Here is a 54,188-nt window from a genome sequence, read left to right as displayed (position 1 = left end):
ATCTCTTTTAATCTACTTGTAGTACCCTAACTTCATTAAGGAGTTCACTTGCTGCTCTTTATTTCTTCATTTTAACCTTGATTCCAATATTCTGTGTCTTATGAACAATCAAGAAAAGCTTCCAGCTTGATCCAAGGAAAAAAAAAAACCTGTAATAATGGAGGGTTTGTAATTTAGCAGGAGACACACAAAGGAAAAATGCTGGGAAAAATTATAGAGTCAGTTCTTGAACTGCAAATTAAATTAAGCAGCCTTTTATTAGGAGTGAGTTACCAGTCAGAACATGAATTGGCCCTCCCTGATAACGTGCAGATAAATGAAATATTTGCAGTCTCCACTGCCAGTCTTGAGGAAGCATCAGCAAGGAATAGGTAGCTGTCTGATATGGCATATCCCTGTCCATAGCCAAAACTTTCCATGTATATTAAAATCAGCTGATGGTTTAATGACCAAGACAGCCTTATCTGGGCAATACTGACAAGCTGTTCATTATGTGAAACAAGGGGGGCACTCCCATTTTAGGTGGCAGATGCTACCAGAGTATAACTGCCTATCAGTTCTGGCAATGCCATCAGTTAAAGCCCAGTGTTTTACTCCTACTCAAAAATATTACAATGCAACATTATGCTGATGAGGAATGTTAATTCACTGAAAGCAAATCACCTCATGGAACCATTGTGACTAATTTGAACCCAACTGGATCATTACTTCCAAGAGAGCCTCATCCTGTCAAATGCCTTTGGACTGAGGACCCTGGATTCTTATGGTTCAGTGGCCCTGGGGCAGGGCAGTTATCCTGACTGCTCTGAGGATCCAAACCCACAGGACTTCCAGACTCCTAAGCAATTGGATCCCCAACTCCTACCGTCCAGCAACCAGGTGGCCCAGACAGCTGGCAGTCTGGTCCTCAGTGACTCACCATGTTGGGGGAGCTCCAAAGGTGTGGACCCTAGAGCTGGGCAGTGGGTAGTACTCTGGTAAAACGCCATGGATGGTGCAGCTGGCACTGAGCTGGTGCCAGGGCTCCCAGGAGCATGTTTTAATTCAGAAACACAGTGTGTCACAGGTGCTGACAAAACAGAACATTCATGATGTCCCATTTCAGGGAAATATAAAAAAAAATCCTGAATCAGAATTAAACCAATTTTCAAAGTCTTGAAATTTCCCACAAACCAGAAATGCCAAATTTTGCTAGCTCTGCTGAGTTATAAAGAATGAAATCCTTCCACCTCAGAGATCAGTGTGCCCAGCTCTGATTCAGCTGCAACATTTCAGGTATTGGCAGTGGTCCCTAAGTAATGGCACTATTTTTTCCACAGCTGTGGTTACCTCCTGGCTTGTTCTATTCAAAGAGTTTCACTCTGGCTTGGATTTGGTTAACTCTCCTACTCAGTTAATTCTCTGAGTTTAAATAATTGCTTTCAAAACTCAGGAGGGCGTTGTCTACCACACAATAGCACCAAAAGCCAAAACTTTTATTTCTACGGGAGAAGCATTTTACACACTGAAAAAAATAAATCTGGCACGAAGATTATAGCAAGTTGCTGCCTCCCTACTGACTGAACCAGGATGTCTTGAAGGGCAAGGTACTTGTAGACACCTACAAAATAATAACATTATTTTGAGAAGCATCAATCAAGGCATATACCCATTTATGTTACTGTAGGGTAAACCCATGACATGTTTACACAGGGGTAAGAATACATTGGATTTGAAGCAGACATGTGATGAGATAGCAGCACCTTACCTGGGGTAGAACTTGCCTGATTTGTAGCTATGTGGTTGCTATGTGGTAGGGGTGTGCAAAGTGGGCCCTATTCAATTCAGATTCAGAGTTGGCCCAAGTTAGGGACAGTGATTCGATTAGTTGATTCAGATCACTGTCCCTGATTCAATTCGGCCGAATCCAAATCTGAAGATTCGATGCTGATTCAGAGAATCAGCGATCCGGACGCAGACACAACTTTAAATGTTTTTTCTACATACCTTGAGGTACCAGGCTTGGCTCATGAATGCTGCGATGCTGGGGTGCATGGAGCGTCCCACAGGAGTGTGGGGGGGTCCTCCGCGTGCTTGGTGGTTAACCCAGAAGTGGACCAGAAGTACATCTGGTCCACTTCCAGGTCCACCAGGGAGTGCGCGGGGGGCCCACCAGTCGCTGAGTTGAGAGGGCGTGTGGGGGCCCCCCCAGCATGCTCTCTGGTGGACCCAGAAGTGCTTCTGGTCTACTTCCGTGTCTGCTGCCGTGTCTGCGAGGGAGCCCCCCCCACTTCTATGGGATGCTCCATCCACCCAAGTATTGCAGCATTCACGAGCCCCTGCTACCTAGAGGTATGTAGAAAAAAACATTTAAAGCTGTATGAATCTCTGAATCTTTTCAAATCTCTCTGAATTGATTCGGAGTGTTCTGATTTGATTCAGAGAGATTAAAGGGTCCTCTGCTTCAATTTGGATTTGGAGATTTGGCCACCAAATTGGGCCAAATCTCCACTGAATCGAATCAGGGACCGAAGCTTTACACAGCCCTACTATGTGGTGCCTTGCGTTTAGGCATTAGTTAGCAGGTGCGCCACCATTTCTTGTGGCTTGGTCTGCCAATGCTTTCTGAGATTTTTGCTAATGTATGTGCTTGGAGTTTGAATCAGAGACATCTTTAGTCCAAGGTCTTCACTTCTCCTGGTTATTAGCCAGGGAGATGGTCACAACAAGGGTTCTCGCACCAAATCCCACAGCCTGAAGGTACATCAAGGTCAACAGCCAAAAGCATCTCTAGCAGGACTGTCTGCCAGTGGTATAACTGCCCCCTCCCCCCCAACCGCTGCACCACCCTGGGAGTCTTTGCCATAGGAGCTGTGCAGACACAGTCTCAATACCATATCTGGGGGAACAAGCAAGTCACAAGGGGTAGCTTCCAGGGAGCCTTCATGGTGGGGCTGCTGCAGTGTAGTGAGCCTGTTTCCCAGCGATAGCAGCTCAAGCCTACACTGCTACAGCAGCAACTGCAGCAGTAGAAGCTGCTACCAGAGTGCAGGGAGCCAGGGCAATTAAGACTCACCCTCTGCCCCCAAATCCTCCTACCTCCCCCACATTCCTCCCCTCCCTATGCCCCATTGCAAAGGCGAAGGCCAGCAGAGAGCAACCTTCTGCAACTACCATCAACCATCAGTGCACCAAGTTTGCTTGGTGAAAATGTTGGAAGTCATTATCAGGAGCTGCTCCTCAGTTCTGGAACTCCCTCCTCCTTGAGGCCTGCCAGAACCTGGGCCTGGACATTTTCCAGAAGCGCTGTACGACCTTTCCATTTAGGCACATGTTTAGCAAGCAAGGCCAAACTGGGATGTTGTTTAGGCGTGGGAATTATATTTTATCACTTGACTTGCTTTTCTAAGTCGATTTGTTCTCTTACTATAAGCTTCCCTGAGCCTCTCTCGGGGGATACAAATCTAATAATTCCAGAATAGTAACAGGTGGACATGACTAGCAGCCATCAATTTCAAGGCTGCAGCTATGAAGCTGACACTGCAAAAAACCCTGATAATAGTTTTTAAGAAGTTGCTGGTAGCTTGCCATTGACTGAATTTCCTTGAGTTGTCAACAAGGTAATTGCTCTGAATCCCCGCATAATAAAAATGCAAACAGTTGAACACATGGTGTGTGAGCTTACATTGGATAATTGCATAATATTTTCTTCATCCCCAGGCGATTCACTGAGTACATTATTTCTTTCCTTGTTGCAACAAGTTCACAGGATCCTGTTACATTGTGCCTGGGTCCACCTGTTACTGAATTCACTATGGCTGGTCTGTCACTGAATCATAGAAAATTAGGGTTGGGAGGGATCTCAGGAAGCCATCTAGTCCAGGGGCAGGCAACTATTTCAAACAGAGGGCCACTTACTGAGTTTGGGCAAGCTGTTGAGGGCCCCATGGGTACCCTACCCCCCCTTGACAGGTGCCCCACTCCTGGTCTCCATCTTGTGACCAGAAGTCCCTCCCCCTAACCCCTGACCTTTGCCACCAGAAGTCCCTCCCCTTGCCTCTGGAAGTACTCCTTTCAGCAAGGGGTTTTGCCATCTCAGAACCAGAAAAATACCAAATTATAGTCTAAAAGAAAACACCTACAACCTTCATTAATTTGATTTAAAAATATTTTTGTCCTGATTTACATGTTTGTGTAGTGTGCATAGAGGTGTTTGCACAATAGCTTAAAATGAAGTCTTACTGTTTTACGTTGTGGGGGGTTGGGTATAGGTTTGTAGGGGGCTGTGGGTGTGTGGGGGAGGGTGTGAGTGTGTCTGTGGGGGTGGATTGGTGTGGGTGAGGGAGCATCTGGGTGTGTGTGTGTGGGTGGGTACGGGGTTTGTAGGGAGCTGTGTGTTGGGGGGATGGCTGGGGTGTGGGGGTCTGTGTGTGGGAGTCTGCATGTATGGCAGTGAGGGGGGTGTAGGTGCATATGTATGGTGAGGTGTGTGTGGGACTCACCCTATGGACACACAAACTGTGTCCTTGCTTACACACCCACACACACCCTCTGCCCCGCCTACACACACACACACACACATCCTCTGCCTCACCTACACACACACACACACACACACACACACACACACACACCGTCTTCCCCTGCCTACAGACACATCCCTCCGACTGATGTGCCCCATGCTCCCCAGTCAGCGATGCAGCCTGGGGCCACATGGTTCTGGGGCAGGGCAGGGGCAGGGAAGCGGGGAAATGGCTGGTGGGGTGGAGTGAGGCTAGGCTACTTGGTCTTGCCTGCTCCCCTTGGGTCCTACTGCCCCTGGCTCCTTTCATCTTTGACACACAGCCAGGAGCAAATAAATATTAATTTACTACAATTTTTAGGGGCCCTGTGAGCTGGACAGAATGACCTGGTGGGCCAGATTTGGCCCACAGGTCATATTTTGCCCACCCCAATCTAGTCCAACCCCTGCTCAAAGCATCCACAACTATATCATCCCAGCCAAGGTTTTGTTTAAATGGGTCTTAAAAACCTCCAAGGATGGAGATTCCACAACCTCTCTGGGTAACCTGTTCCATATATATCTATCTATATATCGAGAGAGAGAGAGAGAGAGAGAGAGAGAGAGAGAGAGAGAGAGAGAGAGAGTCTTCTGGAAGCTTAAAATATCCCTCAATCTTATCCTGTCCCAGTTGACAAACCTTTTCCTATTCCTGTGTATTACAGTCAGAAATGATGAAGGTTGTCTGGCAGTTTAACAGTTGCTTGCTCAGCAACACGTTTTGTTTTGAGAACTGTTATCACCTTTTTGTTTTTAGGAAAGGAAGAACATTTGTTCCAAAAGAACTGCGCATGGAGTCATAATAAGCAGAAGAGTTTTTCTTATTTTAAAACATTTTGAAATACAAAGCGAGACCATTTTTTTTATTCACTCTCTTTTCTTAGTCGTGTTAGAGGCCTGGATTGATCTACTTCAACAATGTTAATCTCTGAGATGAGGGGTGGAAGCACCAGACCACCCAGTGGATTGTTTCACCAAGTGCCTGTTTTTTATTGAAGAAGTTACAATGTGAAAAGCTGCGCTAAGTGCCTCATTAAGGCTGGGGCTGCCGGATCACCACTTAGTTGATTGCAGCTTCCCTGCTGTTCTGTGCGGGTCATGGAGGTCTCTCCACTGCTCTGGCTGAGCCGGGTCTCTCTGGAGTCTGCTCTCCAGGTCGGACTCTGGAATCCGCCCCTCCTCCCGGGATCTTGCCTGTCGGCTGCTGGCCACCACTCTCCAAGTGGAGCTTCTTTGTCGGTCCTTCCCTGGCCACAGCTGTCTTCCAGCCACCTCGTTTGCAATCTGAACGTCCCAGGGGATAGTCTTCCAAGGGGCAGCATGCCCTGCCTCCCTGAGGTCTCGTCAGCTGTCCTCCAGCCCCTGACCATTAGGTAAGTGCCTTCCCCCGTCTCACTGGCCTGGGGTCTGTTTCTCGCGTTCCTGTTCATGATGTCTGCTGGGCTCTTTCTGTTCCACCATTCCACTGTAATCGCTGTCCTCCTCTCCTGTGCCCCGAGAGCAACTGTACAATACCTAGCTCCACCTTTTATGTCTGGCAATGGCCATTATCCCCTCATCTGTTCCCAGTTTGCCAATCCCCTCCGCTGTGTTCCAGCTTCCCTCTTGACCCATGCCTGGGCTTTCCCTTTAGTAACAGGGGTTCTGCCCGAGCCCCGTTACAGTCACAAACTGACAGAGAGCAGATTTTGACTAGATATCAGAAAGAGCGTCTTCACAGTAAGGGTGGCCAAAATTTGGGATGGGCTTCCAAGGGGTGCTTTCCCCTCCTGTGGGGTTTTAAGAGAAGGTTGGATAGGTATCTGACTGGGGTCATCTGACCCAGCACTCTTTCCTGCCTAGGCAGTGGGTCGGACTCAGTGATCTGTTGAGGTCCCTTCTGACCCTAGCATCTATGAATCTATGAATTTGCTACATATGGGTGACTCTTGATATGTCCCTGTTATACTAGTTGCTGGAAAAGTACTATCAATGCTGCCTGTGGAAGACCCTCCAAATCCAGTGGGAAGACAGGTATTAGCATCCTCCTACTGGCAAACACCACAAGTATTGAGGTGATGATCATTTAACATCAACTTCACTGTGCTGGCCATGTCATCCAGATGTCTGACTCCAGACTCCCAAAGCAAGTTTTATTCTCCCAGATTAGCCAAGACATATGCTCAAGAAGAGGGCAGAGAAAGCGCTTCAGGGATGTCCTCAAGACCTACTTAAAAAAATGCAGCATCAATGTCAATTCGTGGGAGGCCATCACCTAGGACCACCCCAAATGGAGGAAGAGTGCTGCAGGGATCTCACTACTTTGAGCCCTCATGATAACAACAGGAGATGGAAAAGTGGGAGCAGCAGAAACAGTGTCATGGACAAAATCAATATTCCAGCACCACGTACCCCACACGGAAACACGTGTCCAAGCTGCACTAGAATCTGTTGATCCTGGATAGGCCTCCTCAGCCATCTTCAGATGCACAGATAAGACAATCATGGAAGATGATCACCCTTGACTGCGAGGGATTGCTGAAGAAGAAGATGGGCCACTCTTGATATGTCCATGTTACTTCCTTAGGTCAGGAGAACCTCTAGCACAGTGGTGCTCAAACCTTTGGCCCCAGAGCCTGAAAGAGTCACGCAGGGCCAGCATGTGAGGTTGGGCCTTGCATGCCCAGATCAGGCCCTGCAATGCCTGATTTGGGCCTCAGACTACTTTGGCCTGGCCCTGCAAACCTGGATTGGGCCTCATGTTGTCTTGGCATGGCTCTGCATGCCCAGATCATGCCCCATGCCATCTCTACATGACTGGATGAGGCATTGTGCTGCCCCAACCCCATGCACCTGTTTTAGCATGCAGGACCATGCCATCTGGCCTGCTGGGTTCAGAAACTTGGCAGCAGGGGAGCACAAATGAACGTTGCCACGGTGCTCTCACCACCAAATTGCCAGACCTGTGGGGAGCCTGGTGAGCTGGAGGACATGACCCCACAACCCAGATCTGGCCAGCGGCTGGGCGTCAAACACCCCTGCTCTAGTGCATGGAGCTTTGTATGGGCCCATGCTCACTGGCATCCATTTGAGAAGGAGCAGCAAGTGCTGTGAGGCACTTGGTGGCTAGGGCTGAGTTTCAGGGAAGTGCTAGGGCTGTGCGGGGCTAGTGTGATCAGAACTGTCTTCGGCTACCAGCAAAACAAACCCCTGCTCCTGTGTTTCATACCTGGAATGTAGTTCCTCTCTTTCCTTTGCCAGCCTCTTCCTGTACCTCTTCCTCTTATGTACCATCATCATTGCTATCACTTGCAACCAGGCCTGAACTGTTGTTCCCTACCAATGGTTGTTGCTTCTGCCCGGGGCAGGGGGTCAGACCTGATGATCTGTTTAGGTCCCTTCTGACCCTAAGCACGATGAAACTGTGAAGCTACCAGTATCCTCAAGAATTCCTTGTAGTAGACGCACATGACCCTGGCCGCCCCCAGCTCCCAGAAACACAGTTGACAACCTGTGTCTTCTTCCACATGGACTTCAACTCTGCTGTTCTGATAGCATTGACTGGACTTACATTTATGTCCCTACTGAGACATCCGGGTCATGATGCTGTCATGCAGCACCTCATTGTGAGGCTTTTCTCTGCAGCATTTACTTCACGTGAAGATCACTCGTGGTATAAAGAGGTCTGCATCCTCCTTATGCTTCCAGTTAAGACATTTGTGATACAATGAATCCATCATAAATGGTTGTTAGGACAGTGGATATTTCAGACATTGGTGAGAGTGCTGAAGCATAAAGGGGGGTAGTTCTGTATAAAATGGTACCAGGAACCACTTACACCGTGTTTATTTTGAGAGCAGTCACATGCTTTGCTCCACCCCACCGCACAAATCGGATCTCTGAGGGTAACAAAACTGTGGATTTGGGATGACCATTCAGCAGCTCTGGGGCTTGGAAGCAGACACACAATATATGCACCTGGGGTCACTTACTCCATACTAGTTTACCAGATCTCTCACATGGTACTGCTGTCACAGTTTCCATGACTTGCCCAGGGAAGGGCTGTACATTGTGTCAGAGAAAATGCATCATGTGTTCAGGTCCAAAGAGTAGTCCTTAGCCAGCAATTAATTTTGTGAGAATAAGGAAAGTAGTATTTCCTTAAAGCTATGACATTCTTGCATATTCATAGTCATCCTTCAGCCATGTCCTTCCCTCAGACCCACTTTCCCCCACTTTGTTCCTACAGATTTAAAAATACAATGCACCTACCCTGAGAAGCCTCATTCATAGGTAATCTAATCCAAATCTGCCATAAATAAAAGCTGAGTCCAGTTTCCTTTTTTTATGCTTTTTTAAATCTGTGATCTAGCAACAAGAAATTCATGACAATACATTTCAGAAGTAGGACTGTGCAGGGACATTCCTATGGTTTAGTAATGTAAGAGACTTTCTGTCAATGGGATACACTGGCACAAGCATCAGGGGAAAAAAAGGTTAATACTTGAAGGAAATTCTCAGCCCCAGACATGGTTATTTCGCACACCAGCCCTTCATCTGTGACGTGCTGCAGACTAGCGAGGAACTGCACAAATCCCGTATGGATGGGGCTGCCACGTGCCTGCAAGAATGGGCTCAATATTGACTTGCTTCACTCCCTCTGGCAGCCTGAATGTGAACGCCCGCAGCAGGTTAGAGAAGAAAATGAAGAGCTCAGTTCTTGCCAGCAGCTCGCCCAAACACACACGGTGTCCTGCAGCAGGGAGAGAGAGGGAGGGCAGTAAATATCCAAGTGGTTCAGATCCCCACAGATCACTGACATGAGAAGCAACTGGGTTACCATTTTTATCCTGAAAACAGTAAAGCAATGGAACAAGCGGCATTGGGAAGGTGTGGAATCTCGATTATTGAGTGTTTCTGCCAGATGCCTGTCTGGCCTCTTTCTTTGGTACAGGGCTTTGGACTAAATGACCTTTGAGCTCCCTTCCAGCCTCATCATTTAATGATAAAGCAAGAGAATTTCTGCTAATTTTGGCAAGCCTTCCTTGGGACTAATGTAGCTAAAGCTTCTGTAACATGGTGTCTAAAAGACACAGGTGAATGCTGAAAAGCTGTGTCTGAAAGATCACATTCAAGGTTACAGGAGATTAGATGTTCCTTTGTGTTGTGAATTCATCTTCACAACATAAGAACCAAACATTTCTCTAAAAAATGAACTTACAGGAATTCCTTTAGGCTCCTGTACTCCTTGTATTCTCCTTGTAGGACAGGGATGTCTGGTCAGTCTGCAGGCCAGAACAGGCCCACAGACTGGCCCCACATGTTGGATCCAGCATGTGTCCTAGAGTGGGCACTATATGCCATGTATGTCCTGGAGTGGCTGGACACACAAGTCCCACTTCAGCAGATCCTACAAGTCTGTCCTACATCAGATCCTGCGCCTTTCCTGGAGTGGCTGGAGCAGATACTGTATGTGTTTTGGCACCTGCACAGGTTATTCTGGGGCTGCTCTACACGTGCTGGCCTGCAGCACCCACTCTGGGGCCATGCCAGATGCTCTGGGGCTGTGGTCCATGTGCCGGCTGCTCCAGGACACACTGGATCTGGCAAGGGGCAGACACATGATTCTGGAATGGCCAGAGCAGGTGCCAGGCATGCGGCCACCCAGCATGTACAACAACAGCCTGTGAGTCAACTGAGACCCCAGGGCAGTGGGGGCCAGATAATAGGGCTCTGTGGGCTGTACTGTAGAAGATGCTGAGGTCTTAGATCTTCATGATCTAAAACTTCAACTACTACTCATATGGTTAAAGGCCTGCAGGTAAAATCCTATGAGAGATTGAGGGACCTGAATCTCTTCAGCCTCTGCAAAAGAAGGCTGAGAGGGGATCTTGAGGCCATCTACAAATCCATCAGGGAAGGGGGGAGCAAGGAATAGGGGACACTGTGTTTACCAGGGCACCCCTTGGGGTTACTAGGAACAACAGCCATAAACTGACAGAGAGCAGAGTTAGATTAGACATTAGGAAAAATTTCTTTATAGGGAGGCTTGCCAAAATCTGGAATGGGCTTCCAGGGGAGGTGGTGCTCTTCCCTACCCTGGGGGTCTTTAAGAGGAGATTAGACAAGCACCTGGCTGGGATTGTCTGACCATAGTGCTCTTTCCTGCCCAGGGTAGGGGGTCGGACTTGATGATCTACTGAGGTCCTTTCCGACCCTAAAAATCTACGAAATCTATGAAAGTACTTGCAAAACTGTTTGCAAACTCTTTCCAAATGTACCTCTCAGATTCAGTGGATCCTTATTACTTTTATATGCATTTAGCAGTAGGTCTTTTTCCTTTTGACTGTACAAGACAAACAGAGGAGCCCAACAGCCACTTCCACATAACCATCTCCACAGTCGTGTCACTAGCACTCAGGAAATGGAGGGTCCAAATAATTGTTAAACACAGCCTTCTCTGATGTCATAGGAAGTAATGGATCCATGCTGGTTACAATTCACCTTATCCATAGTACTGATGTTGTGGCTCTTTCCTTATGCTTTGCCTTTCGTAGTTTTTAAAGCAAATTAACAAACTTGTTCTCTTGCTAGACCTGTTTCGCCCTTTTTAATTATCACAAGGTTTCCCATGGGAGCAAAGCTAGTCAGCATCTGCATTACTCAGTAGTTTTTCCAAATTAATTTTTAATTCTGTGGGACAGATATTAGGATTAAGAGATACAGCTGTCTCTAACAAGGTCTTGGGAAAGCTTGAAAAGCACTATGACAAAACAGCCATTCTGAGCATCCTGGTCCACATGGTCATTCCTGGGATCAGCGATTTAATATACACTGCCCACAGACATTCGATATATACCCAAGCTCCCACCCTCCCCATCTAATCCACAAAGAAGAGTTTGCTTTGTCTGGGTTTACCTGCTGAAAATGGCAGAAAGGCTTTCTGGTTCACAAAGTTTCCATCCTTATCCAGGAAGTGACCAGGGTTGAATTGGCGAGGGGTCTCCCATTGCTCAGGGTCATACAGGACAGAACCTATATTAGGGAAAATGGTGGTGCCCTGCAAGGAGGAAACCACTGATTCAGTTTTGTCTCCGCATCTCTTCCCATCTGGGAGAAGCAGGCACATAAGACATTTAATTGATTTAAACAAATTTCAGTTCCCATTTATTTTCAGTGAGACAAATATAGAGCAAATAGAAAAGAGCAGATCAGGCCTGACCAATCTAATTTCCTTCTACAATAAGGTGACAAGCTTGTGGATGGGGGGGCAGGAGTGTATGCAATATACCTTGATGTCAGCAAAGCTTAGGACACTATTTTCCATATTCTTATTAACAAACTAAGAAAATACAAATTATATGAAAGTACAAGAAGGTGGAACCGTAGCTGCTTGGACCATCATGCCTCAATGTTTACTTGGGACAGTGTTTAAGTGAGGTTTCCCAGGAGTATGTCCTGGGTCCAGGATTGCTTAACATCTTCATTAATTAATTGGATTTATGCGGATTTGCGGATAAGACCAAAGTGAATGAAATTGCAAATGCTCATGGAGGTTGCCAAAGATCATCTTTCTGGGTCTTGATTCTTTGGGACTGGCCTCATTTTCAGAGCCTAGGTTGAAAAAATATGATTAATGGGAGCAGATCTGAAAGGAACCAGTAGAAGAACAATTTCCATAGTCTGGGAGGGCCAAACTTTTCAAGGCATTGAAGCAATAAGTTTGTTAGGGGAACAACCTCCTTGAGGAAGAGGGGATTTCAACATGAAATCAATAACTTCCTTTCCTCTTGATTACTAGAAGCAAAGTGCTTCAACCTCTGAGTGGTGCATTGCCATTCAGCTGGCAGACCCTACAAAGATGATCCTTTGAGATATATTGGTGTTACTGAGAGAACATTTGTCCAGCCAACAACAAGCACAAGCCATATGACTAGTAAAAGAGCTTAAGAACTTCCTTTGGGGCAGCTTTGACAGATACACCTGGTATTCCATCATGAAGAGGATAGCAGTGGGAAAGATAGTTTGTGGGAATGTACAGCATTTCCCCAAGGAACCTATAGCATGTGGTTAAAAATAGGTGAAGGAAAATAAAGAATGGGCATCACTGTAGAACTGGATAGTGAATGGCAAAGCCCTCTGGCACTTGACTCTAAACCTAATGGTTTAATGAGATATTGCATGGCCTTTAAGTGATTGCCATATCAATATCTGATGCATAGCCTCTGCCATGAGTAGAATAATTTGTTTTTGGGGCAGCTAAAATACATCTCCACATCTGGTTTTACAAAAGGATAGTGGCAAATCTCTTAGCCCCAGTCTCCTATTCTGGACCATGTGGGGCCTTTTTGAATTTAGGGCTATGCACTTTGGCCTCAGTTTGAATGACTAATGAATAGACTTCTTCACCCCCATTAGAACATATGGCTGCTTATCTTGATGTCAATACAGGCATACCTCGGAGATATTGCAGATTCGGTTCCAGACCACCAGAATAAAGCGAATATCGCAATAAAGCGAGTCACACACATTTTTTGGTTTCCCAGTGCATATAACAGTTATGTTTACACTATACTGTAGTCTATTAAGTGTGCAATAGCATTATGTCTAAAAAACAATGTACATACCTTAATTAAAAAATGCTTTATTGCTAAAAAATGCTAACCATCATCTGAGCCGAATGGCGCCAATGGAAAAATGGTGCCGATAGACTTGCCCGACGCAGGGTTGCCACAAACCTTCAATTTGTAAAAGCGCAATATCTGCGAAGCGCAATAAAGCCAAGTGCAATAAAACAAGGTATGCCTGTATTTTCAATTAATATTAGGGAGATGGTCTCAACTCTGTAGCAGAAGTCTTACACTGTAAGGAATAACATTAACTCATGAAACCTCATGAAATGTGCCATCAGGTATATCTTTTAGGACACAGGCATATCAAACCACTGGTAGACCAGGTACAAGCCCTGAAGAACTGCACCACTTCTATGACCAAGAGGCAAATATGGTACTTCCTAGGCATTGCAGGATATTATAGAAAATTTGTAGCCCAGTTCTCCAGCCTAGAAACGTGGTTTAGCTAATTCTTAAGAGATTCTGAAGTGTTGAGCAGCCTTCCAAAACAAAGAAGCAGCACAATGTATGTAACTAATAATACAGACACCTGATTTCACAAAACATTCATCCTTAAGGTCAGTTCTTCTGACATTACCATTTAGTTTGCTGTATTACAGAGGAATGAGAACAAAGACCACCCAGAACTTTATCTTAGTTGGAAACCATTTCCCAGGGAACAAACGTGTGCAAAAATGAAGAAGGAAAGTCTGGTTGTCAAGTAGACCTGAGTTTACTATCACCTGGGTACCCATTTCAAATTAGTCACAGATCCCACTCCACTGAAGTGCCTGAAGGGAGGAGGAATACTGCTGGTGGTATGAGAGAATGGTACCTCAGCCCGCAGTCCTTCTTGTACTTAGCAGAGCACTGGTCAGTGGCTAGACACAAACCCATGGACATTGTCACCTGTGAAGGACGAAGAGGGTCTTCCACAAACAACACTCTTGCTACTTCCTGGAGACAGGTCTGTAATGGGGTTTATAAGCCCTACACACTAAAGAAGGGGGAAGACAAGACCCCAAAGAATGTTAGGACCCAGTAGCAACTCAGGCAGCTCAGACAGTCGATCAGGGCTAAGTGTACAAGCGAGCCGAGTCAAGAAACCAGGAGCTCAGAAAGCAGGCAGTGTTACCAGAGGTACAGTCTTAGGTCAGAAAGAGTCCTGCTGCCTGGACACTTTCTCTTCCTCATCCAGAACAGATATAGGAAGAGAATGACGGGTCAAATGGCAGGAGCCGGGCACTCAGGTATGCTTCAGTGAGTGGGTGGTGACTTGGCTACTGGTAGAGGCTTTGGACAGACCTCATCCAGCTTTTGGAAATAGGAGCAGGGTGGGGGGCTGGGGTAGACAGACCAAGGCCTGGATTGAAGGCTGCAGGCCTGATTGCTGCTCACAGTCATAACACAAAGAAGGACAGTGCTCAGCAGGAGAGGGCCAGCCTTCACCCTTCTACAGGCTGCTTTTGCTGATAGTTGATTGCAAGCCTTCCTGCTTTGCCCTGCGGTGAGAAGGCCTTTTACAACCTACGGCGAGGTGGGAGTTCACTCAGAAACCACTCTGATAAGTAATAAATCACAGTGCACCCCAGCATTGGTCGCTCCAGCTTGGTCTTCACTTGTAAGGAAGGTAAATTTTATTTGCAAGATAGCTCACATGCCTTAGCCAGTGAACTGTAAAATCCTAGAGGGACCAGCACTTCATGGGTTAACACAAGGTATACAAAGCAAGATCAACCACAGGTGGAGAGCTAACTTTGGGGTAAGGCCAGATACCTTGACAGAAGGATAGCAGAGACAGCACACAGCATTAGTTATGTGCGGTACAAAGCCACCTTTTTCCTGTACCAGTCAGAGCACCCCTTGCCTTTAGATTCAGGCTGATCCCCACCTACAGTGCAACCTCACAGCAGCCACACAAGCAAGCCGCTTTTCTGAGCCTCTCCTTCAGTCCACAGTTGCCAAGCTATGGTGCCCCTGCAGCAAGTGCTTGGTGCAAAATCCCATGCCATCCCTTCTGCACTGCATTCTTTAGGAAGCAGGGGCAGGGACTTCCTGTCAACTTTTGGCCAACAACCTTTTCTTTCTGGCCATTGCCCAGCCAATCAAGGCTCCTGGAGCTGGCTTTCACAATGCCATTGCTGCTGGGGCTCCATGCCTCAGTGACGGCAACAGGTGTTTTACAGGTGACCTCAGCCTTTGAAAGAGCACTCAGCGCACAGAGACATTTCAAATGTGCCTGGGAACATGAACTGATAGGACTTTCTGAATGCATTACTTCCCAGAGGTAGGAGGAGTGGTGGAAGGGGGAGAAAGCCTGTGCCCTTTCCTAAGGATGTGATGGGGTGAATAAACAAAGTCTGTCTACCTTGGCAAGGGGAAAGCCCAGCAACATTGTGTTCTTCGCACAGACTCTGGGTAATCCAACTGGAATAATATTGCTGAAGCGCTGAATCTCATGAATCACAGCATTTGTGTAGGGCATTTTCTTCCGATCCTCATAGCAGATTAATTGGGAAGACCCCAGAACAGCATCCAGCTCCTGCTGCACTTTCTCTAAGGAGAGACATGCACTTTCACAGATAGAAAAAGCACATCATGATATCAGGTATGTTGAATCATGCACATTTATCATGAGGCCCTGTCAGTTCCCTTTTGGATGATCACAGTGGCAAGAAAACAATTTAAAATAGAAATTATTAATTTTCTATAAATAAAGGTAGACAGAGGGAAACACTGTAGTTCAAAGGCCCGAGTGCCAGAAGAGAAGCCAGCCCCTCCTGAGATCAAATCCTGGCTTTGGCATTGATTTCCTTGGAGACAGTCACCAAGACCCAGATTTAGGCACTGCTCTGCTCAACATTGCATCACTTTAAAAGAGGCGTAGCAAGCACTTTCAGTGCCTTGGGTAAGGGAAGGAAAATTATGCCAACCACCGAAGAGCTGGGGGTTGGGGAAAGTGGAGTCTTACATGCCTTAGCCCTGTGCACTTGGGTGGCAGCTGCTATTGTTGTGGGTGCTGCTGTAGCTGTGTGGGTTCAGGCTGCTGCAGCTGGGGGACTGGTTCACTGCACACTGGCTGGAGCAGCCCCAGGGCACAGGCTTTGGAGCCTCACTCACTATCCCCCAATACATTGCTGAGGCAGGGCTATACCTGCCTAGTTCCTATGGTTCGGCAGTTGAGATCATTACTCTATGAAATCCTTTGTAAACTCAAGGCAGAGTAAGGGCATATTAGATGGCCCAGACAAAAGACCCAATTACAGCTTGATCCTTCCACTGAGGTTAGAGGCTCAGATAAGTCCTTTAAACAATAATTAGATTCTAAACGTGGAAACATTATCAATTTATTTTAATTTTCCTTGTCTAGAATCAACTTTTTGAAGGGTCATCTTAAATTCATTCACCCCTCCCCCTGTACCACCACCACTGCAGTGGAGGGTGGTGGGACAGGCAGCAGAGGAGTCAAGTTGCCTGATCTCTGCCCCTTGCTGCCTGGCCTCCCACCACTTCCCATGCTAACTGTTTGCCCCCTTCCCCAGTGCCTGCATGCCCCACACCTCCCCCTGTGATCCCTATACCCCTTGCTTCCTGCCTCCATGTTTGTACCCCTCCCACCTGTTCCCCATCCCCCCAGCATCTGCCCCCTCTCCCCTCCTTCCCTGTCCCTGCAGCCCAAGGTCTGCTCCTTCCCATGGTTCCTGCACCTCCAGGTACTTGTCTCCCCTTCTGTCTGCTCCTAACCCCTCTTCCCTGCCATTTATGTTCCCCTTGCAGTTCTGGCTTCTGCTGGTACCCCACTCTGGCTCAAGACAGAGCATGGAGCTCAAACTTCCTCCAGGCCCAGTCCAATCAAGCTGTTGTGGTGGCAGCAGCTTCAGCCCTGGTCCTGGAGCTAGCACTGGAGCTGCTGCCACTACAGTGTGGCTGTGCTCTGTGCTCTCTGCCCCAGGCCACAGTAGGGTCCCAGCAGGATCCAGAGGTGCAAAGAGAAGGTAAGTGGTAGCAGGGCCAAAGGTGCAGAGAGCAGGGACTCCAGGGGGTAGGTGGTGTGAGGGCAACAGCTGTGCTCCAACTCCAACTTTGAGGTCAGAGTTGGAGCCACAGTTGTTCTCATCTTCCCCCAGCTTGTATTTGAATTTAAGATGAGGGGCTTTGTTCCCCATGTTGAACGGGGGGAAAACACTACTTAGAGCTGAGTAAATACAGTCATTCTGTAATCATTCATCCTTTACATATATCCATTTGCTCAGTGAAGGTAGCCAGCAGTCTGACACACAGGCACTAGGGACGTCCAGCAGAAATGTCAGCACTAGGCAGAATTCAGCTCTTCTGTTTATGCACAAGAACAGGGTTTCTTCCCACATTCCCTTTGAGTTCTTACAGCCCTGTAGCGTATGAAATATCCTGATGCTTTCTCATTTGTACAGAGCTGAGCAGTCTGACAGTGCTAAATAGAACCAGAATAAGCATCCAGAGAATGACAGCCTGATACCATTCATCTCTTCTGACTGTAGGTCCCTGCATTTAGCTTATAGTCATCTAGGTAAAAGGTTCAGAATTGATTGCTGTCATGCATGAACAACATCCTTGTCCCCTCCCTCTCACCTTGGATGTCTAGATAGGCCACCATGTAGAGGAGGCTCCAGTACAGCGTGGTAGCTGTGGTCTCCGACCCAGCCAGAAAAAGGTCAACTATAGTATGAGCCAAGTTGTCTTCATCGTATGCAGACTTGGATCCATCTTTAGCCTCAAGATAACAAGCCAAACATTGACATTAGAACCCACAAGTTAGGACAATCTGTTGAAATGGGTTGAGTGCAACTCCACAACTGCGTTGTGCACTGCCCATAACGTAACCAAACAAAGCCTCTTTAAAAACAGTAATGGAGGGAAATGTTTTGGAAATAACACAGCAGGCACCTACCGTTGTTCATCCTCTGGCTATACCGAATGGTTAATCTCAAGAACTGGACTATGGGTTTATACATTTTGAAACTTTCATGTTCTTGGTATAAATAAGTACTTCTCTGATAATGTTTATTGGGGTGTATTATTCATGAAGTATCACTAGTTACGCGCACAGAGTCATGGGGTATGTGTGCCAGTACCTTCTTTTCCATTGTGGTTAGTCCTTGTGGTCCTCCCCCAAAGCAGGCCTCCCACTCAGCTTCCTCTCCCGACTGACCTGCCATGCCTCGATGTTATTTCAGTGAGTGGGTCACTGGGCAAGGGCCTCGCTCACAGGGGTACAGTTACTCTCACAGCAGAGGTCCATCTGGGTCTCCTTGCACGCAGCTTCCTACCCTCTCCACCATCATCCCAATGTCTTTTTGGTCTGCTATCAGTCCGCCTGGGGCTTGTTCCATTCCTCTCAATGCACCCAGTCTCAGCTGGGGGTTACCTAGCACCAGCCTTCTTCAGGCCTCTAGAGCTCCTCTGATAAGCTTGCACTAGTCTCAGCTTCCCTCCAGCCTTAGTCTGGTTTCTCTCTGCTCTGGCCCTATCCTAAGCCTACTTGGGTGGCTGTATTCTGGATCCAGCCTCCTCCTGCAGCTCCACTCTCACACCTGAAGCTGTTCTGCTCATTCCTGCTGGAGTCTTTCCCTTACATCCCTGCAAGGGCTGGGTCTCCATATCTCTTTTCTCCCTCTTAAAGGGCCCTTCCACTTTTTTCCTTCCTTCTTTGTAATGGAGATCAAAGGGGACCCTGTTACAGGGATCTCAAGGGTCATTTGGTCCAACCCCCAACTTGAATGCATGAATGCTATTCCTAAGTCACCCCCAACCAGTGGTTATCCAACCTCTTCTTGAAAACCTCCAATAAAGAGCTTCCACAACTCCCCTGGGCAATCTGTTCCACTTCTTCACTGTTTTTTTCCTGACAACTACTCTAAATCTGCTTTACTGCTGTCTGCTAGGAGAAAAGTTGTTCCTTCTCTCCTTTCTTGCAGTCTTTCAAATATTTGAAGACTGCAATCATGTCCCCCCCCTTAATTGTCTCTTCCCTAATATGAATTTACCTAAGTTCTCTCAGCCTTTGCCTCTACAGTTTGTCTCCCAGCCACTTTATTATTTTTGTTGAACCCCCTCCTCTCCCCCCAGCCTCCTGGACGCTCTCGAACTTGCCCACATCCTTCTTAAAATGTAAAGGCCAGAACTGCACACAATACTTGAGGAGACCTACTCAGTACCACGTTGGGTAGCACTGTCATCTCCCATGTCATACACATAATACTACTGTTGATACAAAACAGATAGCAATTGCATTTTTTTCCTCTTTTACAATTGCAGCACTGTCACAATCCTTGGTTAGGGCATCCCAGAAGTTCGAGGCTGGCCCCACAGCCTACAGCTGCCTATAGTTGGATACAGACTGGATTTTGCTCCCCAGACTCCTCTCCCGGACAAGTCTAAACCTATAACCTGACCAGATTGTTCAACTTTATTGGAGGAAGTCCTTGCCAGCTTTCCAGTTTCCCCAGAAATTATGCAAATTAAAAGACATATTTGTCTGCCATTTCCACAGAAAGGGATGCTTGTAATTTTCAACTGACTCTCTGCACTCAGTAAGGTATATAAAGCAAGACTTACTGCATAAGAACATTACGTACAAAAAAGTAACTGCTAAATCTGGAAAGAGACAACAGACAAGATGCACTAATAGTCCCCCCAGCCTTAAACTCCACTAATGTATGAACATGTAGCAGAGTCACTTACTTTTTCCATCTCAACCAGGTAGAAGTCAATGAAATCCTGTGGCTCATCCGGTATCCCTCTCTCCAGATGCCTTGTGATCTCCATCTTTGCAAAAGAATTTAGGACATCATAGGCAGATAAGGCTTTCTTGTGAGGTCCTGGAAGATGGTGTATTATATGGGGAGCTAATTCATACAGCTATGGTAGAAAGAGATGGGAGATTCCATGATTCATTTGACAGGACTGGGATCTTTTAAGATCAGTTTAAAGGCTGAATTATACAAGAGAAAAACTTTGGTAGTGGAATAAATGAGTACATATTTGGTATTGTGTCAGAAAAATAATGCAATAATAACTGCATGCACAGATACAGACTGGGGAATGACTGGCTAGGCTACAATACTGCAGAGAAGGACCTGGGGGTTACGTTGGACCATAAGCCAACAGCACGCTCTTGTTGCAAAAAAGGGCAACAGCATCCTGGGCTGTATTAACTGGAGTGTCACTTGCTAATTGAGAGAAGTGATTTTTCTGCCTATTCAGCCCTGGGGAGGACTCACCTGGAGTACTCTGTGATTAGGGGCCTGGAAAGCACGATTTATGAGGACAGGTTGAAAGGACTCAGGTTATTTAGTCTGGAGAAGAGGAGTTGGAATGTGGGATTTGATAACAGTCTTCAAATACCTGAAGGGGGATTACAGAGAGGATGGGAATGGGCTTTTATTTGTGGCTGTAGGGGACAGAACTAGGAGCAACGGTCTGAAGCTGCAGCAGGGGAAATTTAGGCTGGAATTGAGGAGGAACTTTCTGACTATGAGGGTGCTTGGTTAAGCATTGGAACAAGCTACCTAGAGAAATTATGGAATCTCCATCCTTGCAAATTTTCAAGAGCAGGTTGGACAGATGCTTGGCTGGGATGGTTTATTTGGGATGATCCCTGCCTTGAACAGGGGTCATCCCAAATAAACCATCCCAGCCAAGCATCTGGGATGGTTTATTTGGGATGACCCCTGTTCAGATGGCTTAGTCATGGTTGATCCTCTCTTAATTAGAAGGTGGGACTAGATGACCCTGTCAGGTCCCTTCCAGGCCTACTTTCCTATGATCATGAGCATAAGTGACCAGAACTATACAGAGTACTCCAGATGCGGTCTCATCACTGCCTTGTATGACATTCTTCACTATTTCATCACAGGTCAACCAGCACTTTTCTCTGTTTTTCTTTCCTTCTTCACATCTTCATACTAACCCTCAGCCCAGTCTATGCCAGTAACACTTCCTACCCCACCTCCATTACATTTATCGTAATTATGTATTGGTATTACCATAACACCTGTGCTCCAGTCATGACCAGGACCTCCATTCTGTTTGGTGGTCTGTAAACACTGAACAAAGCCAGTCCCCATCCCAGAGATCTTACAGTCTGAGGAGGAGCAAAGGGAGCTTACATATGGAGGAGCTTAAGAAGACAACAATGAGATGACATAGCTTAACAATAACAGGAAGGGATCCTAGCGGATCAGCACCCCATCAGTTGTCACATTTTTTGTAGTCATGACAGCAAAGAAGAATTATTTTAAAACCACTCCTGTTCCTTTTTTATAATATCCATGAATTACATAAATATGCAAACTCATCTAATAATTACAATAAAGATCACTTTTAAAATGAATATACTAACAACTAATTTTCCCAGTAGCTCAATATAATCAACTTTATTTAATCACCTTTCCCTCCTGCTGCCCTGGGACTTGCCCCTTTGCTCATACCCCCGGCTGTAGAGATGTCCCAGTGCAGGAGGCAGCAAGGGGGCTGGTGCTGGCTTTGGTGTGGACAAGTGAGGCAGCCTTGCAGTGTTAATGAAAGGTCCATCCCAAGCTGGAGGAGCATGAGAGAAAGCACAAGGGTGCCTGTTTAAAAATGAGGCCAGCCAGCAGTAGAGGCTGGCATGATGAGCCCTTTGGAAGCCGTTCAAGACAGAATGAGAAGGACGTTATTAATGAGTCCCATCATCTAAAAGAGTTTTAGGCCATGGATAGACATGCATTAAAAGCTCTCTGTGAATACCGCACTCCACAGACCCCTGCCGCCTCCTGCTGCAGAATCGGAAGCTTGCGGCAGCACAGCTTTGCAGGCAGGGGCTGGACAGCAGGATCTCACATGCCCCTCAGCACGGGAAGGATCCTGGGGGCAGCTGAGTGCACAGGACAGGAGAGCACTCGTTGACTTTCGGCTCCGCTCCCCACGCTGTATGCGGGAGGCCTGGCGGAGCATGCAGGCACTTCAGAAAAGTAATGTTTCAAAGTGCTTCCTCAGTTCTGAGGGCCAGTTTTTAAGTGCTTCAGCCATTATTGCAGAGCTGCTTTGGCCATGCATGTCTGCATGCTTGCTGTCAGGTGTGCTGTCTAGAGTCCTTAGTCATCACATCTGGCATTTACTTTTCTCATTTGCTATTTCAGAAAAAAGACAACAGGTATTTTACTCACGTGGTGACCGAGGCTCTCAGTAAATCTGAAGAGCGTCTCAGTGGCTTTAAGCAATCGATGAAAGTTTTTGTCTTCACTGGGGAAGCGATATCCAAAAACCACAGCACAAATTACATTTGAGACTGAGTGGAAGAGAGGTAAACACGGATCCAGGGGTTTTTCTACAAGTGCAACAATAAGCTGTCAGTATGAATGTTTCCTGATGTAATTCCTCTCCTGACTGGGGAGAGAAGATAGTGAACACTTCACCAAATGCAGCTGGACTGCAGAGTGGGAGGATGACATTCACTAAAAAGCAAACCGAAACATATTCAATATTAAGCAATATTAATCCAATATTAAGCTTTCTTGAAAAAAGGCATTGCTAAAACAGATTACTCTTAGCTCTAGGGCTATCCCATTATGTTTCTGGTATATGGGGCAGAGGCTAGAGTCCAGGGGGGAAATCTTCAAGTGCTTGGATTTTAATTTTTTCCAAGGTGTCTATCCAGTGCTCTTGTTACAGCATCCTCTGGTGCTGAGGAAACTCCTCCAAGGGGGGAACCCCACAGGATAGGGGGTGGCAGGTGGTACATAGATAGCTGAGTTTGTGATATCTGAGAGGACCACATAGGGTGCAGGAAGAAGTTACATTTATTGCGTGATCGGCCCTTTGAAAGTGCTCTACAGTCATGCTATGACACACATGCACAGCACTTTTAAAGGGGCTGATAACATGACAAATTAACTCTTAGCAAATGAGGGATCAGATAAAGGCACTCTACGTTGGAGTGCATTAGGGAACTTATGTTCCCTAGTGTTAATCTGTCCTGTGATTGGGGCTAGGTCAATGCAGCCAAGCCTTGCCCCCAGGGCTATCCGCAGGAAGGGAGGGAGAGCAAGCTTTGGGCTGGCGTTTGCCCGGCCTGAGCTGGAGGCGGGTTGGGTGTATTGGAGCCCTCCTGCCTCAGCCTCCACCCCCACCTCCAGCTCAGTCTGAGCAAACCCCAGTCCTTAGCTTACTCCCCATCCTTTCCCCCCTCCCTTCCTGCAGGCAGCACTGCGGGGTGGACGGGGCTGGGGAAAAGGAACAGCTCTTCTGCTGCAGGCAGGCTCGATCCCTGCCCTGACTCAACAGGCAAGCATCAGGGGGCACAGCTGCTCCTCTTCTGCTTAATATTGGATACGTTTGGATTTGCTTTTCTCAGTGAATGTCACCCTCCCACTCTGCAGTCTAGCTAGGACAAAGGCCTGCAGGTCTGTCAGCACTCATGGTGACTTGCCTGACTGGTTCAAAGGCGGCAGACCTCACAAGATGTGTAGATAAGCTGCTAAGGAGGGCTGGGGAGCAGCTGGAGGTCACGGTGCTTGTGGGTACCAACAATGTGGGTACCGGTAACAGAGAAGTCTTGGAAGCTAAATTTAGGCTGCTAGGTAGGAGGTTGAAGTCCAGGACCTCCCTGGTAGCATTCTCTGAAACTGCCGCGCACAGGGCCAGCTATACAGTCTCAACGTCTGGCTGAGCCCGTGGTGTGGGGAGGAAGGACTTAGATTTGTTAGGAACTGGGGGACCTTTTGGAACAGAGGGAAGCCTGTACAGAAGGGATGGTCTTCACCTGAGCCAAATTGTACCAAACTGGTGGCACATAACACTAAACAAGTGGCAGAGCAGCTTTTAAACTAAAACCAGGAGAAAGCCAACAGGTACACAGCAGTGCACAGTTTTGACTGAGACCCCCTACAAGGGTGAAATTATAAAAAATGAGGATAAGAAACAGAATGAGGACAAGCACAATCAAATACCTTTAATGCGTAAAAAATCACAAGGAAGTAATCAACCAAGCAACAATAAAAAGTATGCATGCTTTTATACTAATGCTAGAAGTCTAAGATCAAATGGCGGGGCTTTGAATGCTTAGCTGTAAATAACAATATCAACATAATAGGTGTCTCTGAAGCATGGTGGAATGAGAAAAATCAATGGGATACAAATTATACAGGACTGATAGGGTAAGTCTTAGTGGTGGGGGATTGGCACTATAAAGCAAAGACTGCATTGTATCAAATCGGGTAGATTTTTTCAGCTGGTAAGAGATGCACCATAGAATCTCTGTGGATAGAAATCCCAGGTTTCAATAGTAAAAAAGTACATCTAGGGATATACTATTGACTCCCCCCCACCCCAGACCAGGATGGCAGCAGCAAGTAAGAAATGCTAAGGGAGGTGAGAGAGGCTGCAACAGCATAAAACGTGGTAATAATGGGGGACTTCAACTGTCCACAAACAGGCAAGGTCAGTCTGACATCAAGCTGGAATGCACAGCCCAAATTTGTTGATGTTATAAAAGACTGCTTCCTGACATAGTTCTGGAAACTCCAAGAGGAAAGGCCATTCTTGCCCCAGTCCTGAGTAGTACACAGGATTTGATGCAAAAGGTGAGTGGTACTGAGCCACTCTCTGAATAGCCATCATAATGCAGTTGGGTTTATTAGGGCCTTTGGGAACCTTCCTATCTATGTAGGAGGGGAGACAAGAAAATCTACCACAGTAGCCATTAACTTTAAAAAGGGAGACTACAGCAAAATGAAGCAGCTAGTTATATGGAAGTCAAAAGGGGCCTAAAGAGGTGAGGAACTTGCAGGCAGCATAGGCACTGCTTAAGAACACCATACTGGAGGTGCAGAATAAATGCATACTCAAAATCAAAAAAAAAGGAAAGCAGATCAAAAGCAAGCCAGCAGAGTTTAATGGCAATTTTGTAGAGGCAACAAGCAGAAAAAAGTCTTCTTTCAAAAAGTGGACATTAAATCCTAATGAAGAAAATAAAAAAGAGCATAAACACTAGCAAAGCAAATGTAAAACTGTAATGAGAGAGATTTGAGAATAAACTTGCTAGAGACATAATAAACGTTTCTTTAAGTACATTAGCAAACTTGCTGGAGCATCAGGCTCAGAGAGTAGTAATCAATGGCTCGATGTCTAGTTGAAAGCCAGTATACAGTGGAGTGCCCCAGGGGTTGGTCCAGGGTCTGTTTTTGTTCAATGTGTTCATCAACGACCTGGAAGATGGGATGCAGTGCACCCTCAGCAAGTTCACCCATGACCTGAAGCTGTGGGATTTAATAGATATGCTGGAGGGGAGGGCTAGGATTCAGAGTGATCTAGACAAATTGGAGGATTGGGCCAAAAGAAATCTCATGAGGCTCAAGAAGGGCAAGTGCAAAGTCCTGCACTTAGGATGGAATGATCCCCTGCACTGGTGCCAGCTGGGGTGACTGGCTGGGCAGCAGCTCTGCAGAAAAGGACCTGGGTGTCACAGTGGACAAGTGGCTGAATATGAGCCAGCAGTGTGCCCTTGTTGCCAAGAAGGCTACCAGCATCCTGGGCTGCATTGGCAGGAACGTTGCCAGTAGGGCAAGAGAAGTGATTATTCCCCTATATTCAGCACTGGTGAGGCCACATTTGGAGTACTGTGTTCAGTTTTGGGACCCCCCCCACTACAGAAAGGATGTGAACAAGTTGGAATGAGTCCAGCAGAAGGCAACAAAAATGGTTCATGGGCTGGGATACATGACTTGTGAGGAAAGACTGAGGGAACTGGGCTTATTTAGACTAGAAAAGAAGAGACTGAGAGGGGACTTAATAGCAATCATTAACTACCTGCAGGGGGGTTCAAAAGAGGAAGGAACTAAACTGTTCCCAGTGGGGGCAGACGACAGAACAAGGAGCAAGAGTCTCAAGTTGCAGCAAGGGAAGTTTAGGTTGGATATTAGGAAGAATTTTCTTACAAGGAGAGTAGTAAAACACTGGAACAGGATACCCAGAGAGGTGGTGGAAGTTTCATCCTTGGAGGTTTTGAAAACCTGGCTAGACAAAACCTTGGCTGAGATGTAGTTGGGGCTGGTCCAGCTTTGAGCAGGGGGTGGGACTAGATGTGACCTCCTGAGGTCCCTTCCAACCTTTTCTATGATTCTATGATTCTAGATGCCAAAGGCCCAGCAGGGAGTCAGTTGGGCCATTGCTTAGAAACTAAATGCATTCTTTGCATCTGTCTTCACTGTGGAAGATATTAGGGAGATTCCCTCACCAGATCCAGTCCACTCTAGGGACAAGTCAGTGAAGCTGTCTGAAAATGAGGTTTCAGTAGTTGATGTGGTAGAGGAAATTGATAAACTGAAGAGCAGCAAATCACCAGGACCTGATGGCATTCACCCTAGAGTCCTGAAGGAACTCAGGTTTGAGATTGCTGGACTCCTGACTGTAGTGTGCAACTTATCACTAAAAACAGCCTCAGTACCAGAGGGCTGGAGGGCTGCCAATGGGACTCCCATATTAAAAAATGTTCGAGAGGGGACACAGGGAACCACAGACCAGGGAGTCTAGTCCTGGAAAACTGGTAGAAATCATAATTTAGAAAAAGATTGTTCAGCACATGGATGAACATGACTTGCTGGGGAGGAATCAACATGGCTTTGTCAAAGGGACATCACACCTCACCAATCTACTAGAGTATTTTGTCAGGTAGCAAGTGGATCAGGGCAATCCAGTTGACATATTATATTTGGACTTCTGAAGTTTTTGACAAGGTCCCACCATCAGAGGCTCTTAATGAAATTAGATAGAGGATTACAGGAATTGGTTCAAAGATAGAAAGCAAAGGATGAGTATAAATGGTCAGAAGGAGAGAACTTCACTGAGTAGAAACACACACACACACACACACACACACAAGGAGAACCCTGTAGTTTAGAGGTGGTACGGGAGATGATGACAGAATCCTCAGTAAGAAAAACTTAACAGATCCCTTTCAGTGAAGTGCTCAGAGTTACAATGACGAATCACATACCCACTGATAAAATAATGGATGTCAAGAAAACCATCTTATGCCCAAACAGTAGACCAAATATAAATGAATTGTTTACATGCACAAGTCTAATCCCATAACCACTGGCAAAATCTGGTAGCATTCTTTTACGAAAATAGGCGCTTCATCCTAGCCCAGAGCTGTCAAACTAATGACCTACAAACCACATGCAGTTTGTGATGAGTTAAGTTTTGGCCTGAAGGCTCCAACCTGAGCACTACTCCCACCCCTGCTCCAGCTGCTGTTAGGGTCCCTGGGCCCCCCTTTCCTTCTCTGACTTCAGCTTCCTGTGCCTGCCCCTGGGGACAGCTTGGCCCTCAGAGCTCAAGAGGCCTGTGGCTTGCAGGGGACAGGACTCCTGCATGGCATGGCAGGAAATCCGTGGAAGTATGTCCTGTGTTGGGTGTGACCCCCAGGCACTTAGAAAAGCCCCATTCTAGGCCATAACAGAACTTTTAGTCTATCATTGTCCACAGTCCCTCGACCTATAGCATCTAAGTCTTGAGACTAGACTAGATTTAATTGGTACAGTGCTGGACACAATTTATTCTGGTCTACAATGACCACTATATCATGCTTAGCATTGTGTTATCCACCTCAGTGGCTCAAAGCTGTGTTTGAACATGGTAAAATCTTGTAATGAAGATGAGACTTAGCTTCCTACTTCTGCAAGTTGGAAGAATGTCAATATGAAGGGTAATGCTGTAAATAAACCCCACACAGTTTCCCCTTCCCTATTTTCCCAACAGGTGGCAAAGCTCTTCTCTGGTCAGCAGAGTCATAAGCATTTACTGTATATATGGGCTTGGTGGAGCTGTCTCAAGCCCTACAGCTGCATCACCTTGTGCAAATTGCTTCATTGTGTAAATGGTGCTGTTAGATTAAGTGCTTCTGGTCTATACTTAACCCTGAAATGAATGTAATATAGCTACCTTATATCAGCACTGGATGCATGTCAATAAGCTCTCCCTCTCTTGGCATACATCTAAGTGCTCCCTCAAAACAACTCCATTACAACCATTTCAGGATTTGGTATGCATGAAGCAGGTGAACTGTGCACTCTGGCATGACCTGGTGGTTGTGTAGACATGCTGTAAATGGTACTGAGACAAACAAAGGCTCAGTGTTAGTAAGCATACTAGGATACCTATATATCTTATGGATGAACACTAAATAGAAAGGAATGCATGTTACTGAAGATGACTATCTGGCACTTAAACTTCTTTCCACCCCTAATTATAGCTCTTAACTCCAATGGTTTTACCAATAGCTTGGAGAGAGAAAGTTTCTCAGGTCAGTACTGAACTACAGGACTAAACACTCTGCATTGCCATGCCATTTCTTGGGGTCAGCTATAGGGCTCCAAGATCTGTAAATGCTCCACTCTGGGACAGAAGCCATGTGAGATCAGAGTAGGATCAATGAGTTTGCATAAAAAAGGAACCCAAGGACTCATTTCATAGCAGTGACATACATACCTTTCATACTCGCAAAATGCTGCAGCAGATGATGTGCCTCCTCTTGTACCCAGTACTCCAGGCCTTTCTTCCCCATTCCCAGGTGGCGTAAAGTCATCACCCCAAAGCGTCTCTGTTGTTTCCAGGTGCGGCCATTTGAAAAGATAATACCTGAGGCCACCAAGAACCAGTTCTCTGTCACACTGATGAATATTACACATATCACTGAAAGACCATCATTTAATGAATCCTGGAATAATTTATTAGAGTTATTTTCCAAACGGGAAATGCCAGGTACTAATGGGTTCTTTAATTTAGCAGAGAAAGATATAAGAGCAACCAATGGCTGGAAGCTGAAATCAGATGAGATCACATTAGAAATACAGCACGTATTTCAACAAGGAGAATATTAACAACTAGAATAATGTTCAAAGAAATGCTGGATTCCCCACGTGAGTGGGATTGGGCAATATGGTAATGATTCAGTAGCATGTTATTTTCCAGAGAATACTACTCCCACATCCAAGGAGTAATCAGTCACTGAGAATCTATTTGCCATTTGTTATGTCCATGCATATTGGCCAGACAAGTGGGTAGGTACACACCTGAGCCAAGGCCTCGCTGATATAATGGTGGTTTATATGTCCAAGGGGAGAAGTGTTAGCTGTGAAGAAATCTAATGAAAGGCTTTTGGAAAAAATAACTGACTAGAGCTCTTTCGAAAAATTGGTTGCTTAGGACATTGGATTAATGAGCTAGCCATCTGAAAGGATGTAAGTATTTCCTAGATATAATTGGATCAGGAATGACACCTGACCTCTCAAGCAGCTGCACATCTGGCAGAGGAAATAAGCTGCAGAGGTAAGGAGATAAGGTTGAGTACTTAAAGAGTTGCCACAGGAGTAAGTTTTTGTCTAAGGATCCCTGGCATTGGGTGATTTAGGATCTTGTTACACCTTATGCTGTGAGATGCACAAATGTTGATCAGTTTAGTGCTAGTCTGGAGTTTGGAGCAGTCACACCTTCAAGTTGGGCAGCACATCTGTGGGGAGTGGCCACATCTTAATGGAAAGCTGGGTTTTGCAGATCAAGAGATAATCCTGCCCTGGAGTGGCATCACTTTGAGCAGAATAATAAATACTTCAAACTATATTAAGGTGTTAATGTGCTGACAATCCAGGGGTTAAGAGTTCCAGAAGCCACCCAAAATTACTGTATAACAAGGCCCTTAGTCTCCCAGCTGATGGAAGCTGCATAGTGCGAGCTAACAAGCTACTTGCAGAAAACTGGGCCCTAGTCAGAGCCAACAGTTGCATACTAAAGGGTGGTGCAAGTTAGAGTAAGATCATATCCAGTTCTTATCATTTTCTTTGTGTATCTGTCTCTTCCAATATGTAGTGATAGAGTGATGTTGCAGCTGTGGTGTCCAGGAATTGTACAAGAGGCAAGGATTTCTTAGGGTGAGATCTCTTACTGGAGCAACTGCATAGTTGGGGTAGAGTTAGACAAGCTTTAGAATGCAAGCCATTCTTCACTGAGACCTATAATATCTTACACAAGCCAGACAGGGTATGATTCCTCATGCAGGCAAAATCTCCTCTGCAAGGGGCTGGTAAGGCTGGCACTGGGACAATGGAGCAGAGGTGCACTGGACCAAGGAGCTGGCAAACCTCAGCTTCTTCTCTGTGGTCAAGCTATGGATGGCAGAGAAAGGTTTGTGTGTGAAGGACAGCTCTGGAGGTGTGAGAGTACCCTGGCTGTGCCACAGTGGGGTCCCAGGCAATGTGTTTGGGGCAAAGGGAGGCTGTAGTGATCACAACCATTTCTCATATCTGGACCACCATCCCCACTACTTCAGTACATCACCTCTGTCTTTGGCCCAGTGAGAACTGCTGACAAATTTCTTATGGATTATTATTTCTCGGGATTTCCCTCCTCACTTGAACACAGGGACTGTTTTCTCCCTACTTTCTTTTCAAGCAACCTGCTTACATCACTAGTTCTTCATAGCAATCTGCCATTACTGTACATGAGACAGTGGTCACAAAATATGGGAGTAGCCACATGAAATGAGAAGCTAGCACTTCCATGCAATTTCTGTGCCAAGAACATCTCACCTTTTCCTTTTTCTATCACTCTGAAGAACATACTCACTGCTCGCCCAGAAACTTCCTCAGGGTGAGCAGTCAGACCGTCTTTCACTGCATGAAATCCATTCAGGACAATGATGGGGGTCCATCCAAACCACAAAGTGAAGATGTCACCATGAATTTTTGCCAGCTGTAGAATAATCAGCACCAGTAAAGCACAGGTGACGTACTCCCGTACCAAGCCAGCCAGTACTGAGCCTGCTCTTATTTACCAGTCAGGAGGGAGCTGTGGCTGGAGAAATGCTCCCTTTTTTATGTAACAGTTGGACAACTTGACCTACTCTCAGACCCTGCTGTGGTTTCAGGGCTGACTGCTCATTCTGTTTCATAGTATCATAGTGCTTAGGGTCAGAAGGAACCAAAACAGATCATCAGGTCTGACCCCCCTGCCCTAGGCAGGAACATGTGCTGGGTCATAACACCCCAGCCAAATATCTGTCCAGCCTCCTCTTGAAGACCCCCAAGGTAAGAGAGAGCACCACCTCCCTTGGGAGTCCATTCCAGCAGCCTGTTTACTACTGGCTACCATGCGGTGCTTCCCCTTCCACCTCTCCATGGCATCAGAGCTGTTCTCATGCATGCTGGGCAGCTTTTATCACGAGAGCTCTTCTGCTTGCCCACCATCACTACAGCTCTGTGTTTCAGCCAGCCCTTTCTCCCCTCCCTGGCACGGCCCCTTCACAATACCCGCTGCATGACAACCAGACATCCTCTGTGCAGGAGGATCCCTCTGTGTTTCTTGGCAGTTTCCCACTCTTTGTGCTCCCAGGGAGGAGTGCAGGGAAGGGAGCAGGCCAAAGGCCTGGCCTAAGAGAACTGCCTTTAAAAACTGCACACCTCTCAGACCCCAGCACCATGAAAACTGCCAGCTTCGGGGTCCTGGAACTGTTCACAGGAACAACTTGACCTTACTTATCTCTGGAAGGTTTTTGTTTCCAGGGTTAGTCTAATAAAACTAACTGTAGTGATCAAGGGGTGAACGTTTGTTAACACAAGAGCCCTGTGATTAGTAGGCCTGTGCAAATAGGCAGCTATTCAATTCAGCTTCGGATCTGGCCGCTTTGGATGCCAGTGATCTGATCCAGAGCTCCAGATTGGTTTCCTACTTCAATTCGGCCGAAGCGGCTCCAAAGCTTTGGAGCTGCCTCAAAGATCTGGCCATAGGGTATAAAGGGGAATCAATGAAATACCTATAACTTTGCTGTTTTTTGTCTGATTTCGATGAAACTTGCAGGGGTGGTAGGCTTCATCACCTGAGCAGGGGCTACCACCTCTGCAGTTTTTATCCCCCTGTGGTGTAACACGTACACATGACTTGAGTTTTGCTTTCAAGAATTTGGTGTGCAGTTCCCCCCAAACCCCTGCATCTATCTTCTTGAAACTTGGCAGGCTTCATGCTCTCAGCAGAGGCTACCATCCCAGCAAGTTTCATCCAAATCAGACAAAAACATTAAAGTTATAGATATTTCATTGATTCCCCATTATACCCTATGGCCGGATCTCTGAAGCAGCTCCAAAGCTTTTCCAAAGTGGTTTGGAAAGTCTAAAGAAGCCAGCGCTTCGATCCAGACATGCTGCTTTGGTGTCTGAAGTGTCCGAATCTTGTCCAGATCTGAAGCGCGGTCCGAAGCCTCACACAGCTCTAGTGATTAGAGCACTCTCTCAAGATGTGGAAGACCTGGGTTAAGTTCCCATTTCTGCCTGAAGGGTTCAGATCCACCCTCCCACTTCCACTTAGAGTGCTCTAGCCAGAGATTTTGTTTTGAACAAAATCAAGGGTTTGGGGGGTTGTTTTGGTTTTTTTTTAGCCATTTAAATACCACAAACATGTATACATGTTCAGTGCATTCTTCTAAGCAACCCTATGGTGACCAGCCTAGAAAATCCACTCTAATAGTTAAAACTGAGGTCTTTGAAAGTCCCTCTTCTAAACTGAATGCTTTTTAAAAACATGGGACTGAGAGGGGTCTCTCAAGCTACTTATCCTTGCACTTATCCAAGAGATACTAAAATTCATCCTTCCACCTCTGCCCCCTACACACCCCACAGTCCCAAGGCAGTTTGGGGAAACAAAATTCTACACCGTGCCACAGGTAAAAAGCAGAGCAGACAAGGGCACTGCCAATGCCTGGCTCCTGCAGCGGTAGAGAAGTTATGAGATAAATAGGAACTTGGCTATATCTCACACAAGGAGAAGGCAGGAAAACCCCAAAGTCCTTCCAATCTGACTTGGCAGGAAGGGGGAAAGTCTGCTCTGACTCCAAATATAACAACTGGCTTAACTCTGAGTGGAAGAGGAAGATCTTCCAGGCAGGTACCAGAGAGATTTCTAAACACCAACAACAGCAGTACTCTCCAGTCAAAATGCTCACTTCTGTCTAAGGCTAATGGCCAATCCTTCAGACGAAGGCAGCAGAAACTAATACAGCCTTCAGGAGGGAAAAAGTTCCTTTTGTGGCCCTGCAGGTGACCAGCAGAAACCCTGAACCATGGAATTACTATAGTCATTTCTTACCCCAACACAGAAATTCCACTCCCAGTGCTGTTACATTCCTGGGACCACCAGTTTTTGCAGAAGTATGCTGCATCCCATGCTAAAAGAAACCTCTCTCCTGTCCAGTAGCTGGTCTGATAACTTGGCTATGAGCCTATTAATTAAAGAGTATCTGAAAATACTAACCTTCATGAGGAAATCACGATGAAGGTGAAAATGCAGCTGCAACAAGTTTCCAACAACGGGCAGAGGAATTGGTCCAGGGGGAAGGTGTCTACTTGCCTGTCGCAGCTTCAGAAACTGCATGATTAGAAAAGACACAATTAGGGCTATGAGAGCTTGACTTATTGTCAGCATCTTGCTGATGCCTTAGCTAAGCCTGACTGCCAACATTCAGCTACTTTGATGTTCCCACAGTACTTCCAAAAGAATTTAACTTCCTCTGCCTGTTTCCCAACTCTGGCCCTCCCTCTTTATCACCGCCCTCCCATTCTTCTTCTCCTAACATACTGTAGACTTTCTCCAGGTACAGATTATGCTTAATAGATCCAGTTGCACAGAAACACTTATTGTTGTAAGAGATATTATTCCCTCTTTAGGCAGACCCTCACAACACATTTCTTCAGCTCTTCATATCAGATTCACCAAATACAAATTACAAAATCTGGGGTTTTCCAGACAATCAGAAACAAGAGGAAGATCAGGGAAAGTGTGGGTCCCTTAATAAATGGGGAAGAAGGGGCAGGCAAGCTAATGACAGAAGATGCAGAAAAGGCTGAAGTACTCAGGGCCTTTTTCACAGGCAAGGTCAGTTCCCCGACTATTGCACCAGGCAGTACAAACTGGGGAGGAGGGGAGCAGCCCTCAGTGGTGGAAGAACAGGTTAGGAACTATTAAGAAAAGCTGGATGTCTACAAGACCGTGGGGCCAGACGGGATGTACCCAAGGGTGTAGAAGGAGTTGGCCAATATGATTGCAGAGCCACTCGCCACCATCTTTGAAAACTCATGGTAACTGGGAGAGGGCCCAGATGATTGGAAAATGCCAAACATAGTGCCTATGTTTAAGAAAGGGAACAAGAAGGATCTGGGAACAACAGCCTGGTCAGCCTCACCTCAGTTGCTGGAAAAATCATGGAGCAGGTCCTCCAGGAATTCATTTGTAAGCATCTGAAGCCAAAGAAAGTAATCAGGGACAGTCAGTGTAGATTCACGGAGGGCAAGTTATACTTGACCGACCTGATTGCCTTCTATGATGAGGTGACTGGCTCTGTGGATGCAGGGAGACTGGTGGATGTGGTGTACTTTGATTTTAGCATGGCTTTTGATACGGTCTCCCACAACATTCTCCCAGGCAAGCTAAGGAAGTATGGGCTAGATGGATGGACTGCAAGGTGGATAGAAAAATGGCTGGATTGTACATTTTTCTACCAAAGGGTAGTACTACCAACAAGTAGTAATCAATGACTTGATGTCTAGTTGGTGGTTCGCATCAAATGGAGTGTCGCAGGGGATGGCCCTGGGGCCGGTTTTGTTTAATGCCTTCATCAACGACCTGGAAGACGGCATCAAGTGCACCCTCAGCAAGTTTGCAGATGACACCATGCTGTGGGGAGCAGCAGATACATTGGAGGGGAGGGCTAGGATTCAGAGTGACCAAGACAAATTGGAGGACTGGGCCAAAAGAAATCTCATGAGGTTGAACAAGGACAAATGCAAAGTCCTGCACTTAGGATGGAACAATCCCATGGACTGACCAAGCAGCAGCTCTGCAGAAAGACTTGCAGGTTACAGTGGCAATATTCTGAATATGAGCCAGCAGTGTACCCTTGTTGCCAAGAAGGCTAACGGCATACTGGGCTGCATTAGTAGCAGTAGTGCCAACAGATCTAGGGAAGTGATTATCCCCTTCTATTTGGCACTGGTGAGGCCACATCTGATGTCCTGCGTTCAGTTTTGGGTCCCTCACTACAGAAAGGATGTGGACAAATTGGGGAGAATCTAGTGAAGGGTAGCAAAAATGGTTTGGGGGTTGCGGCACATGCCTTGGGAGGAGGGGGTGTAGGAACTGGGCTTATTTAGTCTGGAGAAGAGGAGACTGAGGGGGGATTTGATACCAGCCTCCCTGCAGGGGGGGTCCAAAGAGGATGGAGCTGGATTGTTCTCAGTGGTGACAGATGACAGAACAAGGAGTAATAGGCTCAAGTTGCATCAAGGGAGGTTTAGGTTTGATATTAGGAAGAATTTTCTCACTAGGAGAGTAGTGAAACACTGGGAGAGGTTACCTGGAGAGGTGGTGGAATCTCCATCCTTGGAGGTTTTCAAAACCCAGCTAGACAAAGCCTTGGCTGGGATGATGTATTTGGGGCTGGTCCTGTTATGAGCAGGGGGGTGGACTAGATGGCCTCTGCAGGTCCCTTCTAACCTTAATTTTCTATGATTCTATGATTCATTCCTAACATTCCCGACCCCTGGGGCACTCCACTTGATGCCCAGCTGCCAACTAGACATCGATCCATTGACTAGTACTCTCTGAGCCTGATGCTCCAACCAGGTTTCTGTCTACCTTAGAGTCCATTCATTCAGCCCGTACTTCCTTAGCTTGCCTGGGAGAATGTTGTGGGAGCCCATATCAAAAGCCTTACAAAAATCAAGGTATATCACATTCACTGGTCTCCCCACATCCACAAAGCCAGTCATTAGGGCTGTGCGAAGCTTCGAGTGGTGATTCAATTTGGAGGAGTTTCAGCCCAACTCGGTGGCCAACTCTCTAAATCCGAACTGAATCAGGGGACCAGTTAAAAGGTCCAAATTGATTCAAAGCTCTCTGAAACTTCAGAAAAGGTTTGGAGACCTTCAATGATTCGGACAGTCCCCGGTGGCTGCAGCAGGGAGCTGTAGCCAGACTCTAAGCTGTTAAATAGAGGCAGAGGAGGGAGTGCTGGGGGAGGAGACCATGGGGGGCCCTCCCAGGCCTCATCCCCTGCCTGCTCCCTCAGCCCCCATGACCTCCGCCCACTCCCCCAACCCTCCCACGGCTGCCCCCACCCATGCTCCTGGTGCATTGAAAAAAAAGCCCCAATCACCAGGTGCTGCTGGGTGGGGGCAATCCCTGCTGCCCCCCACTGCCCCAGGCTGCATGGGGGACTCTGCCACGAGCCCCCCAACCCCTCTTGCTCCCCCCATCCCTCCATGGCTGCCCCGCCTTTCCCAGCTCCGGCCCTTTAAGGAAAAAAAAACGGAGAGAAACCTGAGGACTCACCGCTCCTGCAGTGGCCTCGGGGGTCTCATGGAAGAGCCCCCATGCAGCACAGGCCAGTGGGGGGCAGTGGGAATCACCCCCCAACCAGGCAGGAATGGTGAGTCTGGGGTTTTTTTCCATTTTTTCTTAAAGGGCTGGAACTGCGGGGGGTGGGGCAGCCATGCGGAGGGGGGCTGGTACAGCAGGTAGGAAGTTAGGGGGCTTGTGTAGAGTCCCCCATACAGCATGGGGCAATGGGGGGCAGCGGGGATTTCCCCTCATCCAGCAGCACCCACGGAGTCAGGACTTTTTTTTTCAAAGTGCTGGGAGCTGGGGCAGGTGGGGCAGCCATTGCTGGGCTGGGATGGGCCTCCCTAATTCGGAGATTTGGAGATTCAGGACAGGTTTGGCCGAATTGATTCAGGACAGTGATTCGAATCACCAAATCGAATCACTGTCCCCTGTATCAGCCAAATCCAAATCCGAATCTGAAGCTAATACTAGGCACTTTGCACAGGCCTACCAGTCATCTCATAGAATCAACGAATCACAGAATCACTGAGTCGGGAGGGACCTGGACAGATCATCAAGTCTGACCCCCCCTGCCATGGGCAGGAAGGAGCACTGGGGGCGGGAGGGGTCATAAGACCCCAGCCAGGTGCCTATCCAGTCTCCTCTTGAAGATTTCCAAGGAAGGTGAGAGCACCACCGCTCTGGGAGCCTATTCCAGGCTCTGGCCATCCTTACAGTGAAGTAGTTCTTCCTAATATCCAACCTAAACCTATCCTCCCTCAGCTTGTGGCCATTGTTCCTGGTGACCCCAGGGGGGGCCCTGGTGAACAGACCTTCCCCGAGCCCCTGCTGCTGGCCCCTGATAAGGTTGTAGCAGCCACAAGATCCCCCCTCAGTCTCCTCTTGCGGAGACTGAAGAGATTCTCAGGTCCCTCAGCCTCTCCTCATAGGGCTGGCCATGGAGGCCCCCAACCATGCAGGTGGCCTCCTCTGGACCCTCTCCAGGTTCCCCATGTCCTTCTCGAAGTGTGACGCCCAGGACTGGACACAGGACTCCGGCTGCGGCCTGACCAGCGCTGCATAGAGGGGAAGCAAGACCTCTCTGGACCTGGTAGTGATGCCCCTGTTGATGCAGGACAGGGTGCGGGTGGCTCTGCCTATTGCTTCATCGCATTGGCGACTCATATTCATCCTGGAGTCAATCCTGACTCCAAGATCCCTCTCTGCCTCTGTGCTGCCGAGAGGGGCACCCCTAACCTATAACCATAATGCTGGTTCCTTCTCCCCAGGTGCAGCACTCTGCACTTGTCCTTGTTGAACCGCATCCTGTTCAGATCCGCCCACTTCTCCAACCTGTCCAGGTCCCTGCTTGCCCGTGTTTCCCCCACAGCTTGGTGTCATCAGTGAACTTGAACAGGGTGCTCTCCACACCCTCGTCCAGGTCGCTAATGAAGATGTTGAACAGCACCAGCCCCAGGACCGAGCCCTGGGGGACTCCGCTGCTCACACCCCCCAGGTCGACACCGACCCATCCACCACCACCTCTGGGTGCACCCCTGGAGCCAGTTTGCCACCCATGTGACTGTGCATTCGTCCATACCGCAGTCCCTCAGCTTGCCCACCAGAATTGGATGGGACACTGTGTCAAAGGCCTTCTGGAAGTCCAAGAAGATGACATCGACTTCCTCCTTCATCATAAAAGGCAATCAGGTTGGTCAGGCTTGACTTGCCCCTGGTACCTCTCCCCTTGAAGCTGAACCCAGAGCAGTTCAACAGCCCTGTCTCCAGTTTCATACTGGAGCTCTGAGCAATCATACGGATCTTTTACATACAGAGTAAGTCCTCCTCCTCCTCTTCTCCCCTGCCTGTCCTTCCTGAACAGTTTGCACCCATCCATGATGGTGCTCCAGTCATGCAAGCTCCCACCAAGTCTGTTATTCCTATCACATCATAGCTCCATGACTGTACAAGGACTTCCAATTCTTCCTGCTCATTTCCCAGGCTCCGTGCATTTGTGTACAGGCACCTGAGGTAACTAGTTGATTGCCCCGATTTCTCAGGAAGTAGGAGAACACCTCCCCTGGTGCCCCCTCCTGCTTCCCCATTTACCTAAGGCTTTGGTCTCCATCTCCTGGTAAACCTAGCTTAAAGTCCTCCTCACTAGGTTAGTGAGTCTGTCTGCAAAGATGCTTTTCCCTCTCTTCATTAGGTGGACCCCATCTCTTCCTAGCAATCCTTCTTTTTGGAACAACATCCCATGGTCAAAGAAGCCAAAGCCCTGCTGGTGACACTACCAGTGCAGCCAGGTATTGCTCTGCAGGATGTACCCATTTCTGCCCAGGCCCTGCTTTGAGCAGGGGGTTGGACTAGATGACCCCCTGCTCCCCTCCAGACCCCCCTCCAACCCTAATTTTCTATCAAGTTATTATTCTATGAATTTAGGGCCCTACCCTGTATATCTATTTGTCATGAACATTTGTGATTTCCTGTCTGGACTGCTGCATTGGCTTCTAACAGACTCAAAGTCAACTGTGCACCTTAAGCAACAATAGTTTGTATGAATTAGACCTATGGACAGTAACATGGACACTGTGGGCTTTTTTATGCTGCTGCAACAGTGGGTCCTCAGGAGCATGGGACTCAGCATGCCCCACCCTGAGTCTGCTGATGTTCTCCATACCCAGAAGTTTGCCAGGGAGGCAACTCTGAGTTCATCCGTGGTAAATGTTCTGAGGCCTACCAGAGACCAAGGCTTGAAAGTGTGCACTGGGGAAATACCCAAAGCAACCTCAATGATGAAGTTCTAAGTCTTAAGCACATCAGCAAATGGGTAGGTGGAGCTTGCTCAGTTTGACTGCAGACTAAATACAATACTTCTGATGACCAAGGGTTTTCCAGCTAACGAGATACAGGAAAGAAAATATCCTGGGAGGAAAATACCAACAGGGAGTCCTATCTTGAATTGCAAAATGAAGTGCTGGTCTGAACATGAAGGTGTAGATCAGGGCTAGGCAATGGTTTTTGGCTGGAGTGCTGAAAAAAACACAATGTCTACCTTGGAAGGTGCCAGAGTGCTGACATGCCGAAGCCTAGAGCAGCTGTTTATAGCCTCCTGGCTGCAGCCAGCCCAAGGAGCCTGGTCTGCTTGCAGCAGGGCTTGCAGCCTCCCAGCCGCCTGCTGGGAGCAGCCTGGGCTCCATGGCTGACAGCAGCTGCTTAGAGCCCGGGCTGGCAGTGGTGTGCCAAGCAAAATGGCCTTGCATGCCATGCTCAGCATGCATGCTGGAAGTTGCTGACCTCTGATGTAGACATATGTAAGCTCATTGTCAAGACTGAAACTACTCAGGAAGTAATGTGTGATTGGCTGATATCACTGTATCTACTGATCCCTGGGTTGATACGACTAGAATCACAACACCCAAAAGATTTTTATGGGTGAAAAAATTTTCCAGGCAGAAAAACTCAATCTGGGCACTATAATTGAAGTTGCTATTTCTTTGAGCAAATTCATTAAGAGCAAGAGAGTTCTCTCATCTCTCTACTTTACCTGTGAGAAGTTAAAGGTGGTTTTGAGGTTTCAGGCATTGTGCCTGGTAGCTGTGCATGAGGGATGTTCACAAAGTTTTAAAATAGGTTAGATAAATATTTTTCAGGATAGTTTAGATGGAGATGACTCTGCCTGGAGCAAGGGGCTGGACTAGATGATCTTCTGAGGTCTCTTCAAGACCTTTTTTTCTATGACTCTATGAAAGTCTTGTCTGTTTAGTCTTAGTAAACATGCATGGATGTTCCAAACAAATATTAACAAATATTAATATCATCTTATGTATCATCTGCAACCAAATATCAAGTCTGCTTGAACTGATACAAATTAAATATTTCCCGTACTTTGTTTATCTATGGCACCAGTGGTGTGCCATCCTCCTTCTCCCAAAATCAGGCTCTCTTGCGTCTGCTGCTGGACACAGTTCTAGTTTCAACAGATCCCTCCCTGACCCAGAGTCCTTCTCTGAGTATCAGGTCCTATATGGGTTCTCTGAGCAGCCTAACTTCAGTTAGCTTAACAATCTATTATTGCTCTGTAAAATGCAGTTATCTGTGGACATGCCCATTGCATGTCCAGACAGGTTTTTAGTTCTGCCACATTCTTTCCAGCATGAATGACCTGTTTTTAAATATGTAATATACATAATAACAATATATATAATATTCTTTAGCTTAAACTGAGAGGGGAAAAAAGTATTTTCTATTAATTTTCCTTCATGTTTATGCAAGTAAGTCAGATTTTCTCCTTTTCCTAAATTTTTTTGTTTTGTTCCAGAGAGTTCTCTGTTTAAACTTGTTATTCTTTTTTTTTTTTTGCATAATGAAGGCGTTATCTTATAAAAGCATCAGAACTATTCAATTTACAGTGTAGAAAATCATGTTCTTCAAGGTGGTTTCCTTCTAATTAGTGTTTCTGTCTTCATTAAAGATCTTCAAAATTGGAGTTCACACTTGGTAACTGATACAATAATTTTGTTGCAAATAAGCAAAAACTGTAATAGTAAAATTTCTCAGGGGTTTCTTGATGCGTTTAATTTCCAGAATTTTAGCTTTATGGAATACTTGTTCCTGGTTATGTGCCATTTTTCTCCATGCATCACATACTGGAGTAGAGAACATAGGATGAAACTCTGGATTGTTTATTAAAGAGTTATCTCTTCACTGCATCAAATCACATATCATAGAATAATAGAAAATGAGGGTTGGAAGGAGCCCCAGGAGGTCACGTCTAGTCCAGCCCCCTGCTCAAAGCAGGACCAGCCCCAATTACATCATCCCAGCCAAGATTTTGTCAACTCAGATCTTAAAAACCTGCAAGGATGGAGATCCCACCACCTCTGTAGGTAACCTGCTCCAGTTCTTTATTATCCTTCTGGTGAGAGAGTTTTCCTAATATCTAAACTAAACTTCCCTTGCTGCAGCTTGGGCCCACTGCTCCTTGTTCTGTCATCTGCCCCCACTGAGACCAGTCCAGCTCCAGCCTCTTTGGACCCCCTGCAAGGAGTTGAAGGCTGCTACTAAATCCCTTCTCAGTCTTCTCTTCTCCAGACTTAAAAAGCCCACTTTGGCCTCTCCTCACAAGTCATGTGTCACAGCCCCCTCACCATTTTCAGTGCCTTCTATTGAACTCTCTCTACATCCTTTCTTTAGTGGGGGTCCTAAAACTGAACACAGTACTCCACACCAGGGCTGAATATAGGGGAATAATCACTTCCCTTGATCTGCTTCCAGTGCTCCTACTAATGCAGCCCAGGATACTGTTAGCCTTCTTCACAACCAGGGTACACTGTTGCCTCATATTCAGCTTATTGTCCACTGAAATCCTCATGCCCTTTTCTGCAGAGCTGCTGCTTAGCCAGTTGGTCCCCATGAATAACGCATGCCCCTGGAGGTGGTAGCAGTGGTGGGGTGTAGCAGTGGCAAGCTACATGGGACGGTGGTGGGGCATAGTGGTGTTGGCAGTGGGGGTGGACTGAATGGGGAGCTCCTGCAGGTAGCTGCATAGGTGTTGGCAGTGTGTGTGTGTGTGGGGGGGGGGGGGGGGTGAGCGCCAACCAGTGGTCAGTGACCACACACAGATGCCAGCAGCAGTGGTGACCAGCAGCAATTGGGGACTCCCCACAGACGGGGGGGGTGAGCAGCGACCACCTACAGGCACCACCGGTGGCACTTTTCACAGGGGATGCACCACTAATTTCAGGCAGTGCACATGCACCCACGTGCGCCCCCTGCGTGTCACCAATGTCAGTCCCCATCCTGCAGTGGTGCATGGGATTATTCCATCCTAAGAGCAGGACTTTGCATTTCTTCTTATGTCATGAGATTTCTTTTGGTCCAATCCTCCAATTTGTCAAGGTCACTCAATCCTAGCCCTACCCTTCAGCGTATCCACTACTCTCTTCAGCGTGGTGTTACCTGCAAACTTGCTGAGGCTTCACTTCATGCCATCTTCCAAGTTATTAATGAAGATATTGAACAAAGCTAGTTCCCGAACCGACCCTTGGGACACTCCACTTGATACCAGCTGCAAACTAGACATTGAGCCATTGATTACTACTCTTTGAGCCTGATCATGCAGCCATTTTTCTATCCACCTTACAGTCCATTCATTCAACCCATACTTCTTCAGCTTGCTTGCAAGAATGTTGTGAGCAACTGTAACCCAGGTGGTACTCCAAGATGTACCCCCTCTCCAATTGAAGGGATCAGAGCAGGTGCACAAGCACCGTGGGAGGTGTAGGAACCCTCTCCCCCTATAGAGCAGAGCCAGATCACTAATGAGGACTTAACCATATACCTTTTAATGAGGGAACAATACTGGGAACATAGCTAGTATAAACCAGGGGGTATAGGGGACACTACAACACCCCAGGGGGGCAGGATTCAGCAAAGGTTAGACACTTACAATAATTGACATATTCATCCAGTTGACAAAAGACAGGATTAACAAAATATAAAACACAAACAGCAGAACAAACAATACTGGTTGGCAAAACATAAAAGGCCCAAAATACAAAACATCAAATAACAAGGAATATAGGGCCTAGGTACCTGGAGGGGGGAGGAACACAATGACCCCTTTCCACTGCAACAAGAACTTCTCCCTGTCACTTCACTCACCCTACATCATCCCAGCTGGGACTTGAACGCAACTCTCCCATGTGGTAGGCAGAAATGCTACCACACAGCCACCAGTGCAGGGACTCTGCCATGCTGCCAGGGGTCTTGACCTTCCAGGAGCCCCGACCTCATGTCAAGCTTCCCAGCCTCTGGAGGAGCTGGAAGCAGAGCTGGGAACCTCTCAGGTCACTGCTCGGATCCTTGCTGGAGCTGGGGAGCCTCTCGTAGGGGATCCTGGAGCCCAGCAGGGAGCCTCTCCTGCCAGCCACGTCATGCTGCTGAGGGTCCCACTGCTGCCTGCAGGTCCCACTCCTTCAGGCTCTTCTGGGGCAACTGCTCCCGCCCCGCTGGCCCAGCTCTTGCCAGCTCTTTGAAACTCCTTCCTTGTAATCCCTCGCTGGCCTCCCCTGAGTCAGCTGCGCTGCCCCTTTTATCCCCCTCCAGGTGACCCAAGGAGCCAATCAGGGGACATGCAGGGTGAGTCTCTGGGACCTGATTGGTGAGGAAAGGGAATCCCAAGCCCTCCAATCATCTTTTACCCTTTCAAAACCCCTGGGCTAAATCATTACCAGCTAGCCCATCACACAACTATCAAGAGCTTTGCTAAAGTCCAAGTATATCATGGCCACTGCTCTTCCTGCACCCCCAGAGCCAGACATCTTACCATAGGAGGCAACCAGGTTGGGCAGGCATGACTTGCCCTTGCCGAATACAGCTGACTCTTCCTAATCACTTCTTCTGCTCCACATGCTTAGAAATGAATTCCTTGGGGACCTGCTCCATGATTTTTCCAGTGATTGAGGTGAGGCTGACCAGTCTGTAGTTTCCTAGATCTTCCTTGTTCCCTCACGTAAAGGTGGGCACTATATTTGCACTTTTCCAGTCATCCAGGATTTCTCCCAGTTGCCACAAGTTTTCAAAGATGATGTCCAGCGGCTCTGCGATAACATCACCCAGCCGCCTCAGTACCCTATAGTGTATCACGTCCAGCCCCGTGGACTTGTACACATCCAGCTTTTCTATATGGTCCCTAACCTGTTCTTTTGCCACTGCTCACCTTCTCCACAAACTGTGCTGCCTGGGGCAGTAGTCTGCAAGGTGACCTTGCCTTTGAAGACTGAGGTGAAAAAGGCATCAAGTACTTCAGCCTTTTCTTCATCTTCTATCATTTGGTTGTCTCCCCCATTCAGTAAGATATCCACACACTTTCCCTCGTCTTCCTCTTTTTGCTGACATACTTGTAGAAACCCTTCTTGGTATCCTTCACATCCCTTGCTAGCTGGTAGCATGAATGGCGCGTGCCCCCAGTGGCCGCGGGGGGCACAGTGTCGGGAATGCAGCGGTGGTAGCAGAAGCGTGGCAGCGGTAAGCGTGGAGCTCCTACAGATGCTGCCAGTGCTATCGGCAGCTGGGGTGGGGGGAGGGGGGAGTGGCGAGCGCCAAACAGGGGTCGGCAACCACCCACAGGCACCGCCAGCAGCACTCGTGGTGGTCAGCGGCAATTGTGAACCACCCACAGATGCCACCAGCAGTGTTGGCAGCAGGGTGGCAAGCAGTGACTGCCCACAGGCACCGCTGACAGGGTTGGTGGTGCCGTTTTGTAAGGGGTGCACCGCCACACTCAGCCTACGCCCTGGCTGCTACTCCAGGTGCTCTTTGACCTTCCTGACTTCAACCCTGCATGTCTGAGCAGTACTCTCATGCTTCTCCCTAGTTATTTGTCCAAATTTCTACTTTTTATAAGCTTCCTTTCTGTGTTTTAGCTCTCTGAAGAGTTCCCTGCTAAGCCAACTTGGTCTTCTGCTGTACTTGCTATTCTTCCTGTGCATTAGTATGGTTTGTTTCTGTGCCATCAGTATGGTTTCTTTAAAGTACAGCCAGCTCTCCTAGACTCCTCTCCCCCTCAGTCTGGCTTCCCAGGGGATCCTGCCCACGAGCTCCCTGACAGATGAAGTCTGCTTTTCTCAAGTCCAGGGTCCTTACTCTGCCGCTCTCCATCCTTCCTTTCCTCAAGGTCCTGAATTCAGTCATCGCATTGTCACTGCTGCACAAGTTGCCATCCAGAATCATTATCCTAAGCATCATCATGACATCTGAATTGCTTTTCATTAATAGAAGTTTAAATCTCTTAGCTAAAAAACAAAGCAGTACAATGTATATTCAAAATCCCGGTTACTTTCTATTTAGTGTTTACTGAGGTCACAGGAATCAAAGGTGATTTTAATGAACTGAATCAAATACATCAGTAATATTTTAAACAATTTGGTGAGGGATTTTATTTACACCCGGGAACTTAGTACTCCATAAACTTTTAATTCTTAATTTCCAGAGTTCTTTTTTTAATACTTATTAATACCATCTGACATAGAAAACTAAATTTATGAAAACCAGTTTTATGTACTACCATGCAAATATAGTTTGGCTTCGGGTGGCAGAACACTTTTCCAGGTTTGAAATCATGACAGGAAAATTACTCCTCTATAGCCAAATGAAATTAGGACACCTACTAAAGGCCCTCATTCACCTATTAGGGATCTAAATGTGATCTTATTCCAAGTCCCAAGCAGTGGGTGCAAAAGGTGGGTGGACCATCATCTGGCCAAGATAATGGTGTGTCACAAAAACTTGTGTGTAAATGCTTTTTTCGGAGACTTGAGCAAGGTGGAATAGGATCACACTTCGATATCCAAGTTCACTTAGAGGCCTCTTGGGTAAAATTTGATCTGGCACCAAATATACTGTACAGAACAAATAAACACAACTTTATCTTATACCTGCTTAATCACAGATTCCTTCAGCCTTTTATTTAATCATTCATGAGCAGCACAATATTATTAGCTTACTGTATCACTAAATCAATTAATTAATTGAAGAATATTTTGGTTGTTTTTCACTGACCTGAAACATTTGCACTAGTTCAGCAAAACACTAGATTGCCTTTCCCTTGAATTGTAATTCAAGGCCCATTGGGCTTCATGGAAGAATAAGTCTCCCATCCCACAGTGCAATACAGACTTCCCTCTTACCAAGCTGCACTGTACACCATGGATGGCATGACTGTTAATCATAACAGATGTGGAGTGCCAGTATCCTAAACTTCAGCTCCTGTGAGACAAAGCACCATTATGAGAAAATGAAGTTTAATGTTGAATTGACTCAAAAGGAAACATTTCAGGCTATTATGTTTATCATCATCATCGGCAATCCTTTGCAGTTAAGGATGATTTTCTTTTATGATTGTCTGATTTATGGGTCTGCAGATGGTTGACGAGGCCTATCTGGGAGTGACATACTCCTGCAGTTTGGGTACATGTTTCCATGCGGAGTGGGTGGCTCTGAGTTCTTGGTACAACCTGTGACATTTGTTGCTCCCGTTTTTTTCATCTCTTGTTGTTGTCATAAGGTTTCAAAAATCCTTGCAGCAGACTCTTCCCCCATTTGGGACGATCCGGGGCAATAGTCTCCCATGAATTGATGTCGATGTTGCATTTTTTCACATTGGCCTTGAGGACATCTTTGAAGGGCTTTTTCTGCCTTCTTCCTGAGCGTACACTTTGAGTGAGCTGGGAGAATAAGACATGCTTTGGGAGTCTGGAGTCGGACATCCAGATGACATGGCCAGCCCAGCAAAGTTGATGTTGGACAATCATCGCCTTGATTCTCATGGTGTTTGCTTGTGAGGGGACACGTATGTTGGTGCACCTGTCTATCCAATGGATTTAAAGGGTCTTCCACAGGTAGCATTGATGGTACTTTTCCAGTGATTTCAGGTTTCTCCTGTATGTTGTCCACATTTCAGCTTCACACAGTAAGGTGGGGATCATGACTGCTCGATAAAACATGAGCTTGGTTTCGGAGCTGAAGGCACGACCTTCAAACACCATTTCCTCAGGTGTCCAAAGGTTGCACTTGCACATTTGAGGTGATATTGGGTTTCTTTTTTGCTGTCGGCCCCTTGCAAGAGATGGCTTCCAAAGTGTGGGAAATATTCAACATTCTCCAAAGCCTCACCCTAAATCTGAATTCCTGGAGCTGGGGACTATTCATTAAGAGCTTGTTGATGGAGGCCCTTAGTTTTCTGAATGTTAAGTGTCAGTCCCATTTTCTTGCATACCTCAGTAAAGACATTGAAAATTAGCTGAAGGTCTGCTTCTGAGTGAATGCACACTATTGCATTATCAGAGTACCAGAGCTCGAAGTTTGTGGTCTGGGTGCTCTTAGTTTTGGCTCAGAGTAGGCTGAGTTTAACAACTTACCATCCATTCAGTAGTTTAGCTCTATGCTGACTGGAAGCTTGTTGGCGGTCAGATGTAGCATCACGGTAAGAAATATTGAGAAGAACATTGGAGCAATGACTCAGCCTTGCTTAACTCCCATCTTAACCCCAAGGGGATCAGTGATAGATCCATTATTGAGAACCACCACTTGCATACTATCATGAAGCAGGCAGAGAAAGGTGATGAATTTTGGTGGACTTCCATACTTCAGAAGGATCCTCTACAGAGCTTCTCAGTTTCAAACAAGAAGCACTGTGGAGGATCTTTCTGTTTGTCATAGCTTATCAGCTGTTCCCAAGTTTATGAGACCAACGCACCCAGAATAATGTGCATTCTGGTTGTTCCAAATTGTTCTTTATAATTGGAATCTCTCTCTGTTTGGGGGTTGTCTGGTCTGGTTGAGCTCATAGCAAGCCAATCCACTGGTCCTTAATGCTGGGGCTTGGAGTATTAATCTGACAACCTGCCTTCATAAAACAACCAAGATACAGAAATTCAGCAGCGTAGGCATTCAGGCAAAAAAAAAAAAAAAGGTCTTATTGATAGAGGCTGTGCCAGCGGTAATGACATGTCTTGATGAAACCACCATGATACCAGGTCTCAGATAAGCTCTTAGCTAAACATAAAACGATCAGTGACTCTACGACAACACCAAAAGTGATTAAAAAATAAGTAGCTATCTTGACATCTCTATGTTGTGTAAGTTGTAGACAAGATGACTAATCCTCTCAGAAAACTGCTCAAACCCTGGGAGCTAATTAATATTCTGTGTTACATTTCAGAAGTGATAAGTGGAAAGCAGAGTTACACAACAGACAATTATGATTTTTTATCTTTTCATCTCTTCTGCAGTTACCTAGGAAATCTAATGAGGTTCCCAGTCATGGCGAATGCTGAGTAATGGACATTTTCAATACCTTTTTTGTGGGTAACAAAATGAAGTGGAGAAAATGGGCCTGGCCTGTTTCCAAAATGAAAATGGCAGAAGATTGGTAAAATTACATATGGGAGCTCAGAAGTGGAGGAAAGGTTTTTCTCCACCAAAATCCAAAACCCCACTTGAAATTCCCCATGTAGGGTACCAGGAAACAAACTGACCATCCGTTCACTGCAAGAAGTCTGGGTCAGCTCTTAAGGACAGAGAGAAGCTGAAATCAGTGTGGTCACAATTTGCATATCGCCAGACTGAAGACCAAACCAAAGTAAAACAACCCCCCCAAAGCATTAAGAACATGTTAAAACAACCCCCCCAAAGCACACTTGCATGTTGGGTGATGATGCTTACATGTTAGAACCAATGGAGGGCATTGACCACAGCAGTAGAAGAAATTAAAGAAGTGAAAGAAGCTAATGAGTACTTTTTCTCTTTTTCATTCTTTTACTTTGCCTCCGTCACAAATGGGAAAACCTTTTGAGATAGAGGTAGAAAGAGCTAGGGAAATAACAAAAACCAATTCTGCTCTCATTTACAGCATACTTCTAGAAATGATCTGCCTTTACACTGATACAGCTGAGAGCAGAATCCAGCATAAAAATCAATGCAGTTTCATTGACTTCAAAGGAGCGATGTTGAATTATGCCATAGTGTTCAACTATTTTTTGAAGTGTTAATAGGAACATAAAGAAAAAAACTAGTTATATTTTGACCAAAGTTTACAATACATGAAGCTGACAATAACCTTTCATAATCAGACTATACTCAGAGAAAAATTCTTCAGGAACAATGTATTAGTCCATCGTGATATAGAGTAAGCCTTTCTGATACCTGGGTACTGACTAGAAAACATTTGCACACACTGGACCTGTTCATCCCTTCACTTACATCAGATTCACGCTTATGTTACTTAATTGATAGAAGTTCAGTTATACTGCTTTAAACTGTCATAATAAAACGGATAAGCAGGTCTTCCATATTTAATTCGCTACATAATATCTTAAATATAGGGAGCTTGGAAACCTTCAAAAACAAAGGACAAGCAGTAAGAGGGCAGGATTACCTCTGATCTGCACAACCCAGATCCTGTTCCATTAAGGTGTGGCCATTCCCCACAGTTGTGCTGCTCAAGATGAAGTCCTCCAAGCATCCCAGGATGCAGTGGCCTCTCCCCCCACTCCTGTTCTGTGTTCCTGTGCCCTCCACCAAGGGCCTTGTTACATCTTATACTGTAAGCCAAACAAACGTTAATTGGCTTAGTGTTGTTCGGCTTAGTGGAGCAGTTGTACCTTAAGACGAAAAGCCAGCTCTGACTGTTCTTCCTTGCATAGCTGTGACTGGCTACTGGAGGCTTGGTGAGCAGGGTCAGGACTAGGAGCTAGGGCCAGGACTGGCTTGCTGCTTCTATTAGGCAAAGCTAACACTGCAGCCCTGGAGTGCCTGGTGGCAGCAGTGCCTTCCGCTGCCACCTGGACCTGCTTGCTGCTTGGATCTGAGGGGCCTGGTCCTTTTTTTCCTCCAGAGTCCACCCCCACAAGCCACCCCTGCCCGTGCTGCCAGCCAGCTGGCCGGATGCCACCAGAGCTTCGAAAAGGATCAGGCCCCTCAGAGCTTAGGTGGCAGTTTGGCTGGTGGGAGCATGGGCGCACTGAGCTCTAGAAAAAAAAAGGCCCAATCCTTTTCAGAGCTCAGGTGGCACCTGGCCAGCTGGCACCCTGGGCTGCAGGGTAGTGTGCAGGGGTGAGCTGCTAGCTGCTGCCTGAGCTCCAAGGGGCCCAACAAACCATTTCAGTGTCCTTTCAGCCTCCAAATCTGCATCTCCAGCCATGCTGTGCCCCAGGATGCCCCGTCCCTCTGCTCCATGGCAGGGTCACCATTAGGGTTCCTTCTTTGCCAAGTTTCTCTCGACTCCCTGCCTCTCACAGCCACTTCCCAGCCTAAGTCTGCAGCTAGCCAAAGGAAAAGCCCTTAAACGTAATGTCTTAACTCAAGGAATGGCACCCTTTACGAATGGCTGGGCACAGCTTGCAACCCTACTGCCTTCACAGTCCATGGGCCACTGGCTCTCTGCTGCTGTCCCAGCACTCCCTGCTTTCTCGCTGCCTTTCATGCCTTCCCCCCACCTTGCAGTCTCTGCTTACCATTGCCAACAAGGGCCATAAACTCCCCTGGTCAATGGCCACGCTGAAGGAAAAAGTCTGCAGCGAAGTTAGAGAGCAGGTAGGGCTGGGGCATCAGCAGGGGCTACGGGCGAGATGTGGTGCGAGCATGGCACTGAAATGCACCAAGACAAATGGTGCGGAGCAGGCAGAGGGACCCAGGAGACCTCTCTGTGGCCCCCACTGCTGCTTGATGCCTATGCCTCTAGTCACTGGGAGCTAGATCCAAAGTCTGCACATGCCAGAACCAGTCTGTAGTGGGAGGCGCTGGGGTTCCTGAGAGCAGGGGAGCTCAGTGCCCAAAATTAATGGTCGTTCCTTAAGGGGTGACCATCCCAACAAGAAGCAAGGGGGACAGGAGTGCCCAAAAGCCCCCCTGGCTCACCAAGGGTGTCCGGGAATGCCTGATTGCCAAAAAGGTGGCATACACCCGGTGGAAGAGAGGGTGCTATCTCCAAAGAGGAGTATACCTCCTCTGCTCGGGGCTGTAGGGGGGTTGTCAGGAAAGCTAAGGCAGACATAGAGCTAGGACTAGCATCCAAAATCAAAGATAACAAAAAGTCCTTTTTGAAATATATAGGGAGGATGAAGAAAACACTGGAAAATGTGGAGCCCCTGCAAGATCCTCTGGGCAATCTGGTGGTTGTGCCAGAGGAGAAAGCAGACCTCTTTAACCAATTCTTTACCTCCGTTTTCTTGGGCAGGGACCGGGGACTTCCCCACTGTGATGCAAGATGGATTAGAGGAGAATGCGTCTGGACCTCAGGATGGGGAGGACTGGGTTAGAGAGCTTCTGGAGGGACTGGACTTGTTCAAATCGGCGGTCCAGATGCTCTCCACCCCAGGGTGTTGAGGGAGCTGGCAGGGGTTATTGCAGGGCCCTTGGCACGGCTTTACGAGCGCTCGTGGTGCTTGGGCCAGGTCCCAGATGATTGGAAGATAGCCAACGTGGTCCCCATATTTAAAAAAGGGAAGAGGGAGGACCCGGGCAACTATAGGCCCATAAGTCTTACCTCTATCCTTGGGAAACTCTTTGAGAAGATCATCATGGAGCACATCTGCGATGGGCCGGCCTCAGAGATGATGCTCAAGGGCAACCAGCATGGTTTCATTAGGGGCAGGTCATATCAGACCAGCCTGATTCCCTTTTATGATCAGGTCACAAAAGCAATGGATGCAGGTGTTGCTGTGGATGTAGTCTTTCTGGACTTCAGCAAGGCCTTTGACACTGTCTCCCACCCCATCCTCATTAAGAAATTGGGTGACTGTGGCCCTGATGCCTACACAGTCAGATGGATTGCAGATTGGCTGAAGGGTCGCACTCAGAGGGTGGTGGTAGATGGGACATATTCGACCTGGGGGGAAGTGAGCAGCAGAGTCCCCCAGGGCTCGGTCCTTGGGCCCGTGCTGTTCAATTTCTTTATCAGCTATTTGGAAGACAGGGTGAAAAGCACCCTGTTTAAATTTGCTGATGATACCAAAATTTGGGGTGAGGTGAGCACTCTAGTAGGGAGGGAAAGATTGCAGCGAGACTTGGATAGGTTACAGGGGTGGGCTAGCAAAAACAGGATGAGTTTCAATTCTGACAAATGCAGGGTGTACTTGGGTAGTAGTAACCAGCAGCACACTTATAAGATGGGAAACTCCCTTCTTGAGAGCACAGAGGCAGAAAGGGATCTTGGAGTCATTATTGACTCCAGGATGAACATGGGCTGAAAATGCAAGGTCACGGTTGACAGGGCTAACCAGACCTTGTCGTGCATCCACAGGTGCATCTATAGCAGGGACAAGGAGGTAATCCTCCCCCTCTACGCGACACTGGTCAGGCCACAGCTGGAGTACTGTGTCCAGTTCTGTGCACACCACTTCAGGAGAGATGTGGAAAACATGGAGAGGGTCCAGAGGAGGGCTACCCACATGATCCGGGGACAACAGGGTAGACCCAAGGTGTCCAAGGAGAGTGGTAGGTGTCCAAGGAGATGATCCTCCAAGCCCAAAGGGAGGTAATCCGAACAAGGATCAAAGGGAGCAGGAGGGCACACAAGCCCCCATGGCTCACCAAAAGCATCTGGGAATGTCTCCTAGCTAAAAGGGAGGCGTACACCCAATGGAAAGGAGGGGACATCACCAGGGATGACTATACTGCAGTTGCTTGGGGATGTAGGGGGGCAGTCAGGAAGCCCAAGGCAGAGATGGGACTGGGACTAGCTTCCCAGATTAAGGACAAGAAGAAGTCCTTCTTTAAATACATAGGGGGTAAAAAGAAGGTTCTGGGTAATGTAGGGCCCCTGCAGGACACGTTAGGAAATTTGGTTGTCACACCAGACGACAAAGCTAACATATTTAACAATTTCTTTGCCTCCATCTACCTAAGCAGGGACCGGAACAGCCACCCCCCTGCTGGGCCCCCCTAAGGCCCCAGGGGAGGCGCACCTAGGCCAAGGGTTAGTGAGGAACTAGTTAGGGAGCTTCTGCAGGGACTGGACGTATTCAAGTCAGCTGGTCTAGACGGTCTCCACCCTAAAGTACTAAAAGAATTGGCTGAGGTCATTGCAGGACCCCTGGCCTGGCTTTACAAGCACTTGTGGTGCTCTGGTGTGGTGCCAGAGGACTGGAAGAGGGCCAATGTGGTTCCCATCTTCAAAAAGGGTAAGAAGGAGGACCCGGGAAACTATAGGCCAGTTAGCCTTACTTCAAACCTAGGCAAGCTGTTTGAGAAAATTATTCTGGCACACATCCATGAGGAGCCAGCAGGGGATTTCATGCTTAGGGGCAACCAACATGGGTTCATCAGTGGCAGGTCCCGTCAGACCAACCTGGTGGCCTTCTATGATCAGATCACCAAATCCTTAGGCGCAGGGGTAGCAGTGGACATAGTCTTCCTGGACTTCCGGAAGGCCTTCGACACTGTCTCTCACCCTGTTCTCATTAAGAAACTGGGGGCTGTGGTGTCGACACCCACACAGTCAGACGTGTCGCCAACTGGCTGGAGGGCCACACCCAGAGAGCGGTGGTGGACGGGTCATTTTTGACCTGGAGGGATGTGGGCAGTGGGGTCCCCCGGGGCTCGGTCCTCGGGCCTGCACTGTTCAACATCTTCATCAGCGACTTGGACGAGGGGGTGAAAAGCACCCTGTTCAAATTTGCTGAGGACACTAAGATGTGGAGGGATGTGGGCACGCTAGAAGGGAGGAATAGGCTACAATCGGACCTAGACAGGTTACAAGGGTGAGCGGATGTGAATAGGATGGGATTCAGCACTGACAAATGCAAAGTGATGCACCTGGGGAGGAACAACCAGCACCATACCTACAGGCTGGGGAACTCCCTTCTTGTCAGTACAGAGGCAGAAAAGGATCTTGGAGTCATCACTGTGGGGACGCGGTCAGGAAAGCCAACCGTACCTTGTCGTGCATCCACAGATGCATCTCGAGCAGGTCCCAGGAGGTGATCCTCCACCTCTATGCGGCACTAGTCAGGCCTCAGCTGGAGGACTGCGTCCAGTTCTGGGCACTGCACTTCAGGAGGGATGTGGACAACATGGAGAGGGTCCAGAGGAGGCCACTCACATGGTCAGGGGGCTGCAGGGCAGGCCCTACAAGGACAGGCTGCGGGACCTGAACCTGTTCAGCCTCCACA

The 54,188-nt window shown here is 47.3% G+C and overlaps 1 protein-coding gene across 1 annotated transcript; it reads right to left on the bottom strand.

The window, feature by feature from the left end:
* Window positions 1-9,014: 9,014 nt before the first annotated feature.
* On the bottom strand, window positions 9,015-33,618 carry LOC149863201 (cytochrome P450 2J4-like). Its single transcript, XM_090051183.1, has 9 exons — window positions 33,448-33,618; window positions 30,735-30,897; window positions 28,639-28,788; window positions 22,317-22,477; window positions 19,852-20,028; window positions 17,740-17,881; window positions 15,500-15,687; window positions 11,438-11,579; window positions 9,015-9,272 (listed from the first exon to the last, which is right to left on the bottom strand). Exons 1-9 carry the CDS (start codon window positions 33,616-33,618, stop codon window positions 9,094-9,096), a joined length of 1,473 nt encoding a protein of 490 aa, XP_089907309.1. The 3' UTR covers window positions 9,015-9,093.
* Between the last annotated feature and the right edge of the window lie 20,570 nt (window positions 33,619-54,188).

The sequence above is a fragment of the Crocodylus siamensis genome, chromosome 6, assembly GCF_052110815.1.
Source record: "Crocodylus siamensis isolate JL-2025a chromosome 6, ASM5211081v1, whole genome shotgun sequence".
NCBI classification, from domain to species: domain Eukaryota; kingdom Metazoa; phylum Chordata; order Crocodylia; family Crocodylidae; genus Crocodylus; species Crocodylus siamensis.
The sequence above is the reverse complement of the archived record's forward strand: the minus strand, read 5'-3'. Positions and strand labels throughout refer to the sequence as shown.

Excerpts from the sequence above, each read along its gene's own strand:
- LOC149863201 (XM_090051183.1), bottom strand. The coding sequence starts at position 33,618 with ATGCTGACAATAAGTCAAGCTCTCATAGCCCTAATTGTGTCTTTTCTA. Across the intron at positions 15,688-17,739 it reads GGCCTATCTAGACATCCAAG|AGAAAGTGCAGCAGGAGCTG; the intron begins GTGAGAGGGAGG and ends GTCTCTCCTTAG. Across the intron at positions 9,273-11,437 it reads CTTTCTGCCATTTTCAGCAG|GACACCGTGTGTGTTTGGGC; the intron begins GTAAACCCAGAC and ends TCCCTGCTGCAG.